We start from the raw sequence: 72,089 nt of genomic DNA, 5'->3' as shown, positions 1-72,089 counted from the left end.
ATATATATATTTCACGAATTATATTGATTATCATTTGTGTTAAATAATTGGTTAATCAAGTTTGATCTAAAATGAATTATTAATTTGGAAAAATGCATGAAACTACTTTGTATACTTTCATACAAAAACCAAAAATGAGATATGAATATTTAAACATTAAATATATTATGTACATATTATCACTCTCCATAATTAAGTATTAAAGGTAAATTGTTTCATAAAAATAATTGTTATTATTTAGTAAATAATTCAAAGACTAACGCTCTAAACGTACTATTTTTTTAAAATTTCGTGGCACAGATAATGAATAGTAGAGAATTGTACTCCAAAAATAATGTATATGATGGTAAAAAGAATAGTCCATATGATATCAGAATCCAATGCAGATTCTATAAATTCAAGCAATATTTTGTAAACGCTAATAATTACACACATTCTTGATGACTGCCGTATAACATTTACAGTGTTAACATTTTTCGAATATTTTATATTTTCTTCCATCTCACACGTTCCAGTTTACCAAATGCAGTTAAACTAATAGTTTCTCCTAACTCGAATAATGTACTGTATATAAAGTTACATGTTATAAACTATAGACTACTACTAACCAAAAATCTACAAACCAGTCTATAATCAATATCTAAACAAAAATACGAAAAGCATAACGCAAGAAGACAAGAATCATTTGATTTTCAATGGAAAAAAAAAAAGATGTAAAAATGAGATGTAAAAAAAGATGAAAATATTTTAATGCATCTCATAGAGATGTAAAATCTCTATGAGATGCATTAAAATAGCAGTTCTCCCAACTTTTGAATTTGAGGACACATTTCATGTAACATTCATTCATTGTATATTTCATTGAGCTTGGCCATAAATAATTAATTTGCAAGATATTTTAGAGCATTCCTCGTAACAAATTTAAATACATAATATTTGAGAAATCTCTTGTGGAGGCTGGCTATTAACTTTCGGAGTTTGTTTCCTTTAGTTGGTCACACATGATAGTGGAACCACAGAGACTTCATAGCTTCAAATTATTTCTGCCTACTGTGTAGGTCATCACCTTAGACAATATGTCAGTTGAAGATGTTAAAAGACGAGAAATAATATTGATATTTGTCGTTAGAGATTTCGCTGTGTTTCACTTCAATACTCATTACTGAAATATACGCTACGCTTTTGCAATTTTTTTATATCAGCGGAGTTCGGTTACAAATTTGAAGATTGTTTTGATTATAAGAAAACTTTCTCTTGTTTTATTTCGGAGAAATTCGTTAACATTTTGTATGTTTAAAAAAAAAAAAAAAAAAAAAAAAAAAAAAGGAATGTGTCGTTAGATGAATACGTTTCGTCGAAATTTTAACTTACGAAAGTTATTAGAACTCCAGTGTTACTCACTTGGCTACAGAAGAATATGAATACAATAATAGAGAAAGGCTTTGTTTAGTTGTTAGAAAAAGTGTTCAAAATTGAAATATCTCCAGAAAGTTTATTTTAATGTTTAAAAGTATATAAGTACTATCTATTTGAGAATGATTTCGTGAAGAACTTTCTAAGGAGGTTCTTCTAAGGAAACTTTTCTGTAGGACTTCCTAAACAAAATTCCCTTTTTCTTAAAGAAATCTACGAAAACACCCATACATAAGCCCTTTCGCAGATAAGTATTTTTAAACAATCGGGTCTGTGTTGAAGTAACAGTATTCGCCAATCTCATTCATTTGGTTGCTGGCAAGCAGGATAAGTAATTACTTAATTATCCTAGGAAAAAAAAAGGAATAATTTGTTGATTTACGTTAAAGGAGAGCAATGTGATATTAGGAATCCATTTATTCATTTATATAATTCGACGTAACGACGGAAATATGCTTGGGTAGTTATATAGAGCCAAAGAGTTTCAGCCTTAAATCATATTCACTTTGCATCAGGTTTATGAGTTACATGGTGTAATGCATGGTGTAAATTAAAGAAAAGTCAAAAACCTCCATAAAAATAAACAGACAGTCACAGAAAATTAAAAAAAAAATTCTGAGATTAATTGTGGCGGCAGATTATTGCAAACGTATGCAGTGAAACCGGAGGTACAGTTTATATGAGCGAGAAAATCAAATGCATCCTTTAAACTTAGCTAAATAAATCTCAAAAGAAACTCTTATGTATAGTCACCCCCAGGGGGAATGCGATTCATACCAGTAGTCTTTTGTCTTTTGCATGCGCGAGAGCCTTGTGAAATTCAAAGCGAGTTAATTGGCCCATCTCAGAAAGAACGTCGGGTGCCGTCCAGTACTATCTGAGTTTAAACGTGGTCAATTAGCGGACATTTGCTGGTCGCAATCCCGTGTGGAGTTGGACCTTGTCGTGGTCTGGGGGCTCCCTCGCAAGAGGGTCTAAAGCAACTCCACCCGCTAAGTAGCAGTTCCGGTGAGAACCCCAGGGTACCGGTTCTGTGAACAGCAGCCACCGTGTAAGTTGGGCCCATAACGGTTCATACGGTGGTCCCTTAGGAAGCTAGGACACAACCCCTACACCCCACGTACGCAGTACAGCCACAAAGTACGATGGCGGGCAAACGTTCCAAAGATTCTAAGAGATCTGATGATCCAGATAGCGAAGGGCTATCAGAGAATCAAAAATCCAACAGCGGAGGGCTGTCGGAAAAGGAACCTAACACGGAGCAGAGCAGACCAGAAGGTCCTGACAAAGACAATTTGTCGGTCAAAGCTCCAAAAACAGGCTAGGTCACATAAACAGAAAGGACACAAAAGCTCGAAAGAGCATGACATTGATCCGGTGGATCTGTCGTCAATGCAGAAAGCACATGAGTGCTTGATAAACTTAGGACTTTTAGCCAAAGAGGCCGTTCCTAGGAAATTAGTCAACAAAATTAGAGATGAGTTTGTAGGATTATTAGATCTAGTGACTAGGCAAAATTTAAAAATAGCGCAACTGGAAGGACAGTTGGAACAGACGCAGCACTTAGAGGATTACGTCCAAGGACTAATCACAGTGGAGAAAAAGACTTTTGCCGAAGTTGCCAGAACAAGATCCAGATCGAGAAATAAGAGCAGACGAGAGATGAAAAGATCAGTGTCAAGAAAGAGAGAGGAAGGTCAGGAACATGTCCTATTGGTATATCCCACCAAGGACAAAGAATGTACCTCAGACGAATTAAAAGAAAAGTTAGTGCAGTCGATTAACCCGACTAAACTAAAGATAGGGATCAAAAGGGTCAAGAAGATAAACAAAGGAGGCTTGCTCGTAGAAGTACCCAACAAAGATGACCTCGCTATCCTAGAGGACGCCATCAAAGAAAACAGGAAAACAAAAGATAATATGGAGACCAGAATTCCAGCCAAATGGAAACCTAGAGTTATCATATATAACGTAAACTCTGAAATTGAGAAAGATGACGTAACAAAGTTAATTAGAAAACAAAATGAGAAACTAGAAAATGGCGAAATAGAAGCTCTTTTCCCTATAAGAGCCAAATACGGCCAACACTGGGTTTTATCAGTAGACCCAGCAACTTTCCAGACAATGACAAATATGTAAAAGGTCAATATCAAATGGTCTCGACTAAGAGTCAAAGAATACCTCAAAGTATCCCGTTGTGCAAAATGCTTGGGATTCAATCACGGTACGAAGAACTGTACGAGTCAAAGGGTCTGTGCAGGTTGCGGAGACCACGACCATGAAATGAAGGAATGCAAAGCAAAAGAGAAGAAATGCATAAACTGCGCGATGGCAAATACCAAATTCAATGCAGGTTTCAATCCGAACCATGACGCCAGAAGTACAAAATGCCCATGCTATGAAAGAGAGTTAGAAAAAGTCATAAGCAGAACCGAATATGGACTGTGAAATCTTACAACTAAATTTACAGCACTCTAGGAGTGCGACAGAGAAAATGAAGATCAAATTAGCACAAAATGACAGAATAAAAATAGCATGTGTGCAAGAACCGTATATCGTGAAAAACAAGATGTACGGACTGCCAATAGTTTATAGAAAGTACTATTACGAGGAAAATGCCAAAGCCGCAGTAATAATCACGGACAATAAAATCCCAGTCTGTCAGGTGTACAGCGATCCCCTGATAGTAGCACTCAGAATAGAGACAGCAGTCCCATTCCTGCTAATTTCGGTGTACGGCCCTCCTTCACAAGAGATGAATGAAATAATAACAACAATGCAAAAATTGATTATGGACAATGTGATGACTACAATAGTATGTGGTGATCTAAATGCGAAACACCCCATTTGGAGCCCGACCCCAGCAGACCCAAGAGGTACTAAAGTCTGCGAATTCTTAGCAGTAACAGGACTAACGGTAATAAACGATGACCAAACAACCCCAACCTTTGCAGGAGCAAGGGGTAATTCATGGGTTGACCTTACTCTAATCAAACAAACAGATGAAAACATTCATCTACAAAACTGGAGAATAGATGATGACGAAAACGGAAGTGATCACAACAACATTTACTTTGAAGTGTTCATAGGCACACTCCCAATAACGAAAAGTCAAAGAGTTCATGTAGAGAGAACTGACTGGCTGGACTTTAAACAAGAGATTATGCGAAAATATAAACTCCAAGAGATCCAGACCACGGAAGATATTGACGAACATATAAGTCAAGCCACTCGGCTGATCCACGAAGCCTACGAAAACACCAGAAGAGACCGAAACTCCGGTACTCTCAGGAAAAGATATACTCCATGGTGGTCTCCAGAAATAGGTCAGATGAGAAAACTCGTACGTGCCCTCAAGAAGAGATTCCAGAAGGCTCCACCCGAAGTAAGACCACAATACAGGCAGAAGTATAAAATTTATGCAGCGAAGTATAAGAAGATGTTATACAAAGAAAAAAGGAAATACTGGAACGACTACTGGGAAAGTATTACCACGAACACTCCATTCGGTACTTACTTCGAAATGATCAAAAATAAGCGTACGAGTCCGCTCCAGATTAGTGCGATTGAAAAAGAAGATGGCACGATGACTAAGACATTAGCAGAAGCAATTGAAGTGATCATAAAACATCACTTTCCAGAAGACGATCAAACTGATGATGACGCATATCACGTCCAAATCAGAAGGGACTCCGAGATTCCACCAGACACAACAGATGACCTCCAATTCACGAAAGAGGAAATCCAGAGAACGGTGGATGGAGTAAAGAAAAAGAAAGCCCCAGGATTAGACCACTTAACAATTAACGCAGTAGAAGAATTAAGAATAGCGAATGAAGACAGCTTCTGCAAATTAATGAATAGCTGCCTAGGCCACGGCTATTTTCCTGACTCCTGGAAGAACGCTGAATTAGTGCTTTTCCCAAAGGACGGAAAAGACAAGAAAAAACCAAACGCGTATCGACCCATATGCCTGCTCTCAGCCTGGGGTAAGGTGTTGGATAAGTTGGTCACACAAAGTCTCACTTACCACTTAGAAAAGAATAACCTTCTAAATGACAAGCAATTCGGGTTTCGAAAAGGAAAGAGTACGGTTGATGCTGTCGACCACTTACAACGTATGATCCAGAAAAATAGGCAAGAAAATCAGCACACCTGCGTCATCTCACTGGACGTCGCCTCGGCGTTCAACCAGTTGTGGTGGCCAGGTCTTAAAAAGAGATTGAAAGAGCTAAGATGCCCTAGAAACATCTATAATATAATAGACAGCTACCTCACGAGAAGAAAGATCACCTACAATAGAGATGGTCTCAGTATCACAAAAGAATACTACAAAGGCGCGCCTCAAGGGTCGAATATCGGCCCCATCCTATGGATCATAATGGCCGACTCCGCCTTACAGATAGACTTTGAAGATGCAGCAACAATCCAGGCATATGCGGATGATTTTATCATAATTATCAAAGGAGGTAATCGCACAATTATAGAAAGAAAGGCAGCGATCGCCCTTAGCAAACTCACAGAATGGAGTACAAGAAATAAACTCAAATTCAGCGTGGAAAAAACGCAGATGATTCTATTCCCGAAAGGTACTAAAATAGAATCAAATCCTCCCCGAATCAAGTGGAATAACATCCCACTGCGAAGGCAAGACACCCTACAATACCTGGGTTTCCTGCTGGACAAGAAACTTACCTGGATTCCTCATTTAACCGAAATGAGAAATAAGACGAATATCATCATAAACAGCATAAATCGGACCATGAACGAAAAATGGACATTAAGAGGGAGAATTATGAAATATCTCTACCTCCAGGCAGTGGAAAGAATGATTCTCTATGGCAGTCCAGTATGGGTGTCGGACACCGTCAGAGTACAGACGAAACTATCACAGATACAAAGGATCGCCCTGCTAAAAATGACATCAGCATTCACGACTACCTCGACGGCAGCCTTGCAGATCTTAGCAGGAGTCCTGCCCCTTGATCTCAAAGCGCACAGAGAAAAGATGATCTACCGAATGCTTCACTATAAAGAAGATGCCATTCATGATGGTATAAGCATACTACAATTCGACGCAATAGAGAAAGTACGAGACGATGCTCAATTACATCCAGCAACCCCTAGAAGAATTCCCTGGTCAAAGATCCTGCCCTCCGGACAAGGACTAGAAATATTTACAGATGGATCTCGTATTAACAATCAAGTAGGCGCCGCATTTGTGGCGTTCTATCACGGACAAGAAATACACAGAGAAGGCTACAGGCTCTCAGATGACGCAACGGTATACCAAGCAGAATCACAGGCCCTCAAAAAGGCAGCCCTATGGGCAGGAGAACACCCATCAGAACAGATAAGCTTTTTTACAGACAGCATGAGTGTTTTACAAGCGATGAATAAAAGCGGAAAAGTGGCGGAACATGCCGCAACGCTAAAAGAAATTATAAAGTCATTAAACCGAAGGACTCTCCTATGCTGGGTTAGAGGCCACACTGGACTCCACGGGAACGAGCTGGCAGACGCTCATGCCAAGGCAGCTACTTCCAGACCAGCAATAGATGTAGAAGTTCCAATTTCAACAGATGCAGCAAAACGCCTTATTACAAAATACCTCTGTGACGTGTGGCAAGATAGATGGCAAGAAGATGACAATGGACGGATTACATACAGCTTCTTCCCGAAAGTAAGCACCAAACGCATCCGCGCCAACTTCTTCATGACGCAAGCCTTGACCGGACATGGCAAGTTCCCAGCTTACTTTCAGCGATTCTTGAACCGCAATGTAAGATGTGCCTGCGGCACCCCAGGTCATCAAGCAGACGCCCTTCACTATATCAAAGACTGTAGGCTGGTAGATGACATAAGATCCAGACACTTCCCGGCAAATTTCCAAGAACATCCGTTAGCCTCCTTCGCTACGGACTACTACAAGGTGAAAGGAGTGACCAAGATTATTACAGAGTTGAACCAACGACCAGAGGTCTTCCTAGAAGATTACTAAAAACCAGGTCTGCGAACCTGATGATATCAACTACCTGTACATATGTAAATAGTAAGTCCAAATAGGACACTTTATGTTAACTTTTAACTTTTCTTTACTTAATCTAGATGTAGTCATGTTTTAGTAATAGTGTATTGTTTGTAATAAAGGACGCAAAGTCCACCACGGCCTGATTACTGGCGCAACGATCGGAATGATTTCAAACCCGGTAGTGCCTTCTCATGATGTGGCGGAACCGGTTAGTGCTAAAAACACTAGTTATGTATAGTCAGATTGAAATATGATTTGGTGGCACTATATTCTGTAAAATGCTTTTGGTACAAACAAAATAAAACATATCCGAAGAAAAGAAGGAAGCTTTGGTTGACCTAAGCCGTTATAATCCAAATGAATAAATGTACTGATTTCAATCTATTGACCGTATTCAATATTCTATAGACCGTGTTTTAATCTATAGACACCGTATTCTAATTTGAAACGTATCTGAAAGTATTTAAAAAGGTGCTAAGATGCCCAGTTTAGAAATCTACAATGCTTCGAACCTATGAATTGCTGTGAGACACGTAATTTTCTGAAATTATCGTCAACATCACTTTTCTGTACGATTATAATTTAAGTCTCTGTTCTAGAATATTCTCCAGACAGATAAATTACGTGAGCTATACAATTTTACCCATTTTTGAAAATGCAGATTACAAGTGGATTTAAAGACGTACATGACATTATGATGAGTGGAATGTCTGGCTAATAAACGTGTATGTAACCAAAAAAATAAAAATAAGACAAGTCTCTCTGATATTTAGCAATTAAATAATAAATATTAGGCAGACTGTGCTAGTTTGATAGAAGCAGTTCTACAGCTACAATTTTCGTCAAGTATGCCGGGAGTTTACGATAACAGATGCCGTCGCTAATTTTGAAAATATAGGAACGGAGACAGAAGCTATAAAATCCAGCTACATTTCGGATGCCAGCCACAAACTGTTTGTCGATAGTTTGATTCATGTCAGTCGATAGTTTCTCAGTAGATTCAGGAAAAATCCAAATCAAATGCCTAACGTCCAGCTGTTGAGGAATCAGCGGAAACGCTATTTATCTAAAGTGCTGTCAAGCTGGTTTGGGACTGCAGGCCTTGTCGCAGAATTTGCTCCATCTTTCTCCCCCCCCCAAAAATTGTATCCCAAAACGATTTTTTTAAACTGGGTAGATTAATGCTGATTGACAGGTAATGCCAATAGTTGGATAGAATACGGTACTCATGTTACGTAAGCATTTTCCAACCACAAAGCCTTCATTTTTCAACATCACGCCAGACCTCATGCTGCTTTACCCATACTGAAATGTAACGCCTGCTGAGACCGATTTGGATGTTTTACCATACACAAGCGTGCTCATCGGACCTTGCTCATATGGACTGCCATTTTTTTCGATTATTACAGAGTTACTTTGTTGTTTATTATGTCTAAGATGTAAAAGCTTCATTACAAATTTGTTTAATTATAAATCAGAAGAGTTTCATCAGCGAGGGATTGATTCACTGCAAAGCAAATGCCTAGAGCTGCTACACTACCGCAATAACATTAATGCATGGTATTCTAACTTTTCTAATAAAAAACGGCTAAAACTTTTGTTCTCATCTGATATGTATGCAATTTTCTAGTAAATGTGCTTCATAATATAATATCAGTTTCTTTAATAAATCTCATTTGATTATTAATTGAATTCTCTACTAAAATTAGAACAAAACCGATTCATTTAGCGTTTTTACGGAACAAAATTATGAAAAGCAATTATTAAAAGAACAAAATTTTACTTTCTTTCCGTGTAACGTATTTTACGTAGCATCACTTGAAATATTCTTGAAATCGAGTGGTAAAATCGCTGAACACTGATAGTTCGGTCCCAGTTTCGAATTCCGACGAACGGGCTGTACGGGCATTTTCGTGATTTTGCCAGCATATAACATGTATACGAGACTGTTTCCCTTAGATACGCTTCACGAAGGCGTCATTTTCTCAGGCAGATAGTCCTAGTCTGCTTTGCCATAATAAAGTAAAACCGAAGGCCTTATGCTGTCTGCTAAAGCATTTCAAACGATGAAAGTAGTTTTCGTAACTTCTTTTATATAATTAGAAGTGTCTTTCCTGTAACTATTGAGAAATATCTGAATTATCAAATAAACGAAGAAAGAAAAAACTGACAGTATTCTATTTCCGAAACATCGAAATACGATTACGAGATCAATATTTTCCAGAATTTTGTAGAGACAGAGCAAATCTGAATGAATTGTAAACTTAGTAACAATAACATCTAAATGTTTAAAACATCATTACAAATTAGTAAGATCTCCAAATATTAGCGTATTATTATTATATTGTATTTATTTTAATTTAGACTAACACACATTATAAGGAATATTAATAAACAACATACGCCTCATAACCAATAATAACGTAATTGCATTTTAACATAAAAGATGTAAATTTTGTTACATTTGTAATGTTGCGCGCTTCCAACCTGCACGCAACAATAATGGTGACTGCTGAGAACTGGAAAGTAGACAAAGTCTTGAGAAGGGTTTAAATCCCTTTTTATTCAACTTTAGAAATTACAAATGCGTGCTCTTTGACGCTCACAAACTACGCCGACCCGGCGGTAAAATAAAAATAAGAAACTAAAAAGAGAATAATAACAAGGGACTAACTACGAGGCTCTCTAAACGTAGCTAACCTCACCGCGTTCTAAAATACCGCTGATAATTCAGCAAACTTCTGAATATTACGTTGAAAGATTAACAATCTGCCGAGGCAAGCACACAGGCCGAAACGCGTGGTTCTTCAATTTCTAACTAGCCACCTCCACGCTCGTGAAGCAAGAAAGCACACTATCGAACTCATTTCCCTTCTATTTAACTCAGATTACTTCCGCTGACAATTTGAATCCTTGCGCGTTCTACTAAAATTTACATACTCTGGCATTCGCAATTCCAGGGCAAGTAAGGCTTGACAGGAAGGATAGTTTAAACTTAAAATAAATATAAACCCTACATTTGGCGCTGCCAGAATTTGGTAAACTTGGAAGCAGGTCCTAGAAACGACCTGTTGAAAAGTTTCCAAAATTCTGAACTAAATTTTAAGAGCCTCGTTTACATATCTGTTATCTCACAAAAGGTAGAATAAATTTCTGTAGATACTTATTTAATTCTCTCTTCTTACAGCAACCTTTCCTGGACTTCAGCAATCAATCTGTTCTCTTCCTTCCAGCATCTGGAAGGAATAAGTATCAGTATTTTTCTAAATACATTATAATTTACACTTTCTTGCACTGAATAAGTTTTTGTTTTTGAACGATTTATTTTCCTTAGTTACTGCTTAATTTATATTCATTCAAATATTCAAACATGAATTTAACTTTACCCTGGCTCTCCACCATGTGTGGTGTCAAACGGGAATATTCGTGTTTTAGTATTGTAACACTTCCCCTAACCAGAATGATTTGTTAGAATTCAACGACCAAATAGACACACCTTACTCGACATTCTACAACTCGATGAGCTACTTTAACATTCTTAAAATTCAAGTGTAGGTGGAGAACCCTACAAAACACATTCATTTTAACTTCCTCCTCATTCATCTTTAGACATGCAGGCTTTCGCTCTAAAGCATGATTTTATCTACAGTTTAATACTTAAATTTGAATTCATTGCTTTAAAGCATTTACTTTTAGCATCTAAAATTTTATGCTTCTAGTTTAAATTCTACTTTTACATAACTTTCAAGTATTTACGTATATTTACAAAATTCTAATACATATGATTTTCACAATTTACCTTCAAATGAATAAGAGAAAAATAAATTTTTACTTTACTTATTCTTCGCCAAGCTAGCGGCACTGAAACTAAAGTTCTTATTAATACAAGAATACGAAGTTATTTTTATCTTCGGCCAAATTTTGGCTTTAACATAACAGAATTAGTCTTTCGACCAACAGAAACTGCTTCTTCTTAGATTTTATACTTAAAGAAAATAATACTTTTGCCTTAGCTAAATAAAGTAAAACAAAACTAAGTCTCAACCGAGACAAATTGACTTCCGTCAAAACATAGAACTTTCTATTTACGCAGAACATTTCGGAACAAAAAAATTTTGTAGAAGATTTTAACTTATCTTTGAGTATTCGATGATTGGAACTCCGACATCCTCTTCTGGCAGAACTGCTCCCACGATATGGAATTCATCGACGTCAGTCGTCTCCTTTGTGTCCTTCGAGTTTCGTCCATGTTGTTTTTTCTTTTTCGCCCTCTGTATGCTGGCCTCTTGTAGTGGTAGTCGCCGGGTTGCTGCTGTCTTTTTCGTTTTGCCCCTGGACGGCTGGTCTTGGCGTCCTCCGGTCTGGAATCGTGCCTGAATTTCTTCTGTTGATGGTGGTCTTTTCGTTCCTCCTGCTGTCTTTTCGTTCTCGGGAACGGCGGCCTTGTTTGCACCTGACTCTCTGGCCCTGGAAGCAATTTCCTCGATGCAGAATTTCTACTGCGATACGTTGTAACTGGTGTTTTCCTCTTTACCAAGGTTTCTTTACGCGGCGACTTTTCTTTCTTGTATTTCTTAAATGCTGGAGTCTAAAAGTTTTCATTTCTTCTTTACGGTACCGTCGCATGACTTGTAGCAGGGCTAGGTTTCTCTTCAGTTCCCTGCTTCTTGGGTCGTGGAGCGGGTGAGGTTACTTCTGGACCTTCTACTTCTTTTACGCTTGAGTCCTGCAAGAAACTTTTAAGGATTTCAAAATCATTTTGATTATAATATTTTTTCACCTGGTCGGGACTTGCTTTACAGATTTCCCCGATCTCGTTCTTAAGGTACAATACGACTCCCTTTATTTCCTGAATTACATAGGGGCCTTCAAATTTTGGAGCTAACTTTGCAGTAAAATTGTCTGGGGCACTTGATAAAGAAAATTTCCGCTTCAACACTTTATCCCCAATTTTAAAATCTGCTTCACGGCGTTTTCTATCATAATATAACTTTTGTCTATTCCTTACCGTATCCGAGTGTTTGACATCTTTCTGTTTAATATCTTTCTCTCTTTGTTGCACAAAGAATAATTTATCTAATGGCGTAATTAACTTCCGTCCTAAAAATAATTCTGCTGGGGTTTTTCCCGTAGTATCGTGATTTGCCGTTCTTAAAGCATAAGCTAACTCATTTATGTAGCCATCCCAGCGCTTGTGATGTGTGCTAACATAACTTCGAATTATTTTTACAATGTTTTTATTAACTCTTTCTGCTATGTTTGCCTGTGGTCTATACGGAACCATTTTGATATGGCGTATGCCAAGTCCAGTACATATGTTTTCAAATATTTGGCTAACAAATTTTTTACCGTTATCGCTAATGACTTTTATCGGTGCACCGTATTTTAAAATGTATCTGTGTAAGAATGCATCTGCGACTGTTTTGGCTGACGCGCGTTTAAGTGGAACAATTTCTGTCCATTTTGAAAAATGATCTACAATTACTAAAAGAAAACGATTTTTATTTAACTCACTCTGGGGGAAAGGACCAAGAAGATCTATGCCTAAAATTTCGAGATTTTCGTTTGTAGTTTTCGTATAAAATAATAAATTATCTATTATTTCATAGTTTTTTGCTCTATTTCTTATCGCATCGATATCTGTGTGCTCAAAGCCTTCGGGGTCTTTCAAATATGCATAGATACTTCAAATTCAGGATCAGCTTCAATTCAGCAACAATTGTATTTCTAGAATCTAAAAGTTTTGAAGTCAACACAGCGCATTTAAGTTCATTGCCTTCATTGTCCAGTTTTATACGAGAAAGTGCATCAGTACATTGTTTTCCTTACCCGGTTTATATTTGATTATGAGGTTATAATCTTGGAGTTTTAAAGCCCAGCTTATTAACCTGGGCGTTAGGTTTTTCCCCGAGTAAAGTCTACAACGGCCGCATGATCCGAAAAGACTGTTACTGGCGCTCTGCCGAAATAAACTCGAAATTTGTGTACAGCCATTAATACGGCTAATGTTTCTCTCTCTGTAGCTGTATAATTCCTTTGTGTATGATTCAAAGTTTTACAAAAAATGCCAAAGGATGGCCATTTTGCATAAGAACCGCACCCACAGCATAGTCCGACGCATCTGCTGCAATTTCCAGGTTTTCGTACCCCTCCGGTAATTTCAAAACAGGGGCATTGATGAGCGCTTCTTTTAACCTTTCAGATGCGGTATTTGCTTCTGCTGTCCACGTGAATTTACTTTTCTTTCTTTTAATTACTAACAAGGGTTCAACAATATTAGCAAAATCTTTTATGAATGACCGATAATAAGAACATAACCCAAGGAAAGAAGAAAGTTTCTTGGCAGTGTTGGGAGGTGGGAAATTCTTCATGGCTTTTATTTTTGAATCTTGATTTTCTATACCCTTTTGCGAAATTTTATAACCCAGATATTTAAGTTCTTTAGTTGCGAACTTGCATTTTGAGGCGTTAATTGTAAGACCGGCCTCTTTTAATAATTTAAAACCTTGTTCTAGATCATTAATGTGTTGTTCCAACGTACTACTCGTTATAATTATATCATCTAGATAAATTAAAGTTGATTTTCCTAGAAAAGGCTTTAGAACAATGTCCATAGCTCTTTGGAATGTAGACGGGGCCCCACACAACCCAAAGAGCATGCGTAAAAATGCATAAGTGCCCGATTTTGTTATAAACGCGGTTTTATGTACGTCTTCGGGTCTCATAGCTATTTGATAGTAGCCAGACGTTAAGGCCAAAGTAGACATGTATCTTGTCGATTTGATCTGTCTAATAATTTCCTCTATAACCGGCAAAGGGTAAACTGGGAATTTAGTAATACTATTTAGTTTTCTGTAATCGATAGCAAACCTCCAAGCCCTTTTATCCGAAGGAGGAAACTCGTTCTTTTTCCTACATAGTACGACTGGACTCGCGTACTCACTATTTATGGGCGTTATTATTTTATTCTTTAACATCTCCTGAATATGTTCTTCGATGATTACGTCTTTTTGTTTGTCATAGCGGTAAGGTTTAGTCCTACAAGGTTTTTCGGCAGTTAATTGTATCTTATGCGTAACTATTTGACAATTACCCGGCTTTTCTGAAAACAAGTTAGAAAAATTACTCACCACTTGCTGTATGGCTTGCCTTTCATGGTCATTCAGATGGCTAAGGTACACTTGCGGTTTCTCCACAGGTTCAACCACCCTCTGGTCCATCTCCAGCATCACGGAACTGTCTTGAAAATTCAATTTTGCCCTCGTGGCCCTTAAAAACTCCATACCTAAAATAAGAGGATTCTGCAGATTCTTCACTACAAAAATTAATACTTTGAGGCTTTCCTCTTTTACCTGTATGTTTAATGATAATTTCCCGATGCAGTGACATGTTTTTCCTTGCGCCGCTATAATTTCCGTATTTTTGGTTTTAAATAATCGTAACCTATAAAAATTCTTTTTGAAGAAATTTTCGCTCATAAAATTTCCTTCTGCTCCTGTATCGATGAGGGCTTCTACTGGTACATCGCCAACCAGGACTTGTATAATTGGTAGATGTGAGTTTTTTTCGATGACCGTATTTAAATGTCTTTTTGAGGGTTTTTTTTAAAACTTCCGGGGTCTGGACCCTCGCTTTCAGAGGTCCCTCTACTCGTTTAAAGCTTTCCTTTCAACTTCTGCTTTCTGGGTACGCGGATGTTTGTTTTCGAATTTTCTTTTTGGGCCTTGACCTTCGAGGTTCGATGAGTTAGCTTGATAGGTCTTTCCCCATAAAAGCGGTTTGCATTTCTGGTTTCCTCATTTGACGATTTCCTTCGGGTACTTTGAGAATACGTTGCCCCTCTAGCTTTTTCCGCTATTCTGCGATTTTGAAACTTCACCGCCAATTCGAAGAGCTCCTGCAATGTGCTTGGGTTTCTAATTTCAAAGTAGTCTTGAACAGCAGATAACAATCTTGGTAACATTATTTCAATAATCTCCGCATCGGGTTTCTTCCCATACAGCATATCCGTCAGCTTAATTTTTCGTAGAATAAAGTCCGTCAATTCTTCTATATCCCGTTGATAGAAACTATATAGTTCGGCTTCCAGCCTTGCTCGATCTTTCACTATGGGGAGGGCCTTTACTAACGATTTTTTGACATTTTCAAATGTATATGTCTGGCTTCCAAATTCCCCTAATAAAAATTTGCCTATATTTTCCCACCATAGCGCGGCCTGTCCTCTTAGTGCGGATGTGGCGATGGCAACTTTTTGTCTTTCAGGCACAGGGTAGAGCTGAAAGTGATTTTCTAGGCCTTCTAGAAATATCTCCACCGAATGTTTTCCGTCGAAATTGACGTTTGGCTTGATTGACGCTCTCAAAGTCTGGACCAGGTATCCAAATCCTTCCAATTGGCTTGTCATTTCTTGGTGTTGTCCAGCGGTTTCCATCCAATTTTCGGCCATTTCAGTTCGATAAGTGCTCGGGCGCCAATGTAGCGTTGCGCGCCTCCAACTTGCACGCAACCAAGAGGTGACTGTTGAAACTGGATAAATGACAGAGTGTTGTTAAGGGTTTAAGTCCCTTTTTATTCAACGTAATAAATTACGTTGAAAGATTAACAATCTGCCGAGGCAAGCACACAGGCCGAAACGCGTGGTTCTTCAATTTCTAACTAGCCACCTCCACGCTCGTGAAGGAAGAAAGCACACTTTCGAACTCGTTTACCTGCTATTTAACTCAGATTACTTCCGCTGACAATTTGAATCCTTGCGCGTTCTACTAAAATTTACATACTCTGGCATTGGCAATTTCAGGGGAAGTAAGGCTTGACAGGAAAGATAGTTTAAACTTAAAATAAATGTTAGTTAAAATAAATATAAACCCTACAACTTTAAGGCTTTCGTTCTGAACTTGTATTTTTAAAGATAGTTTTCCAATACAATGACAAGTTTGTCCTTGCGCTGCTATGATTTCTGTGTTTTTATTTTTAAATAATCGAAACCTATTAAAATTCTTCTTAAAAAATGTCACTCATCAAATTACCTTCTGCTGCTGTATCGATGAGGGTTTCTACTGGTACATCGCCAACGAGGACTTGTATAATTGATAACTGTGAGTTCTTTACGATGACCGTATTTAAGTGTCTTTTTGAGGGTTTTTTCAAAACTTCCGGGGTCTGGACCCTCCCTTTCACAGGCCCCTCCACTCGTTTAAAGCTTTCCTTTCAATTTGTGCCTTCTGGGTACGCGGATGTTTATTTTCGAATTTTCTTTTAGGGCCTTGACCTTCAAGGTTCGATGAGTTAGCTTGATAGCTCTTTCCCCCATAAGAGCGGTTTGCATTTCTGGTCTGCTCATTTGAAGATTGTCTTCGGATACTTTGAGAATAGGATGCCCCTCTAGCTTTTTCCACTATTCTGCGATTTTGAAACTTGACCGCCAATTCGAAGAGCTCCTGCAATGTGCTTGGGTTTCTAATTTCGAAGTAGTCTTGAACAGCAGGTAACAATCTTGGTAAGATTATTTCAATAATCTCCGCGTAGGGTTTCTTCCCATACAGCATATCCGTCAGTTTAATTTTTCGCAGAATAAAGTCCGTTGATAAAAACTATATAGTTCGGCTTCTAGCCTTGCTCGATCTTTCACTATGGGGAAGGCCTTTAATAACGATTTTTTTGAAATTTTCAAATGTATATGTCTGGCCTCCGAATTCCTCTAATAAAAAATTTGCGTATATTCTTCCACCATAGCGCGGCCTGTCCTCTTAGTGCAGATGTGGCGATGGCAACTTTTTGTCTTTCAGGCACAGGGTAGAGCTGGAAGTGATTTTCTAGGCCTTCTAGAATATCGCCACCGAATTTTTTCCGTCGAAATTGACGTTTGGCTTGATTGACGCTCTCACCGTTTGGACCAGGTATCCAAATCCTTCCAATTGGCCTGCCATTTCTTGTTGTTGTCCAGCAGTTTCCATCCAATTTTCGGCCATTTCAGTTCGACAAGTTTTCGGGCGCCAATGTAATGTTGCGCGCTTCCAACCTGCACGCAACAATAGTGGTGACTGCTGAGAACTGGAAATTAGACAAAGTCTTGAGAAGGGTTTAAATCCCTTTTTATTCAACTTTAGAAATTACAAATGCGTGCTCTTGACGCTCACAAACTACGCCGACCCGGCGGTAAAATAAAAATAAGAAACTAAAAAGAGAATAATAACAAGTGACTAATTACGAGGGTCTCTAAACGTAACTAACCTCACCGCGTTCTAAAATACCGCTGATAATTCAGCAAACTTCTGAATATTACGTTGAAAGATTAACAATCTGCCGAGGCAAGCACACAGGCCGAAACGCGTGGTTCTTCAATTTCTAACTAGCCACCTCCACGCTCGTGAATGAAGAAAGCACACTTTCGAACTCGTTTACCTGCTATTTAACTCAGATTACTTCCGCTGACAATTTGAATCCTTGCGCGTTCTACTAAAATTTACATACTCTGGCATTGGCAATTCCAGGGGAAGTAAGGCTTGACAGGAAAGATAGTTTAAACTTAAAATAAATGTTAGTTAAAATAAATATAAACCCTACACATTAGTGTTAAATGCTCTTTCTCTTGAGATTCGGACGGCGAACAAACTAATGCAACGACTCTCTCAGCGTAAAACGTGTGTTATCTCGACTTTGACTACATGAATCATCGAAGCATTTATTCCAGGAAAAAACGCTAGTTATTTTAATTGAAAATTTGTTTAGGAAAGCAGTTTAATGGTGCAGGCAGCGGGATGTGTTATATTTATGATCTTTACGAGTGTTAGACATAACAGTCTAAAAGCGAAGTATATGTAGTTGATTCTTCATTCTAGAAGTGAGGCTTTGAATAATAGTAGTAAGCGGAGGTAACCGGGAGCCCAAAGGATGCCGCCATGACGTAATAGAACAATCGATGACGCAACGGGGGCTTGGCATCCGCCATTTTGAATTTCTCCGGAAATGACGACACCAGCGCCATCTTGTATCACGTGATAGAATGACATCATCAATGTTTCGTTTTGATTCTGTGGCAACGATCTTTTCAAAGTTTTTATTTTTTGTGGCAACGGCAATATTTTTTATGTTTGTGGCAACAATCGCTTAAACCACGTGACGTCAACTTTATTATTTTCCTTATTTACCAATTATTTTCCTTTATTATTTTAGTTATTTAATCATTTTTATCCATTATTTTTAATTATGAATTATCCTTTTTAATTATTTTAATCCCTCATTATTTTTAATTAGTTTTAATTGATTCCATTATATTTTAATCCATTTTTAATGAATTTAATATCATTTTTCCCTGAATTTTAAAAATAACTCCATGGCTGAGATTTGAACTCGCTATCTCTGGGACGGGAGTCTAGTGCTTTACCGCTCGGCTAAGCCCCTTCATGTTATCAAACCTGTTGTTATTCCGTTTGGAGCGAAAATCACCATGACGTCACTAAGTTGGGGAACGTTATCTCGATTCAAGCTTCTGCCTGTCGAAACCGCTTCACGCTTTCTACATCCGCTGTGGCGAACGTATACAATCTTAAACGACCAATCAGATTCTCGCTGACAATATCTATCTTATTTCAGCCAATCAGCGTATTTCTTTCTTATACATCGCCTATAAATTCGCTCGCTTTCACGATTTCATCATTTCTACTTTAGGTGTTTCTCAGTGAACGTCGATTCTGTTATTTTGTTATCTTGATTTTAGCCATTTCGTTTTTCTTGAATACGATGTCTGCCAAACGATCTGCATCTGCATCCAATGTAAGTATTTTATTGCTTGTACCTAATTTCTAGATTACTATTTTAAACACGAATTTTATTTCTTTTTGAATGTTTTATTTATTTAAATTTTTAATTGCCAGGTCCTGTTTGAAGATCCTGACTTTCCTTTTCGGGACTCAGATGACGAAGTAAGTTTTTACACGTAACTTTTTAACGCACTTTTTATTTAACGTATTTTATTACTATTTGAATGTATTTTAAACTTATTTTATTTTATTTTGATAGTTAATCGATGAAGTGGATCAGATTTTTCTGGAAAATCCTATGGATCTACCCTTGTATTATCAAGTGGGTTCCGGATTTGAGGTAAATATTTAAGTACATCTTTATTTAAGTATTTCAGCATTTTTAAATTCTGCTAGAATACTTTTTTCTTAGTACTAAAATCAATGTATTTATTTATTTTTAGACTTCTCCGTCATCAGCTCGTGGGTCTGTTTTTATGGCTGGTTCCGATGAACGTTCGGTGTGTATTTTTCTTTTTTAAATAATGTCTTTTTGAAAGTGTTTGATTATTACTGAAACTTATTTTTCTTTTTACTTTACAGCTTGATGAGGCGATTGTACTCACGGAGAAGTCTCGTCGCCGAAACCATAAATATCAAGCCGAGGAAATTACCTTCCGAGCCAGTATAGATATGGAACGGCTGCCTCAGGATGTTCAAGGCGTGCCCATGGTTCGAATTCCGGACACCGTCCGGGAATTATTCGAGCAACTTATTCGCCGGACGACAACCGATTTGAGCCCCTCGGATCTTATCCGATTTTGTATCCAAGCAGAAGGATTGCACAAGCCTATCAGCACTTCTCTGATGTCAGTTTCGACTCTGACGGTCGAAAAGATTTTGGCTGCCGTTATGAAAGTGCTGCAATCCAAAGACAAGATCGAAATGGATACGGGATTTTCGGTGGACGTGATCACCATCAGGCGACCTGTGGGCGCCGGTGGTAATCGGAAAGTCATCAATATCTCCGTAGATAGACTGAAGAAACAGTCAATTTTGTCCATACCCTACGATGACGAAGGACTGTGTTGTGCTAAAGCGATTGTTTATGCCTTAGCACATTTGAACAAGGATTCGAGCGCCATCAATGCCTTGAAAAATCATCGTCGGCCAACACTGATGAACCGTGCAAGGGAATTCATTTAGATGCAAATGTGCCCCTAGGTCCTTGCACGTTTGCGGAGATCGCCATGTTTGAAGATCACCTGGATGTCCAAATTGTAGTCTTTTCATCGGAAAATTTGAACCGGGTAAGTTATTATTTTTGTCTCAATTAAAATATTTCTGTTTTCAAAATTTGTTTTTATGTTTATAAAGGAGATTTTACATTTTTAGGGCGTTTTTAAAATCGTAACTTGATTTTTCTATTTTGTTGTTCCATACTATATTTATGATAAAAATTTATTTGGGTACGTGAGTAATTTTTAAAAAGTAGTGTTAACATTAAACAGTTTCTAACGGACTGAAAAATTAAGTGACTAACATTATGGTTTATGATTATGTTGTTTCCATGCTAAAAACTGAGTACATAGTGAATGTTTAAATTAACTTTATGCCTATATGCAATTTGTTTCGATGTTAAAATGTAATTTCTAAAAACAGAACGCATGGTGAATTTTTATTCTTAGAGAACTTTAACTTTTCAGAATACTTTATATGTTAAAATTATAATGGGAAAAACTGATTTCTAAATTGTTCGATTTTTGAATTAATTTTAGAGAAAAGTTTTTCGTTTAGACGTTAAAAAAAATATAGACAAAATTAATAAATTTTTATTTTTAGATTACTTTAAATTGTTACATTAACTTTATATTTTATGCACGTAAGCAATTCGTTTCCACGTTAAAAAAAGATAACTTGAAATACTGAATACATAGTAAATTTTCTAGATTGTGTTACATTTTTTAGATTATTTTTATGTATGAAATTTATTTAGATGCTAAAAACATAACTTGAAAAATTTTTAGATTAATTTTACATTTAACATAAAAATTTATATTTTATGCATGCATTTCTTTAGACGCTAAAAATATGTCTTATAAAAATGCATGGTGAATTTTTGACTTACTCTAAATTTTAAGATTATATTTTATGCATATTCACGCATAGAATCCATGAATGTATGCAGTTCGCTTCGATGTTAAAAAAATATACCATGTAAAAATTAAATGCATAGTGAGATTTTAGTTTACTTAAAATTGTTAGATTAATTTCTTATTTTATGTATGCAATTCGTTAAAACTTTCACTTTAAAAAATTTTTATTTTTAGAATACTTTAACGTTTTAGATTTTATTTACATGTATGCACAAAGGCAATTTGTTTCTATGTTAAAAATATAATTTGCAAAAAGTTAACATTTAGGCATATATTTCTGATCATTTAAATGTTAAAACTTTAACTTGTAAAACTGAATGCGTGATGAATATTTTAGATTATACTTTCCGTGTTAAAAATATAACTTGTAAAAAATCGAATGCAGTGTGAAGTTTTATTTTACTTTTATTTGGATAACTTTATTATTTTACGTATGTTTGCAATTTGTTTTAAATGATCAACTTATAAAATTTGAATACACAGCTAATTTCTAAATTAACTTTATGCATGTAGATGTTAAAAAGTGTTAAATTGAATGCGTTGAAAATATTTTAGGCTTTATGCAGTTCGCTTAGATGTTAAAATTTGAATATTTTGCTGGATTTTATTTTTAAGAGAAAAAAAATTATGTCTATGTTTTAGGTGGTCTACAAAGGAAGGGAGAGGGCCCAACGGATCAATTTATGGCTTCACCATGGACATTATGATGTCATTAAGTCCCTGAAAGGGTTTTTTGGTAGCAACCATTATTGCACAGCATGCGAGAAGCCCTACCAAATGCCTGAAAGTCATAGATGTGCCAATGCCTGTCCCATATGTTTGAGGATGGACTGTGCTCCAGGCCAGCCCCAACGATGCCCGGACTGTGACCGTCTCTGCCGATCGGATGCCTGCTTCGAAGCACACAAAGCTCTCACTGGAAACCAGGAGTTTTCACTTTGCGATCGGGTAAGTATTTTGCTATGTAAATGAATGTAATTATTGATCGTGTAAATTTTTAAGAAATCGTTTAAATACCTCTTTAATTGTCGTTACAGATATACCAGTGCAGGGACTGCAGCCAAGTGATCCGGAGGCGGGATTGCCCTAAAGATCTGCATAAGTGCGGCACCACCAAGTTTCCGTCTTGCGGCCAGGTTGTCATGGCTGCTGAGCACCGTTGCTATTTGCGACGTGTTGCTCCGAAGAAGTCCAATGACAAGTTCATTTTCTTTGACTTTGAAACGGACCAGTTTTCGGGGGAACATCTCGTAAATTTCGCGGTGGCTCAGTATGCCGACGGCACTGAAAAGGTGTTCCCGGGTTACGAAGCATGCCGAAACTTCTGCGCCTGGCTGTTTACCCCACAGCACAAGGGCTTCACCGCCGTGGCTCATAACATGAAAGGGTAAGTTAAAAATACCATAGTTTGCATGCTTTTTAATTATGACTATGCTTTCAATAGTATTCATGATATTTTTTTTACTTACAGGCTTGACGGACAGTTCGTGATGGCCTGGCTCCTGGAGCAAGGCACAGCGCCGGAGGTGATCCCTAACGGGTCTATGATCATGAGTGTAAGACACCCCAGTCTCAACATTCGGGTCATAGACTCGTTAAACTTTCTACCGATGGCGTTGGCCAAACTACCGGGGTGCTTCGGTCTCAGCGAGTTAAAGAAAGGATACTTCAATCATCTCTTTAACTCGATGGAAAACCAGAGTTATGACGGACCGCTACCGGACCCCCACTATTACAGCCCGGATACCATGAGCACTTTAGCCAGACAGGCATTTCTGTCCTGGCATGAGGAACACAAGGGGGATGTGTTCAATTTTCAAGACGAGATGTTGGCCTATTGCAGGTATGTTTTGTCCTTTTTTCTTGCTTTAATTTTATATTTTATGTTTCGTATATTTAACATTTTTCTTTTTATATTCATAGATCGGACGTGGATATTCTTCGCCGCTGTTGTCTGGAGTTTCGAGCCCAGTTTTTGGATGTGGCGGGTGTGGATCCATTCCAGTAAGTTATTTTCTCATTCTGTTCTAATCATGTTTACAATTATGTTATGTTTAGTGTCTCATACCATCCTTTTAATTTCTTTTCAGATACGTGACCGTTGCGTCAGCCTGTATGACAACGTATCGGAGTGGCCACATTCATCCCAACACGATTGCCATGGTGCCCACACACGGCTACGTCAACTCAACGAATTACAGCCCTGATTCGATCCGGTGGTTAGACTTTGTTGCTGCTTCGGAAAACATTGCCATTCAACACGTTTTGAACGGAGCCGGAGAGCACAGAATCGCCGGAGTCTCGGTAGACGGTTTCTGCCAAGCAACACAAACCGTCTATCAGTTTCAGGTATGTAAAAAGTAAATTATTTTTCTATATGATTCTTTTTAATGATTTTACACTTTTAATGTTAATTTACATGTGAAACACTTAATATATTTGTATTATTTTAGGGCTGTTTCTTCCACGGGTGTAGTTCCTGTTATGACGGTGATGTCATTCATCCACTAAAAGGGGTTTCCATGACAACGTTGCGAGAGAAAACGGAAGAGACCACACGAAAGACTCGCACCCAGGGTTTCCATGTCATAGAAATGTTTGAGCATGAGTTTCAGAGAGAAAAAGAGGAAAATCCGGATCTCCAAGCTTTCCTGGAGCAACACCATCTGAGGGACCGGCTTAATCCTCGAGACTCATTTTTCGGAGGACGGACCAATGCCCTCAAATTGTTCCACGAGGGAGACGCTAAATATGTGGATTTCACATCCCTCTATCCATGGGTTCGTACTTTTTTATTATTTTAAAACCTTTTCATGGATGATGTGTTTTTTCTGATTTTTATGTATGTTTTTTTGACTTTTTGTTTTATTTCACAGGTGAACAAATATTTGCGTCTACCCTGTAGGACATCCAACAATCATTACGGAAAGCTTTGGGGATATAGAAAATTACTTTGGACTTATCCAGTGCCGTGTGATTCCTCCTCGGAACCTCTATCTCCCGGTCCTGCCCTATCGGTGTAGGAAGAAGCTCATGTTCCCCCTGTGTCGGACTTGTGCCTTTCTACAGTCTCAGTCTTCCTGTACCCACACAGACGATGAAAGAGCTCTTGTCGGAACGTGGGTATCGGAAGAAGTCAAGCTGGCGATAAAGAAAGGTTACCGCGTCACACATGTAAGTATTCAAAGATTATTTAAATTATTTGTCATAACCCAAATTTATTTAAAATCTTTTGTCATAACTGAAATTTATTCTTTATTTTCTAGATTTACGAAGTCTATCATTTCAAAGAATCGTCTACTTCCCTGTTTCGTTCCTACATTGATCTTTTTCTGAAGATCAAACAGGAAAGTAGCGGTTGGCCTTCGGAGTGTGTGACGTCTGAAGACAAATTAAAGTATATTCGCCAGTATGAAGAAAGAGAGGGCGTCAAGTTGGACGCTGGAAAGATTTCCAAGAACCCTGGGCGTCGACAAGTTGCCAAGTTGGCCCTAAACAGTTTCTGGGGCAGGTAAGATGATTTCTTTTGGACTTAAATTTTTTGTAAACATTTTTAATTCTTTGTGATTTATGTTGAATTTTTGTTTCAGATGGGGCATGAACGTCAACAAAGCGCAACAGACCTACGTACATACGGTGCCAAACTTTAATAAGATGTTGGCGGATCCTACTAAAAAAGTAAGTTTTCTTATCGATTTTATCTATCTATAAGCTTAGTGTGTTTCAAACTGTTAACTCATAACTATTTTGAACTGTTAACTTATGATTCTTCTTTTATTTTCAGATCAAGGATGTCTTTCTTCCCACGCCTGAGGTGGCTGCCATTTGCTGGGAATCTTCAAAGGAGTTTGTACCGCAGGATGCCTCGACCAACATTTTTCTAGTAACTTTTACGACAGCTTGGGCTCGTCTCAAGCTGTATAGTGAAATGGAGAAGCTGGGTCGAGATGTCCTGTATCACGACACAGATTCCATCATCTATGCCTCGAATGGTTGCAACGATCCCCCCTTAGGAAACTTCTTAGGAGAATTTACCGACGAACTGGATGGAGATGTTATCAAAACCTTCGTGTCAGGTAAATACCTTAAAAAAGTTCCTTATTTAATATGTACCAAAAAAATGTTTAATGTTTTTTCTATTATCTTTTTTTTTCTCATGATGTTTTATTTTTTCAGGAGGACCGAAAAACTACGCATACCAGACGGCCACTCGGAAAACCTGCTGCAAAGTCCGAGGATTTTCATTGAACTTCCGGAATTCCCAGTTGCTGAATTTTGAAGCCATTAAAAGTCTGGTCTGCAGCCTCGACCGAAGTGAGATCATCTCTCTCCACAACCCCTGCAAAATCACCCGAGAAGCGAAGAGAAGAAAGGTGGTGAATAAACCGGAAACAAAACTGTACAGAATTGTGTTGGATAAAAGGGTGATCCAACAGGACTTGACCACCTTACCATTTGGCTTTTGAAAATAACTTAAAAATATATAGTATGTACAAAAAATGTTTGTATGTAAAAAGATGTTATGCACAGTATTTGCGTGTAAAGACTTACTTAGATAAAAAAATAAACAGAAGTTTGAAAATTATGGTGTTTTTCTTTTTTTCAAAGAATGGCATGAAAGGTAAGTTTTTATTATTTTAAGAAAATAATGGTTATGATTATGTATACATTAGTTTAATCAGAAAAAAAAAATGATTTTATATGTTAGCTTCATCAAAGAAAAACATAACACAAATAATCAGAAATTAACTTTTATTCATATCTCAAAGTATTACACATGTCATTACAATTTTAGCCGCAGCTGCGAAGAGGATTTTCTTTTAGGTCTAGCATACATAGTTTTTACATTCATTAAATGTTTGTTTTTGACAAAGTCTTGAGGAAAGTTGTTAACATTCAGTACATTTTTAAACTGTTCAAAGGCAAAAGGTTTTTGAGTTCTATTTCTCAACAGAAAGTTTATCAACTGAACAATGTCAGATCCAGAAAACACATGATCACCCAGAATGAGTTCTTCACTCTGTGTCCAGGAAATCTGATGCTCTTTTAGAAAATCTATTATTTTCTGTGCCGTTCTTTTCTGCTTCACAGGAACTGTTTGCATAATTTCTTTTTCTATATCTTTCTCAGAACGTTGTTCAGGCGGTTGTTCTTCGGAAGTGTTCACATGAGGAAATGTAACATACTTTTGCAGAACTTGGATGTATAATTTAGACTTTTCTTCATCGTCCATTTTCTTTTTTAAGATTTTTTGAATTTGGGTATCTAAATCACTCAAATGTTCATCTTCAAATTGCTGCATACGATCCAGGGGTACCAGCGCAAATTTCTTACTGTGTTCCATGGATAAGGGAGGATAAGATACTGACTGCTGCAGGAAAGATAGGAAACCGTCACCTTTTTGAACCAAAAGATGTCTTTTCTTAAAAAGAGGTACTTTTTTGTCCGCTAATTTTCTTAAAGTTCTTTTAAAAGGGGCGAGTCGATTTTTGACGCGTTTGGTGATGGGTACGTTTCCTTTTAGAAGATTTAAAACGCATTCACAAACTGATTTGATGAGATGATTCGGACACTTTTTCAGTACAGCTGCTTTTATTCGACTTTTTCCTAATAGTTTTAGATAATCCACATCCTTCAGATGAGACATGCTGATGACAAATGAGCTCTTTTTCTTGCACACTTTCTTTTATATACGTAGCTAATGCAGCCGCTTTGGTTAAAGCACAGCAATTAAATCCTTTTGCATGAATCGAACATGTTAAAGAACTTTTCTTTTTAAAATTCTCTATCTTAGGACAGTCTAGATTTATGATGTCTCTACATAATAAATTTTCTAAAAATAATTTCTTTTCTAATCCTTTCACGTATATGACAGAATAAATAGATGACAAATACTGCAAAATAATACGAAGATGAGTATAAGGTAAAACACCCTCACTCCAATTCACATGATGACGATTTCTTGTGACCCAAGCAAAACACTTTTGCTGAGATCGTGATAATGTTTTCCAAGGCTGAGGAGGTAAAAATGACCAGCAACTGTGATATCCTTCATGCACGGTGTAAAAAGCTAATTCTTTAACAATGTAACAATGAGGCATCCACTGAAAACCTTCGAAATCGATCACGATGGGAGAAGACATATTAGCCATTCGACGTCTCAAACTGAAATGAACTATCGGGGCTGGTAGACATAGTACGATTTATCCCCAGGAAAGATACCTGTACGAAGACGAAGCGTTTCACTTGTTTCAGGTCGTAAATCAATCAACAAGTAGCTAAATGGAGTTGAAGTAGCATCCTGAAAAATTTCTTGAAAGGCCTTTACTTTTCCGGGGAACATTTGTCTAGCTAAATGCATAACTTGACTTTTATCTCTAGGATTTTTGTATAGGACAAAGTAATGGGAATTTAAATGAATATTTCTCATCTCCTTGCCTTGGTGAAAATGATTTTGTGTTATAAAAACGACTGAAAGGTTTCGGTGATGACTTCCTTTTGTAAAAAGTTTGCTTAAGCGAGTATCACTTGCTAATTCAGACATTAAATCGTCTATGATAAGTAAAGCATTTTGGAGAGTCTGCAGGTTAGATGGTAATCCTTCTTCAAAATTTATGTTTTTCATGGAATTAAAAAGAGGTTGATAACTTCCGTAGCAATAAATAATATTGGTCGGCATGGGATGGAACATTTTATGATCTATCAATTTCTTCACAAAAACCGTTTTACTCGAACCGGTAGGTCCGCTCAGAAGACAAGTAGAAGGATGTACGAACTTGGGCAGTTCCATTTTTGGAAATGACAGCATGTTAAGAAAACACTGACTTTTATACTTTACCTAAAATCCTTTTGCATAAGACATTTATTCATTTTGTTTAAATAAGTGTAGAAACAAGAAACACAAGAGACATTTTTACAAATTAAAACAACTTTATTTTTTAAAAATCATGTTTACACCATATCTTTTTTTGACAAATTGAAATATTTGGAAATCATGATTCTTTTCATCTAAGGGTGATACAATGAGTTCCATACAGAGTCCTTGACAGCGTTTAATAATAAAATAAATACAATAATGTCCACATACATTAGAAGTTAAACTTTGAAGCGAAATCTTGTTCCAACAAACATGACGATATTTCTTGACAAAGGATGTGATATCTTTTCCATATACTTCAGGCGGGAGTCCATAAGAGTCAAAAAATTCCAGAGTCTGTTTGTCTGCAATGTAGACAGCTAGCCAATGAGTTCCTTTTTCATCATGTTTATCAGTATTGAGCACCAGTGCACAGGGAAAACTTTCGAGCTTTATTGATTTCTATCAAATTTTCAAATTCAGCGTACACTAATAACGAAACAGTTTGTTGTAAGGGAGTCCCAAATTTTATTTCTAATCTTAAGTTGCTGTGTCGAACTAGATTTAAATGAGAGCCATCACAAAGGTCAGGTGACAGGTCGAAGCGAAATAATCCTTTTGAAAATTCTGATCTTGAAAGGTAAAGTCCTCTGTCGTCTGCATTCATAAATAAATTCTGATAAGCTCGTATGAAATGATTTTTGTCAAAATTAGGCTGAAGAGGATTATGAGGTACCGGTTGCCCGTCCACATAAACGCCGATAAAGTTCATATTATAATGCTTGAATTCAAAAGGAGACTTTTTATAGTTTCCGTTAAAGGCATCATTATCGACACATGCCACCACAATACGATTAGGCATTTGACCTATGAAAATATTGTCTTGGAATAAAACTCATATTTCCCGTTGGGATGGAATAGGCTTTGCAGAGCACTCTTTGAATAGGATATTTGGCTGTTGATTTTTCTAGGCTTTTGGCATGTCCTAGCACAACACCTGGACTGACTCTCACTTTGCGTACAAACAATGAAGCTTGTTCGAGTAAAACTTTAAATTCACCTTCGCCCAATAAACAAAATTCAGGTTTGCTGCGTATGAGTTTAATTTTCATATCCACCATATTCAGCAAAAGTCTTTCCTGATGAAACATATCCAAGTGCAATCGGCCAATCATATCGACCGAAGCACTCAGTTTAAACAATTCTGCTCGTTGGTTGAATCCTTCATTCGGCTGAGTGTCTTGAATATCAAAAACGTTCATACGTCCTGCTGTATCTTTGAAAAACAATTCTGATGACAGTTGAGACGTTTTCGTATCAAAACCATGATTCAATAATTTTTCTATCATGGCTCTGTAAGGATACGTGTTGTTACTGGTGGAAACGAGTCTTTCATTTAACTAATATCCACTTGAGAAAACATAGAATGTAAAAAGAGATTGACAGGTCCCACTTTACTTTCAGCCGTGATTGGCTTGCCATCACTTTTTAAAATTTTCACCTTCACATAGAGTTGTGTCTGTGATAAGTCTAGGTAGTCGTCTCCGCTTCCAGAAACATTGAATTCAACAGGACTTCCTTCCGACACATTGGCTAATGGATGAAATTCAACCCACTGACCTTTTTCTATCACTGTTTGAGTGGGAGGTAACGAAAATAAATCCAATTCGGATTTTGCGCATTCTGGAGAATCTTTTAACAGAAAAGCCATTACGAGTCAAAAATATCACGTCGTTGCACCTTCCTGGCTTTAGACGAAATGAAGCGTTTGGGGGTTTTGCGCTTCCTTTTAAACCTTCCGTGACCAATCATCTCGTCTGCTTTCTGAACTGCTTTCCTCGCTAATTTTTTTCCAGCTTCTTTAGATCTGGTTTTGAGGGACACATTAAAATTTTCTCCCGACAATACATCGTTTACAATTTGTGTTCCAGTCCGTAAAGCTTCTTTTCCAACTATTTTGGCCCCCCTCATCAAAAACGGCATAGCACTGCGAAACAGCTTTGCAAAAAATCCACCAATACCATAACCTTTCTGTAAAATGGTTCCTTGATAGTAAGGTAATCCATTTCCAGTTTGAGCTAAATAATAATCTTCAAATTTTTTCGTGCAACATATGTAAGGCACCCGCATGTTTGATGCTTCTATTCTTGCATACACAATTCAAATGAAATCAATTTGCAGATGAAGGCTTCTTTTATAGAATTTGTCTCAGACGAAAATGCAATACAAGAAATACTTTGCCTCTTTCGAACGGCACTAAATCTCCAGAGTGAAGTCTTATGTCAATATGTATAGTCTGAAACTGCTGACGGATAACTGGCAGGTAAAAGGGTCTGGGATAATGAGCGTTTATGATATCCCCATCATTTCCTTCCACCGTGACAATTTTTAACAACGGAGCTTGTACATCTCCAATGATTTGAGGCTGTACGAGATCACAATACACATACATGACAGGAAAAGATACTTTGGGATCGGCTACAAAAGGACTTTGTTCCAATCCTTTGTAAACACCCGGCTCGAATCCTAGAAGCTCAGCTAATCCTTCGTGAAGAATGACTTTGCAGTTTTCGTCGGTCTTAATGGTCACTTTTTTCGTAACAGGATGATAACTGAATTCAATCTTATTTTTATGGGAAGGTATTTTCATGGCTTTTAATAAATCTGGTATCGTTTCATAACATCTTGGAGGCACTCTTCGACCTTCCAATTTTCCATCACCCAAATCAAATCCAAATAAATTATTGTCTTTTCGGACGTTATACCACGTGTGAGGGTAAATAAAGTCCACAAGAGATAATTCCCACTGATTATGTAAATCCATCGGAGTAGGAAGCTGAGTGGTAAATTGTGATATTTTGTTGTCTGGAAAAAAACGCATGGAGCTGTCGCTGATCAGTGTGATAAAGAAAGACATGTTTCGTTCAAATGACAGATAAGCAGAATGTACGGGCCTTTTATACCCTTCTCACATCCTCCACCCAAGCATTGAAGCTTTCGGGGTACCCCTGAAATTTCACAAAATATTCTATTTTCCCGCGACGTTTCTTCTTTCTTAAAACTTTTTCTACAGGATAATAACCAGAGTCCGAAACCTTTTGAAGTTCTTGTTTGTAAAACGTTCCTTGTATAACTTCTGTAGCAAGATCTTTCAGTTTATAGACAACAGGAATTCGTCGAATAATTTTATAGATTGTAAAAATTTCTCGTGTCCAATTTTGTTCGTATCCTTTCTCAAAGAGCATTTTTTCTCGGCTGATGCGCACCGTGTCTCCAATCTTTAAATCTGAAGAAATAGGGTTTTGTACTGGTTGCTGACCATACAGCGTTTTCCAGATGTTTTCTTGATTTTGTAATGTAACGGATACAGGTTCTGTCTTAATACTGCGATGCCATGTATGGTTATAACTGGATATCAATTTATCAATCACATCAATGTACATTCGTGTATTCATTTCGGTAAAGTATTTGCACATTTTTGTTTTTAGAGTTCGATTAAATCGTTCTACGACAGAAGCTTTGGTTGTATTATGTGTCGTGAAAAAGCGAACGTTTCTCTTTTCCAAAAAATTTTGAACTTGTTTATTGGTAAACTCTTTCCCTGCATCTGTTTGTAATGATTCGGGTGTACGTTCCATAAATATCTTTTCGAAAGCGGATTGGATGGACACAGATGTTTTATCTTTGAGAGGGATAGCCCAAGCGTTTTTGGAAAGGATATCTATACAGGTCAGCAAATATTTATATCCATCATTAAAAGAGGCCAGGGATTGCATATCCACTAAATCAGATTGAAATTGCTCGTTTAAGCCTCCTGCGATGACTGTGTTCCTGGGAAACTTGTGCCTCAAAGGCTTGTGCAAAGTATAAGAATCCTTGGTTTGCAACCATTTCTGGATGTCTTTTGTTTTTACGCGACCTTTTAAAGCACGATGCAAAGCAGCAACACCCCCGAAACTTGCGGAGACCTGTGGATCCCGATAGGTCTGAGACAGACCTGCGTTCATTGCAACAGTTGTTATGATCTAAGCGTACACTGATATTCATTTATATATGTTTGACTAGAACAGGGAAATAATGCCAGAGTTTCACGTATATTAAGATTCTAGAAATAGGTCTAAAAAACAAGAGAGAAAAATGAATGTTACTTAACATCTCAAAGGCTGAATAATGAATGATACATGTTTAAGAATAACAACACTATTTATACTCTATAAAAGTCAACAGGTATTTTGAAAATAATTTATGTGAGTAATCATTACAGATTAATTCTTTTAAATAATGTCTGAAAGAATGAGGCCATTGTAAAATAAAAATAACATTTTTTTATTGAACATCATAATTAATTTACAGATATTCATAGTATTCAATACCTAAGACACCATTCGTAGTACAAAATGTGTTTTTTACTTCGTCGAGTACATGGTTTAAACACACAGATTTTAAAAAATCTTTGGTAATGTAGTGAGCAGGTTTCAGTAACATTAAATATGATTCTTCACCCCAAATATTTCCGTAAAATTGTCTGGCGATGTCAACAGAATTGAATCTCAGAGCAATGGCATTAACAGTTTCTGTCTTATGAACAAGTTCTTCACAGTCTATGCGCTGGGAATATTTTAGTTCTTCTTGTTGGTTAAGAAGCTCTTCAAGCGACATCTTTAGAATGGTTTCGAGGCGTGCTCTTCCCATGGAAAGATTGAAGGATTCTGGAAGGTTTTCCTCCTTAACAGGTTCGTCAGATACGCTTTCGTAGGCTTCACAAAAGTTCATGTTTTGATAAACGAGGTTGGTGACAATGTCACTGATACGGCTAAAATTGGTCATCAGTTCTTCCCATTGCGTAGTTGTAATGCTGAGACTACGTTTGTCATCTCCTTGAGCAGAAAGTTGTTTCAGAGTGAAGTAAGAATCTTTATACGTGACCACAAAATTCTTGGGCAATTCCAGATTTAGTGTCAGCAGGTCTTGTTCCTCCACTGTCATGTTGGTTGCGAGAACATTCAAACACCACGGCTCAAAGTTCACTCCTCGTCTTGTCGGATAGTAAGCTTTACCATATTTGGCATACTCTCGGATGTGCACAGTCACTTTTCCCTTGTAAATGCTGGGTCCCACAAAGACATTGTCTCCCATGTGAGTGAGCTCCTCTGGAATAGCCTCTTCGGTGAAGAGTCCTTTGCGCTGAAAAAAAAAATTAAATCAGTTAGTATATAATACATAAAAATGGGATCACATACAGTACCAACTTTAATATATAAGCTTTTCGCAAATACGTACTTTTTTCTCGAAATGGGATGTTTCTGCTTTTCTTTTGATACAAGAGCTAGTTGATTCTCTGGGAACATCTAGGGTGCCGTCTTCATGGTTCAACACTTTATCGTTCAAAGGCATAGGTTCTTTCTGAAATAGGTTTTCCATCTGAAAAAAGTAAAGACAAATTAAGAACATATTGCAAATTCAACTATTTTTAAAGATTAAAAAATCTAAAAAATGGTATATTTCAAAACGTTACTCACCTCTCTGAGGTTTCGTGCCTGATCCATTCGAAGCAGTGAAGAATGATTGTCTAAGCAAAAGCAGGTACGTACACTCAGGGCGACAGGCAGGAAAGAAATGCGGAACGTTGCTCGGGATAACCTTATATCGGGCAGGAACTCTTTATTTCATCTGAACGGTGATTGGTTAAGAAACGGTGAGGTCATATTTCAAAGAATCTGATTGGTTCACAGAAAAGTATCCATACACCTCAGCAGAGGCATACAAAGGCGTGATACGGCAGACGCCATTTTGTACAGCAACATGTCGCAACAAGAAATAGATGATGTCATTCCAAACACGTGGTTCAAGAGTTCGTTGCCATAAACATAAAAAATAGTGTTGTTGCCACAAAAATAAAAACTTTGAAAAGATCGTTGCCACACCATAAAAACGAAAGTTTGATGATGTCATTCCATCACGTGATACAAGATGGCGCTGGTGTCGTCATTTCCGGAGAAATTCAAAATGGCGGAGGCCACGCCTCCGTTGCGTCATCCATTGTTCTATTACGTCATCGCGGCATCCTTTGGGCTCCCGGTTACCTCCGCTTACTACTAATAATGAATGATTTCGTCTTCTGTTCCAAATAACCATAAATATAACTTCATAAATCATCATAAATATAACTTCTCAGATTTCTTTGATAGTTGACTGTTAATATATGTACCATTTTTAAGTAGATTGATATTTTTATTATCTAGTGGAAAATTAATTTTAAAAATAAAAATCTCATGTGGACGCCACATAACTTCCTTGTACGGCCTATTAAATTATAGACATTTTTTGCTGCTCTTCAGTTAAACTTATTATTTCCTCGAATTTCATTAGAGATAATATTTCTCATTCAATCGATTAAGTTCTCACTTCGCGGCAAAACAAAAATAAATAAATTCAAAACATCGTCATTAAAAATAGTAAAATACAGAAAATCTAAAATACAAAATACAGTTAAAATCCGTTTTAAAAATAATTTTTGCAATTAAAATTAAAGTTTCTACGCAAAATTAATGAATTCACAACCACGTGTTCTGGATTTGAACATTTAATATTCAATGAACCCTCTTATGGCGACCTCTTCCAAAAGAATTTCCTAGAGTAGAAATTACACTTGTGCCGAGCATTATTTTTTTAACACGACCACTTCCACCAAAGACCAAAATAATTAGAAGCGGGGATGATCGTCTTAGAGAGGATTTAATACATTTTACAATGCACGAATGCGTAATCCACTCAGAGCTGGACCATCTGGCAGCCCATAAACGTATGGTGACCATCTACCTAAGACGATCACTTCCAAAAGTGACAGGCATTTCTATAGGTATAAACAAACACTTGCACTGAATATCATCTTTTTAGGGTGATGATCTTCACAGAATACCAAAAATCAACTAGAAACATGGATGGATTAGGATTATTCAATTATGGCAAAGCGCACGAGGGCTATCTATCTAAAGGAAGGGATGCCTTCGTGGAGAACTTTCTAAGGAAAATTGGCTCGTATACATATTACACATGGGGAAAACCACGAAAGTGTCCATGCAGCCAGCCCGTTCGCGGGATTGGAACCTCGGATCGAACTACCAGTGTTCAGCGTCTTTACCGCTTGGCCGCTGATAGGAGTAAACATGGATGGATATCTTAGAAAGGATTTTTACTCATAGTAGTTATATTAATTACAATTACGTGTAAAGCTTATGGAAATTTAAAAGCGGCCGAGCGGTTAAGTTGCAGAATACCCTGGTTGTTAGATCTGGGTTCGCTTCCTAGCAAAGCAGCTTTTCGTGGTTTTCCCCTTACATAACGTGATTACGAGCTAATTTTCCTTAGGAAGCCCTCCAAGAAGGCAACCCTTTTCTTAGGCAGATAACTTTTGTGCGCTTTGTTATAGTCAAATAAACCAAACCAAATTAAAGAAACTTATTCCTTCTACTCTCCAAATTGAGCTCCAAATAAATCATACGTGGGAGCTTTCGTATTCATAATCTAAAACGCATCAAAACGGAAAATTAAATAAATTTAATTATTTAACTTGGTTATCCAGAATTCCAGTTTTTAATTTATCTCTAATTTCCAAAAATCTGAGCATGAATAATCGTGTAAGAAAGCATAAATTGATAACTTTGAAATTCAGAGAATAACTTAAATGACCTTCGACCACTAGCAACCGAGAGGTAAAAATCGTTGAATATTGGTAGTTCGACTAGCGTTCAAACCATGGCGGATGTGCTGCTTACCAGGAAATTTTCGTGGTTTTCTCCATGTGTAACATAAATACGAGTCAGTTTCTATCAGACGTATGAAATAATTTTTGTATCAACTCCTCGCTATAAACAGTCCTCCATGAAGGCATCCATATCCACTTCGGCAGATAATCTTATGGTACTTTGCCATAACCTAAATAATCTGATTTGATGATCATGCTAATCCTTTCTCATACTGAAGCCTGTGATGCTTTAATTAATGTTTTATTTATCATAAACTGTGTTAACTGCTTTAAATTAACCAAATCAGGATTTTTTTCTGTTAGATTTCCTTTTTTAAATTTTTGACATAATTTTAGAAACCTAAATATGTCAGATCGTTTTAGTAAGACGTATTATTTGTAACTGTTTTACATATAAGTACATAGAATCTCATGACGTGTTTATTTATTTATGTTGTAGGAAACTCTAAAAATGTTTCCTACAACATAAATAAACAGGCTTTTATACATTTGCCTCTCTAATGCAACCATCTATATAAGTGGCCTAAAAATCGCTTGAAGCCGCCGTTAGTGGTCGCATTAGAAAAGTCTCATTATATTTGCATTTTTGTGGCATTTAATAATTTCAGTTACATGTCTGCCTTATAAATTATAATATTGATTTTTCAAGGTCGTGTAACAACTTTCAATATAAATTAGAATAGTAATAATCTTTTACATTCCATTCGAATTTTTGTATTCGTATGAAAGCCTTGAATCAATTGTTGATCATTATTTTGCACGTATGCTATTGCAAAAATTTAAAAATTCTTAATTATGATATTTTTCAACATTTGGACTTTAAATGCCGAAGTTATTTAATTTTATCCCAAGATTTAAATTTTGTGCATTTACAATAAGAAGATCTTAATTATGGAAATTTTTAACATCTGAAGCTGGTTAAAACTGGTTGAAATGTGTTGCAGTCTCAGTTCGTAAGCAAAACCATTCTAGCACTGATTTGTTTTATCCTTAATTTATAGCAATTTTCCTAAGTAACCAAATTTTAGATTTATATCACTTTTTTTAAAATTGTGAAAATAAACAAAAAGAAAGGATAAAATTTTTCTTTCTTACATTATAATTATTTTCTGTTCATCTTTTATGATAATTAGTGTATTTTTCAAATTTCCTCAACTGTCAAATCTTGTTGTATTTCTAACTATCTTTAGATTATTACAGTCCCCGCAATTTTAGAGTTCTTATGTTAAACTCTAAAATAGTTATTAGAAGAATTATTAGAAGCATTTGATGTAATTAATCACGCTCGTCGCCCATAGATTCGCAAATTTTGAATTTTCAAAATTGTTGCAAGCACTTGAGCAGAAGATTCGTCTTTCATAGCAAATCGCAAATTTTAAAATTCAAAACATTCAACTCCATCATTCCAATTTTCAGACTCAATTAAAGGCACTGAAGTTATTTAACATTTAAGAACTCTCGGTGATTTACAATCCCCGGAAGTGATACTCAAGAAATGATTTCAAAAATGCTCTTCTACATCTATTATTAATTGTTCTATCCCTACAATAGCTAGTATCTAATGCATTTCTCCTCATTTCTTCTTTGGTTATTTGAATCATGGCAAAGCACGTGAACTGTCTGTCTAAGAGAAGGGATGCCTTCCTGGAGGTTTTCATGAAGTATGAGAAAAGGAAACTTGATTTACCTTACACGTGAAGAAATAACTAAATTATCTTGCAACCAGCTTGTTTGCTGGGATTTGAGCTCCTGTCGAACTATCAGTGTTAAGCTACCGCTGGAGCGCTGATGAGCTGCAAATTGCTAATAATACCCTGGAAATTGCTAATTGTATCAAATTCTTATTTTCTTGTTTACACACGGTTAGCCATTATGAAAATGACGATTATACGAGGGCTATCCAGAAAGTAGATTACGTTTTGGAATAAAAAAATAAACAAAGTATAGGAAACAAATTTTATTATATACAGATGAAAGCCACACTCAAATACTACTTTTCTACATAGTCACCATACAAATTAAGGCATTTATCGTAGCGATGTACGAGCTTGGAAATTCCTTCGTCGAAAAATTCGGCCGCCTGCGCCTTCAACCACTTCGTTACCTCTTCTTGCAGCTGTGCGTCGTCATCAAAACGCTGCATAGCCAGCCACTTCTTCATTGCTGGGAATAGGTGGAAGTCGCTCGGTGCCAGGTCGGGACTGTACGGCGGATGAGGAAACAACTCCCACTTAAAAGATTCAAGAACTTTACGAGTAACATTTGCCGTGTGGGGCCGGGCGTTGTCGTGAATCAACAAGATCTTAGAGCTCAACATTCCTCTGCGCTTGTTTTGAATTGCTCTTCTGAGTTTTTGGAGAGTTTGGCAATACCTTTGAGAGTTTATTGTAGTGCCTCTTTCCAGGAAGTCCACCAAAATTACACCTTTTCTGTCCCAAAAAACAGTCGCCATCATCTTCCTTGCCGACATTGTTTGCATGCATTTCTTGGGTTTTTGGGGAGAACTTGTGTGCCCCCACTGCATTGATTGCAATTTCGTTTCACAGTTCACATGTTTCACCCATGTTTCGTCACCAGTAACGATGCGATCGAGTAAAGAGTCACCATCCTTATGGTAAGCGTCCAAAAAGTTCAACGCTGCAGCCATTCGCTGATTTTTGTGGTCCTCTGTCAAGATTTTTGGAATCCATCTTGCACAAAACTTGTGGTAACCAAGCTTTTCGCTGATGATTTCGTGCAACAAACTTCGCGAAATTTGTGGAAAACTCAAAGAAAGTTCCGTTATTGTGAAATTTCGATTTTCACGGACTTTAGCATCGACTTTTTCGAGAAGTTCGGCGGTCACTATGCTGGGTCTCCCACTTCGATCTTCGTCGTGAACATTGGTTCGGCCATTTTGAAATCTTATGACCCACTGACGCACTCCACCTTCAGTGATAATGTTGTCCCCATACACTTCACGAAGCTGCCGATAGATTTCTATCGGTTTACAGTTTTTTGCAGTCAGAAACCTTATTACTGAGCGCACCTCGCAGCTCGCGGGATTTTCAATTAACGCAGACATTTCAAACCGTCACAGTATCTGAACGGAGCACAGCACGAACCTCTCACTAGCACGGCTAGATGCAGACTGAGCTGCGCAACGCTCTGACCCCAAGATGGCCGCGCTAGCCCCGCTCCTAGCGGACACAGACGGAAACGTAATCTACTTCCTGGATGGCCCTCGTATATAGGCAAACTATATGTGGTATCGACTGTATGCCTGTGAAGATTCTGTGCACGTAAAAAATGTGCAATAATTCTTTTACTTATTATTATACCATTATGAAAATTTCTTTTTTACCATGTCGTTTGTGCTGATAACTCTCGTTCGTATGTCAGTGTTGACTTTACATGTGTCGACGTTATGCCTTGTCGATCATATGCAGTATCGATGTGGAATGTCGATCCCATAAATAAAAGCCTTAATGGGAGATACAATTTTATCCAGTAAGTACCACTACCGTTCTTTCAATTTGTTGATTAGACACTGTATTCCGAAGTTATAGATATAAGTGCATAGAGTTTACGTGCTTTTCAAGTACGCAGAGTAATTACGAGAATTCCTTTATAAAGACTCCTTAAAAGCATTCTTTCCAAAGCAGAAATCCTCTATCCCTTAATCAATGAATTTTCAACTCCTTTCGTAAGTAGGAACCCACGTCAGTTTTGTTAATATTACAGTTCATATTTGGATGAAAAAAGAGAGAGAGAGAGTGAGAATAAAGGAAAATCTGAAAGCTTTAAATTACATATTACGCCCATATAATATTTTATATTACGCCTAAAAGGATGTTTTTTTAACATTTTGTGTGGTACCTTTATTGATTAAATATAATGTTCTTCGCACTTAACCATAAAATTCAATTCAACAGCAATATCACAAAATATTTAAAAAGAGCATAATTTAAGAATTTCCGATACACAGTTTCGGGCGCTGGAGATACATTTTTTTTCGTACAGTGTTCCCATTGTACGCTTTTAAATCAATAAGTTTGTTAATAAAAAATTCGCTAAAGTTTTACAAAATTGGAAATAGCTAATAAAACAAATTCCAAATTCGGGATTCCAAGTGCTCATGTTCGGTTGGAGGACTACGTTAATCAAAATTGAATGGCTCTAGGTACCGTTGTTTTTGGAAAATGCGAAAAACATTCATGCAGAATCTTCATTATTTAGTTTCTTTAAATATAATGCATGGCAATATTTTGCAGCAACTCTTTGAAAAGGGAAACAACACAGAAAGTGAAACCACGCAAAATGCCATTTTGAGACTAATATCTTTTTGGGTCTAACGCCCCTTTGGGATAAAAAAAAATAAAATAAATGTCAAATTAGCACGTTAAAAATCAGAAATACCAACATTTAACCGATAAGAAAGTCAGAACTCCTTGCTACCTCGCTCGAAAAATGCAATTTTGAATACAATGATAATTTTGCTTCTTTATTAAATTATTCTTCCGACAGGGCTCGCATGAATGGATTATATTCTACTACACGAAATGTTTTCATACCAATAAATTGCTACAGTTAGAGTCGGAAAGCACAGTAAATCCTTTCTAAGATGATTAACACAGGTTCATAAGATTTTGGGCTTTTGCGAATTAAAGAAATAGCTCTCAACACCGATGTCCAAGTTCTCAGAAATACTGATCATCATAGGAAGATAATCACCAGAAGAAAGTTCACTGTTCACATTCTGAAGTGCATTATTCTATAAATGAAAATACATTAAGCCGATTCGATTGCGTGTATGCCGGTATCTATATTTATATATAGGAAAAATTATAATATAAAATAAATATAGTGTAAAATATATGTTACCGTTAAAGCGTTTAATTCAGTTAATTCCTCGAATAAATAAGTATTTGACGCGGAAAAAACTAGCCAAGCCGGTTTAGGTAATTATTTTAAAATAACTATATTAATTAGTATAGAATATAATATTCTATAAACTAACTAATGATTAATGCCGCCCAGACAGTGTAGTGGTTAGAGGGGAGCCAACTGCGATACCTGACGGCCTGGGTTCCATGGTGGTGGTGTATTGGGAATACGGCAAAGCACACTAGAGCTATGTGCCTAAGGAAAGGGATGCCTTCTTGGAGAACTTTCTAAGGGGAACTGGCTCGTAGGCGCGTTACACATGGGGAAAACCACGAAAACGCCCATTCGCGGGATTCGAACCTCAGACCGAACTACACCCAGTGTTCCGATATTTTACCGCTCAGCCTCTGGTGGGCCCTGGCCTGGGTTCGAATCCAGGGAAATATATAGTTCTAATTGTCCGTCCCTTCATGGGAGGAAAAGGTGGGCCACCTATTAGCTGCCTGCATAATAAAGTGACAACTACTTCTGGCCTAAGTAGTGGCCAAGTTGAAGTCGGCTGAGGGTCCAACATTCATATTTAAAAAAATCTGATGTTTACACCACATGACTTCCTTGTACGGAATATTAAATTATACGTATTTTTCCTTTCATTTCATTTAACTTATTAGATTGAATAAAACCTACTTCGCCGACAGCGCATAAACCACAATAGAATAAATGCATTCTTTAAAATTCACTTTGTTTACCATAGCGTCACTCTGGCGCTAGGTTTACTTAACAGTATTATATTTCGTTCATATTATAACTCAGAATGCACAAAATTTACATCATTTAAAGAATTATCTAATCGTTGCCACATGTTCTCTTAAATACTATAAGAAAGCTAGAAGCAAACAAAACGAAAAAGAAACAGTTTTTCACAGACGATTGAGTATTTCTCATTGAATTAATGCAGTTTTCACTTCGCGACAAGGCAAAAATACATAAAAACTCAAAATATCTGTATTAAAAATTACGAAGTAAATCTTAAACACTTATTTCCTCGAAAAAATTCCAGAAAGGATTAAGCATGATTTAATTCGCAATAATAAATGAAGGCGTTATTTTTGTGTTGCGAAGCTTAGTCTCTCCAGATTGGCAACAAATCTACAATTCTGCTGTTTCAAATGTAAAGAAATATGTCCGCCATGTTATTTAAAACTTATCCGCACTTAAAAAACTTTTAAATTGTTGATAATTGTACAAATATTGCTTCCAGAATTACGAAAGGCATAAAAACTTTAACCGGAAGATAAAAACAACATAATTCAATCATTTTTAAAGCAAAAAATGTACAATTTACAAACATATAAGAGTAAAGAAACTGAAATCACTGAGCCGGGTAACAGAGTGGATATATTTTAAAATATATTTATATACGTTTGGCGCCACCGATTGAAACCAAAATACGAGGTGCACATCTACATGTTATAGTAGTCTTATATACAAAATTTCAACGTTCTGAGGCTACTCGTTTTTGAGTTATGCGAGATACGTACGTACTTTCGTACGCACGTACGTACATACTTTCGTACGCACGTACGTACATACTTTCGTACGCACGTACGTACATACGTTCGTAGAGACGCTACGAAAAATTCTCTTCAGAATTCATTTTAAAGCAGTTTTTTTAGTTTTTTTCGAGGAAAGAGTCTTTTCTTCTGTCCTTACGTACAGATATCACGCAAAATCATCGTTAAATTGCATTCGAAAGCGGTCAAAGTGGATATTTTCGTTGAAATATGCTGCCTGAAGCTTTTCGCGATTACAATACTTCCTTTTTACTTCGTACAAGAAAGTAAAAAACTTAATAACAAAAAAAATTTGAAAGGTTTCAGGTATTAATTTTGTCCAAAGGGGCATTTTTTGTGTGTTACCTTTATTTATTAAATATCATGTTCTTTGCACTTCAACCATAAAATTCATTTCAATAGCAATGTCGCAAAATAATTTTAAAATGAACATATCTTTAGAAATTCCGATACACAGTTCCGCGCGATGGAGATAATTTTTTTTTTCATATAATGTTGCCATTTCTCGCTTTTAAATCGTTGAGTTTGTTAATCAAAAATTCGTTAAAGTTTTACACAATATGAAATAACTAATAAAAGAAATTTCATATTTGGGCTTCCAGATGCACATATTCGCAGGAGGATTACGTTATTCAAAATTCGATGGCTCTATGTACCGTTGTTTTATCACAATGCGAGAACTATACATACATTTATGCAGATTTTTCATTATTTAATTTCTTCAAATATAATGCAGGACTCTAACATTCGATGGCAACATTTTGAAAAGTGAATCGCCGTTTATAGTGATTCAACGCAAAATCGCGAAACGAGAAGAATAGTCCTCCAGGAACAAAGTCTCTTCGGACTTTAAAAAAAAAAAAAAAAAAAAAAAAAAAAAAGAGGGGAAAAAAGCTAATGATAAACCGTTAAAGTGAAAAAACAGTTGATACTATAAAATATCTTTCGTTTTATAAATTAACTGATGATAAATCGTTAGTATTGTTGCGTGCGTACGGGTTCGTTATGAAATGAATGCACAAGTCCGATGAAAAATGAACAAAAATTTATTATTATCACAACAAAAATGCTTGAATTTTCTCAAATTATCATGCAGTATTACAATATCTCACAGTAGTTTTCTTTTAACTACTCAAATGTCAATAGAACGTAATTCAAAACAGCTAAAGAACGCTAATCCGCGAATTCGCTACAATCAGTAGTTTTCAATAGTTTTCTAAACAACAACAAACTAAGCAACTACTACAAACTGAGATGTATTCCTCCTTTTATAAGATTTTAAAATCACGCGCTAGAATTTTCCAGTACTTTCTCGAAATCAAAAAGAGATATTTATTTATTTAATGCACGCGCTCTTGTATTTTCAATTTTCCGGCTTAGCTTTCTTTTAATATTCGTCACGCGTTGCACTGCGCGAGAAATAAAACCATTTAATTTATAATTGAACTAACATTAGCTTTTTAAATACCAAATTCGTAACACTATTTAGAAAATTATATTTCATATAACGCATAGATTAATAATAAATGAACGCAAAATATAATTTCATTGCTAGATTCGTTAAACCGTAATAAAAAATAACAGACTATACTACGCTAATATTTCTGTTTAAATTTTTACAGCTTGTCAAATTATTAAGCTATTTAGTCCTGCAAACAAGCAGCTTTCGCGTGCTGTCTTTACCGACAATTCGTCATTTATCAACAATTTAATGTGAACAAACTGTTAGCTTCCAGTTAGGGATGGATGAAATTTAGTGATTCCCAGTGAATTCTTGCCTTCCGGGTGACGTGGGTCGGTTTTCTAAAGGAAACGGGTGAAGCAAACCATGGAGGTAGGAAGGTCCTTTCTTACCTCCATGAAGCAAACGCGGGGGAGAACATACGACTTTCCCGCAGCCGAATTGGGAAAACCTGCTATCGAAATGACCTTGCTGAGCTGCAGCCAGCTCAACGTCTTACCCTTAAAACCTCCCTCAAGAGATCCCGCTATAAACCTGCCCGTTAAATTAGAATTTGGCAGGTTTCCGCAACTCCGATCGGCGACATTATTTGGCGAGATTTTAGAGTTCCTCTTTTTCCGTTCCTTATTTTCCGAGTGACATTCTTTCCGTTTCCCTTTTTTCCGGGTAATTAAATTTTCATTATTAAATGCTACTTCATCTTCTGACGAATCCGATAATATACGTTGATTTATTCTGCTATAAATTCGTCTTTTAGATATCTGAGATAATTTTTTTTAGTTCGCAAGTCAGTTCGTAACTGAAACTGAATTTGGAACAACGGCTATTAACGTTTAGCAGAATAGCTGAATTCTGGAAATTAGAAAACAAGCACGTGTACTTTCCACTTTGTGGGGTTGTTCAAGGATATAACTATTACGGAGCAATTAAAACCGTTGGGGGCATTCTGCGTCCTTTGTTGTGAAGGGATGTTTTCCTCATGGTTCCTACCTCCATGGTTTCCCTTGTAGGGTGATACAAAGAAGTGAAGGTCTGACACATAAATCTGCCACGTTAACAAAAGAGAAATCTTCTTGGGGCATCGGCTACAGAAAAGGTGCTTAGAGGTGTTACATTCTGAGCGGAGCTCGGTTTCTCAAAAGAAAAGAAAATTTGAGAAGCAGTTTTACGAAAAATGATAATGATTGAAACAAAGTTTTTAGATTTTCAATTTCAATTGTTATTTATAGTATAAAATAAAGTAATAAAACTGCTGAGTTTAAAGAACGCGTTTAATTAAAAAATTAAATCATTTTAATTTAGTCCAATAAAATTATTCTTCTGTTTATAAATTCAGATTAAAGCAAGTTAAACCTCATACAGACTAGTTTTTAACTGCGTCTGTAAACTAAAATTTCGTTTGTTTAAAAAAAATATTGTTACTTATTACTGCACAGCACTAAACATCATTCATTACTAATATAATAGTGTAATAGATCAAAAAGTATTTTTTCTTTTGCAGTTTCAAAGTATAGTTATTTCTATGCTAAGAACTATCGATGAATTTAATAGAATACTTTTATAACTTGATATTTCTGATTAGTTCCTCAGAGACAAGTAAGTGATTAGTAACTGATCGCCGTACAGAAGGGCTCAAATTCGACTGCCATATAATCATGCCCATCTGTTCATAGGATAAATGTTTTCGTGAAAGATTTCCTGAGCTAACCTGTAACGTAAAGAATATAATCTCATAATTAAATATAAACCGGGTAAAGAAAACAATGTAGCTGACGCACTTTCTCGTATAAAACTGGACGATGAAGGAAATGAACTCAAATGCGCTGTGTTGACTTCAAAAATTTTAGATTCTAGAGAAACAGTTCCTGCTGAATTGAAAGCTGATCCTGAATTTGGAAGTATCTATGCATATTTGAAAGAAATCGAAAGCTTTGAGCACACAGATATCGATGCGATAAGAAATAGAGCAGAAAACTATGAAATAATAGATAATTTATTATTTTATACGAAAACAACAAACGAAAATCTTGAGTACAAACCAGTCATCCCAGCCTCGCTTCGGTTAAGCATTTTGAAGGAATTACACGACGCGAAAACAGCGGGTCATTTAGGGTTCAGAAAGACTTTAAAAAGGGTACGCGAGGTGGTATATTTCCCGCAATTATACAAAATAGTAACTGCGTATGTCAGGTCCTGCAATCAATGTCAATTAATAAATGATATTAATTACAGCTCGGCCGGGTACTTAAATAGCATTCGCGCTACATTTCCGAATGAAATTTTAGGCATAGATCTTCTTGGTTCTTTCCCCCAGAGCGAGTTAAATAAAAACCGTTTTCTTTTAGTAATTGTAGATCATTTTTCAAAATGGACAGAAATTGTTCCACTTAAACGCGCATCAGCCAAAACAGTCGCAGATGCATTCTTACACAGATACATTTAAAATACGGTGCACCGATAAAAGTCATTAGCGATAACGGAAAACAATTCATTAGTCAAATATTTGAAAACATATGCAATGGACTTGGCATACGCCATATCAAAATGGTTCCGTATAGACCACAGGCAAACATAGCAGAAAGAGTGAATAAAAACATAGTAAAAATAATTCGCAGTTACGTGAGCACACATCACAAGCGCTGGGATGGCTACATAAATGAGTTAGCTTATGCTTTAAGAACGGCAAATCACGATACTACGGGAAAAACCCCAGCAGAATTATTTTTAAGACGGAAGTTAATTACGCCATTAGATAAATTATTCTTTATGCAACAAAGAGAGCAAGAATTTAAACAGAAAGATGTGCAAACACTTATTGACCAGGCGGTTAAAAGCTCGGATACAGCAAGATATAGACAAAAATTATACTATGATAGAAAACGCAGTGAAGCAGATTTTAAAGTTGGGGATAAAGTGTTGAAGCGGAAATTTTCTTTATCAAGTGCCCCAGACAATTTTACTGCAAAGTTAGCTCCAAAATTTGAAGGCCCCTATGTAATTCAGGAAATAAAGGGAGTCGTATTGTACCTTAAGAACAAGATCGGGGAAATCTGTAAAGCAAGTCCCGACCAGTTGAAAAAATAAAATATTATAATCAAAATGATTTTGAAATCCTTAAAAGTTTCTTGCAGGACTCAAGCGTAAAAGAAGTAGAAGGTCCAGAAGTAACCTCACCCGCTCCACGACCCAAGAAGCAGGGAACTGAAGAGAAACCTAGCCCTGCTACAAGTCATGCGACGGTACCGTAAAGAAGAAATGAAAACTTTTAGACTCCAGCATTTAAGAAATACAAGAAAGAAAAGTCGCCGCGTAAAGAAACCTTGGTAAAGAGGAAAACACCAGTTACAACGTATCGCAGTAGAAATTCTGCATCGAGGAAATTGCTTCCAGGGCCAGAGAGTCAGGTGCAAACAAGGCCGCCGTTCCCGAGAACGAAAAGACAGCAGGAGGAACGAAAAGACCACCATCAACAGAAGAAATTCAGGCACGATTCCAGACCGGAGGACGCCAAGACCAGCCGTCCAGGGGCAAAACGAAAAAGACAGCAGCAACCCGGCGACTACCACTACAAGAGGCCAGCATACAGAGGGCGAAAAAGAAAAAACAACATGGACGAAACTCGAAGGACACAAAGGAGACGACTGACGTCGATGAATTCCATATCGTGGGAGCAGTTCTGCCAGAAGAGGATGTCGGAGTTCCAATCATCGAATACTCAAAGATAAGTTAAAATCTTCTACAAAATTTTTTTGTTCCGAAATGTTATGCGTAAATAGAAAGTTCTATGTTTTGACGGAAGTCAATTTGTCTCGGTTGAGACTTAGTTTTGTTTTACTTTATTTAGCTAAGGCAAAAGTATTATTTTCTTTAAGTATAAAATCTAAGAACAAGCAGTTTCTGTTGGTCGAAAGACTAATTCTGTTATGTTAAAGCCAAAATTTGGCCGAAGATAAAAATAACTTCGTATTCTTGTATTAATAAGAAATTTAGTTTCAGTGCCGCCAGCTTGCGAAGAAAGCGTGAAGTAAAAATTTATTTTCTCTTATTCATTTTATGGTAAATTGTAAAAATCATATGTATTAGAATTTTGCAAATATACGTAAATACTTGAAAGTTATGTAAAAGTAGAATTTAGTCTAGAAGTATAAAATTTTAGATGCTAAAAGTAAATGCTCAAAAGAAATGAATTCAAATTTAAGTATTAAACTGTAGATAAAATCATGCTTTAGAGCGAAAGCCTGCATGTCTAAAGATGAATGAGGGGGAAGTTAGAATGAATGTGTTTTTTAGGGTGCTTTACCTACACTTGAATTTTAAGAATGTTAAAATAGCTAATCGAGTTTTAGAATGTCGAGTAAGGTGTGTCTATTTGGTCGTTGAATTCTAACAAATCATTGTGGTTAGGGGAAGTGTTGCAATACTAAAACACGAATATTCCCGTTTGACACCACACATGGTGGAGAGCCAGGGTAAAGTTAAATTCATGTTTGAATATTTGAATGAATGTGAATTAAGCAGTACCTAAGGAAAATAAATCGATCAAAAACAAAAACTTATTCAGTGTCAAGAAAGTGTTAATTATAATGTATTTAGAAAGATACTGATACTTATTCCTTCCAGATGCAGGAAGGAAAAGAACAGATTGTTTGCTGAAGTCCAGGAAAGGTTGCTGTAAGAAGAGAGGGTTAAATAAGTATTTACAGAAATTTATTCTTACTTCTGTGAGAAAACAGTTTTTTTATGTAAACGAGGCTCTTAAATTTTAGTTCAGAATTGTGGAAACTTTTCAACAGGTCGTTTCTAGGACCTGCTTCCAAGTTTACCAAATTCTGGCAGCGGCAAATGTAGGGTTTATATTTATTTTAACTAACGTTTATTTTAAGTTTAAACTATCTTTCCTGTCAAGCCTTACTTTCCCCTGGAATTGCCAATGCCAGAGTATGTAAATTTTAGTAGAACGCGCAAAGTATTCAAAATAGTCAGCGGAAGTATTCTGAGTTAAATAGAAGGGAAACGAGTTCGAAAGAGTGCTTTCTTGCTTCACGAGAGTGGAGGTGGCTAGTTAGAAGAACCACGCGTTTCGGCCTGTGTGCTTGCCTCGGCAGATTGTTAATCTTTCAACGTAATATTCAGAAGTTTTCTAAATTATCAGCGGTATTTTCGAACGCGGTGAGGTTAGTGTAAACGCAACGTATTAATTTTATTTAAAATGTATTTTCACGATTGGCAACAACAGTTTTTTTTTTCAGAACGATAATAATTTGAACTGTAGTTTTTTTGAGCAGTAATGTTGACGGTAATGTTTCTGAATAAAGCAAGTATTTAACAATTAATGTTTGACGGAATGTGTTTTTAATAAAGGAACTAATTAAATGCTAACATTTCAGAAGTGGGATAAACTAGAATTATTATCTAGATTTAACAACGTATTGCCTTAACGTACGCTAAGCCTAAACTGAATGTGGAAACTCGCCAAAACTGAAAGTAGAAAGGTACGTGAATTTATAAACTGTTTATGTTATGTCTAAGTATTAAACGGAAAGAACTTAAGTATAATTATTGTATTAGTATTTGAAAATTGAAGTCTAAGATGGCTTATTTGGCAAGAGGCAAAGAATGTGATTTAAAAGAACTTGCTTTGGAACTTGATGTAGATGTCCCTTCTGATATTAAAATTGTAGGCTTAAGAGATATGATTTTGAATAGAAAGAATTATAACGAAGACTTTACTAAACAAATGCTAGATAGAATTATAAATGATCGTTTAGACAGGGAAAAGTTAGAAATTTTAGAAAAAGATAAGCAAAGAGCATTCGAAATGGAAATTATAGAAAAAGATAAGCAAAGAGCATTTGAAATGGAAATTATAGAAAGAGATAAGCAAAGAACTTTTGAACTTGAAAAATTGAAAATAGAAGCGGAAATCAGAAGTAGTAATGTAAATGATTCTGTTTCTTCTAATGTTAGTAGAAGTAATATTTGTGATATGAGTAAATTAATGCATAAGTATGATTTGAATGAAGGTGATATAAGTTTTTATTTAGTTTTATTTGAAAGATAGGCACGACGTATTGGGTTAGAAGAACAAAACTGGGTTTCTCAGCTGTTGGGTCTATTGCCTTATGAAATAACTCAATTAATTGCCCGTGAATCAGAAGAGAAAGCTAACGACTATAAGCACGTTAAACAACTGCTACTGAGAAAATTTAAGTTAAGCCCTGAACAGTTTCGGCAAAAGTTCGTTGATCATATTAAAACGTTGCGTAATACGTGGAAGGACTTCACGTTTGAATTAAAAAATTATTTTGAAGAGTGGCTTGCTGGATTAAATGTAACAGATTTTGACTCTTTAAAACAACTTATTATTACTGATCAATTAAAGAAGAGGGTCCCCGCTGCTATCCGAGACCATTTCATTGATGATTGGTCTAAATTCATTAATCCTGAAGAGTTGGCTGAAAAACTAGATGAATATGAAAATATTCGGGCAGGGATAAAAGTACTTCAAGTAGAAAATAAAACTTTTAGGCATAATTTTAAGCCCAAATCTGGTTCTAAATTTTATGAAGGATCCTATAATCAGTATTCAAGACAAAGAAATGTTAAAGATTCCATGCAGACAGATGGTAATTTCAAAGTGGATTTTAAAAACAGTTTTGATAATAAATACAATCTGAGAGATAAATTTTATAAAACAGACGAAAGGAAAAGGGAATATAATTTGGCATCCGCAATGAAAAGGGTGAGCCGAAATGCTTCAATTGTAAGATTATGGACATATAGCGACGGATTGTCCTCAGCCTAAAAAAGAAATTATTTGCAGGAAATGTAATGAAAAGGGTCATACTTTAAAAAAGTGTACGTCTAAGAATCCAGACTTGACAAATGTTAAAAATTATTTATCCGTGGACCAGAATTCAGGTGTTTCACCAGCTGTATATTTAAAGTATGCTCGCATCAATAATGGAGAAGAAATTACTGCAATCATAGATACGGGTTCTAGTTCGTGTTTATTGAAACAGTCTGCGGCTAAGAGACTGAATCTTATTGTAAAACCTGATGTGGAGGAATTGTTTGGCTTTGGGAACCAGAATAAACCAGCCGCTAGAACATTGGGAAAAGTAACTGTTAACTTAGAGATTGATAATGTGGAAGGAAAGGACATTACAGTTCTAATTGTAAGAGATGAAACGCAACCATGCGACTTATTAGTTGGTCGAACATGGATTGATTTACCGCATATTGCATACGCCAAGATAGGTAATACCTTGCACATACGCTATGCTAATGACTGCCCATTTTCACAGTTGCAAAATGATAGCAACACTCCGCGAATTAAACTGAAGGCTTCCCAAGAAACTCAAATCGTAATACGGTTAATTTCGTGAAAGTTAAAAGTGATGAAATAAATAACGGTTATGTTTTAATAAGTGGATCGGAAGATGAGTTGGGCTCATTATTGGAAGTAATACAGGGAGAAACAGTGATACCAGTCACTAACTACAGCGATCGAAAACTAATTTTGAAAGAGAATCAATGTATCGGTAGAGCGGAAGTAGCAGAATTAGTTGAACCAAGTTCAGATCAGAAAACTAAAAGTTCAAGTCAAAAGGAAATACTGATAATAAATGAAATTAAGAAGTTTAGGAGACCGATTACTTTAGAAGAAATTAAAGTTAATAACAATATTACGCCAGAAAGAAAACAGGAAGTTTTACATTTGATAAATGAGTATCGAGATTGTTTTGCATTAAATATGGAGGAATTAGGGTGTACAAACTTAACAAAAATGGATATTAAAGAAATTGAAGGGAGTAAGCCTATTTGCATGAAGTCGTATAAAACCAATGCCGAAGAGCGTGCTTCTATAAAGAAGATAATAAATGAATGGAAGAAATATGGATATGTTACTGAAACAAGATCTCCGTATGCTAGTCCAGTTTTACTCGTAAAGAAAAAAAAAAACAGGTGAATTACGATTAGTGATAGATTATAGAAAGTTGAATTCGCAAACTGTTAAAGATAAATTTCCACTCCCTAGGATAGATGATCTTCTTGAATGTCTTAGTGAGTGTAAAGTTTTCACTACATTGGACTTAGCTCATGGATATTTGCAGATTCTTTTAACTGAAAAAGCGAAACTGAAAACAGCTTTCATCACTCCAGATGATACTGGTCAATTTGAACGTATGATCTTTGGGTTGGCTAATGCACCTGCAGAATTTCAGAGACTTATGAATCAAGTTTTAGGTCCATTGCTTAATAAAGAAGTATTGTGCTATTTGGACGACATATTAATTCCAGCTAAATCTTGAGAAGAAATGATGGAAAAACTTAGGAAAGTATTTGATAGATTGAGAGAAGCAATGCTGACATTGAAACTGACAAAATGCGAATTTGGAAAAGATGAAGTTGAGTATTTGGGATTTCTAATAAAATCAAATGGTATGCAACCTGGACCAAGAAAAGTACTTGCCATATTAAACTTTCCTAAACCAACCAATGAACATGAAGTTAAACAATTTTTAGGTCTTACAAGTTTTTTTAGAAGGTTTGTACCGAAATACGCAGAGAAAGCTGAGCCGCTAACGAGACTGACGAGGAAGGATGAAACATTTCGTTGGAACGAAGATCAGCAAGAAGCATTCAGTACTTTAAAGGATCATTTAACTAATGAACCAATACTAGCATTATATAATCCCGAAGCAGAGACTGAAGTGCACACAGACGCGAGCAACAAAGGGCTGGCAGGAATGCTGTTGCAAAATGGTGAAGATAGAAAGTGGCATTTAGTTGTGTAAGTAAAGGGACAACAGAAACAGAAAAGAATTATCATTCAAGCAAATTAGAATTAATGGCTATAGTTTGGACTTTGACACGACTTCGACAATTTTTAATTGGAATCCGATTTACGGTAATTACAGACTGCCAAGCTTTAGTTTATTTAAACGCGAAGAAAACTTCAAATCCTCAGATAGCAAGGTGGAGTAATCTGATCCAGGAATACAATCTTGAAATAAAGCACAGGCAAGGCAAAGGAATGAGTCACATAGATGCATTGAGCCGATCGCCAGTTGATCAGCCAGAAGAAACTTTAGACTCTATAATTGAAAACAACTTGGAAGTTTGTTTAACGCTAACGATAGATGAACAAATTCTTATGATTCAGCATTCAGATCCAGAATTACGCAAATTAATAGACATTTTAAAGAAAAAGATAAATGATAGAACGAATTCAGAGAAATATGTAACTGAAAATTACGTCTTGAAGAATAATCGATTGTTTCGTAAAGTGAAAGATCAGGAAAAGGAGAAATTGTTATATGTCATACCTAAATCGATGAGAAAAGGTATTGTAGTAAAATTTCACGATCTTTTGGGACATTTTTCAGCAGACAGAACTGTTGCCAAAATCAAGGAATCATACTGGTTTAAAGGAATAAAACGATATATTATGCGTCACATTTCGATGTGTTTCGAATGCCTAGTAAATAAAATGCCTAGTGGTAAGAAACAAGGAGTACTGCATCCAATTAGACCTGGTAGAAGACCTTTTGCAATTATACATATAAATCATTTAGGACCATTCGTAAAACGTTCAAGAGAAAATACAGAATTATTTGTAATAATTGATAATTTTACGAGATTTACACGCTTATATCCTATGAAAAGTACTGCAACCAAGTATGTTTTAGTTGCATTGAAGAGTTTTGTAGATGATTTTGGGTTACCAGAAAAAATTATCAGTGATAGAGGAACATGTTTCACAGCGAAGGAATTTCGAGAATACTGTCAAAATAATGGAATCAGTCATACACTCAATTCAACTCAACATCCAAGTGTTAATGGAATGGTGGAAAGAGCAAATCGAACACTTTTGGCTACGATTAAAACGAGTATGGAAAATCCGATTTAGAGAGACTGGGACAAAAAGATTAAGAAATGCGAAAGAAATTTAAACAATATGATAAATAAGACTACAAATAAAACTCCTTTCGAAATGCTTCACGGTTATTCACCAAAATTTAACGACGGATTGATGAGGATGATTACAGATGAAGACGCAGATGAATGGGAGAATCCAGTAATCTTACAGAATGAAGCTAGAAAGAGAATTGAAGATATGCAGATGAAAATGAAAGCAAATTATGACAAGAAGAAAAGTAATTCTTTAACATTCGAACGAGGAGAAATAGTAGTTATGAGAAGAGTACCTAAATCAACTGGAGAATCAACCAAAACACAACAAAAGTTTCGAGGACCTTTGGTAGTTACAGAAGTTTTACCAAGTGATACCTATAGAGTGACTCAATTAGAAGAGAAGGTGAAAGGACATTTCTTTAGTACGACAGCTCATGTGAGCCAATTAAAGTCATGGCAGTGTCAAGCTGAATCAGAAGAAGACGATGATGATGGTGATGACATTAGTGTTACTGAGGATAACGATAACAACACGCCGCATATTATTAAAACTAGGACACGGAAAAAGAATAGAAAACGATGGTGAATCTATATGACAGCTAAAGACTTTCGAACTATAAACATTAATATTAAAGATTTAATTTTTTTAAATATAAGTTCTTAATGTTCCGAGGTCGTAACAAAGTCAGGATGCCCGAATGTAAACGCAACGTATTAATTTTATTTAAAATGTATTTTCACGATTGGCAACAACAGTTTTTTTTCAGAACGATAATAATTTGAACTGTAGTTTTTTTGAGCAGTAATGTTGACGGTAATGTTTCTGAATAAAACAAGTATTTAACAATTAATGTTTGACGGAATGTGTTTTTAATAAAGGAACTAATTAAATGCTAACATTAGTTACGTTTAGAGAGCCTCGTAGTTAGTCCCTTGTTATTATTCTCTTTTTAGTTTCTTATTTTTATTTTATCGCCGGGTCGGCGTAGTTTGTGAGCGTCAAGAGCATTTGTAATTTCTAAAGTTGAATAAAAAGGGATTTAAACCCTTCTCAAGACTTTGTGTACTTTCCAGTTCATAGCAGTCACCACTATTGTTGCGCGCAGTTTGGGGCCGCCCAACATTACAAAGTAAAAACAATAATACGATACTAAAGCAGTTACTTTACGGGAAAAAACCTCGTGTAATAACTACTATACAATATAATCTACAAAAACAAAACTGGAAATTAAAAAAGACTAAACAAATTTATATATAGTTAATAATATATTTTATTAAAATTCAACATATTAATTTTTCGTAAGATTTAAATGAATCTTGGTATATTTTCTTCAGAAACTAGTTAATTTTACAGCCAATTTGCCGCCTCCTAAGGTTGCCGCCCCTAACAGGGGTCCGGCTTGCCCACCCCTAGCGCCGGCCCTTCAATTTGGGGCGCAATGCCGAAGTTGTGCGCTATGCCGGGTTTGTACAATTCTATGACGATTTTTTAAGTGAAAATAGATCGATGTGTACTGTCTAACCACACTAGCGAGAGCAGTTTGGCTGAGAGCCAAGATGGGTCAGTTTAATTGAAGGGATTGGGATTATTCAATTATGGCAAAGCACACGAGATCTATCTGCCTAAAGGGAGGGATGCCTTCGTGGAGGACTTTCTAAGGGAAACTGCTCGTATACACGTTACACATGGGGAAAACCACGAAAACGCCCATGCAGCCAGCCCGTTCGCGGGATTCGAACCTCTGACCGAACTACCAGTGTTCAGCGTCTTTACCGCTCGGCCGCTTTAATTGAGGGAGTGTGGGTGAAAAGCGTGGGTATTTTTCTCTCTTGGAGGTCGTAGCGGTTGTAACAGCTTTAATATCGTTATTAATCTCTCATGCATTTGAAATAGATGAATAATAAATAATGTACAGATTACTGGCAGTATTGAAGCGCAGGCTCGAGAGCCGCATGCATTTTCTCGCACGAAGCATGTAATTATTTTTTAAAAATAAATCTTGTACCTTTTCTTCTTTTGTTTGTATGCCGCCATTTTTTTTTGTGTAAAATAAAAGTTATTGCTGTGTTCCATCATTGGAGTTTACTTCAGATTGTTTAAGAAGTATCATAGGGTGTGGATGAAAAACGCGGGTATTTTTTACTCTCGGAGGTCGGGGGTCATTTAGTGCTTTTTCTTACAATTGTTGAGCATCGCTGTTTCTGACCTCCTTTTACTTTGAAATCTTCATTTTGATGAGTTCTAGTGTTCCAGAAAGCTCTCAGAAATAAACCTTTTCACGGCGATTTTAAGAAATTAGTGTATAACGTGATTAAAGTTTGTGTTGAAGAATCACACGTTATTAAGACTAACCATCACAGTTACGGTGTTAATAGACGGCGGGAGTAATAGAACATTTATAAGAAGGAAAACTGCTGACGCATTAGGATTGAGGGCTACCAGATGTGAAACGTTTGAAATATATAGGTTTGGTAGCGAGCGTAAAGCAGTATAATATAGTTCAACTTGATTTGCAGAATAGAATCAGCCCAAGTAAAAAACTCAGCATAGAAGCAGTAGTGATTGATGCGATTACGCATGACCACATAGAAGTTCCTTCAAAGTGGGTTAGAAATATGGCTCTAAGTAAGGGAATATAATTTACCGACATTGGAAATACGAAGGAGATACACATGTTGATCGGCTTAGATTACATTTTGGAAATTTTATATAATTTTATATGAAAGAAACATAAGATTAGGGAAACGATTAGTTATTACGGATAGTTTATTTGGGTTTGCAATCCAAGGTAAGCAAAGGGGATCGAATAATGGTGGAAATTATGATAAGACTGTTGTAAACTATATCTCTGTGAAGGAAGAAACAGATTTTGAAAGAGTTCGGAATTTATGGGATTTGAAGGCAATAGGAATAAATCAGGAGAAGGAAATTTCGCGATCAGATGAAGATGCCATAGACATGTTTGAAAGAAATACCACATTTAAAAATGCGAAGTATGAAACTAAATTATTATGGAAGGAGGGTCTTAACACATTGAACAGTAACTATAAAGTTGCAGACGTTTGTGTTATGTATCTTAAAATTATGTTGGTGTTTTAATACCTTATTCCTTTGTAATTTTAACTTAACTGACAGTTGTGCCGGACCAAAACTAACTAAAATTCAAATAATTCAAAACATTCATATATCATATCGCCATTCTTATAAACATTCATATAGTAAATCAATCAATCAATCGTATAGTGGTATAGTACAATTTAACTTTTAGGTTTGCGTTGTGAGTAACCTATGTAAAAGGAAATATCAATAACTCCAAATTCAGTTAAACTCCATGTTTCTTAAAACCCTCCCGGCTCAAACAAATGGAGGGACATGACAGACCACAGAAAATTATACACAAGATAAATACACAAATACAATTAAATTTTAAACACACATTTATTAAATTCTTGAATATATTATATTACTTGGGTAACTGATCAGTATCCCCTACCACATATTTTTACTATGACAATATCGCATCTGTTACACAAAAATACAGCTTTCAACAATTAAAAGTTAACATTTTTTTTTCAAATTAAGTAGGTATAATAAAATTTAATCCTCCAAATAACAGGTTCTCATTAATTAGAAGGTAAAGTTTTTTTAGCTCACAAAATTCAGTAGGTGAAACAAATTTTAATCCTCCTAAAACTGGCATTCACTTGAAATTATAAATAACTTCTCAATTTTAATAACTTTAATATTTAATTTATATAAGTAGTAACCATATACGGGTAGATAAATCATTATTAACTGTTCTGCGTTCGGGAAAACTAAGAGGGAGAGAGAGAGAGAAAATATACTTAAAAATTTCACTCACAGATGAAAAACAGATTTTCCTGATAGCAGGATCCTTCGTGTACAATCCACATGGAAATGAGCCAAGCCCATTTTTCTTTCTGTGAAAACGCTTTCTGAAGTGTCTAAAAATCATTAGGAATCGCGAGTGGAAATTACAGTCTAATAATTCTTCAAACAGCCAGGAATCGCTTTATCTGTCCATTAGGGTGGGAACCAATAGTTCAATTTAGAAGGATCTTTATTTCAATTCAATAACAGGTAGCTGAATATGCACCAGTTTTTAGCACAATCACGTGCATCATCGAAGCGGCGAGGCAACATTTTATGCGGAATGTTTCGGAAAAGGCTCTTGGAGATTAACCGGCGATTCAGGTTGTAGGGTTTATATTTATTTTAACTAACATTTATTTTAAGTTTAAACTATCTTTCCTGTCAAGCCTTACTTTCCCCTGGAACTGCCAATGCCAGAGTATGTAAATTTTAGTAGAACGCGCAAGGATTCAAATTATCAGCGGAAGTATTCTGAGTTAAATAGAATGGAAACGAGTTCGAGGTGTGCTGTTCGTACTCCACGAGCGCGGAGGTAGTTAGCCAGAAATTGAAGAAGCCCGCGTTTCGGCCTGTTTGCTTGCCTCGGAGAATTGTTAATCGTTCAACGTGATATTCAAAGTTTGCTGAATTAGCAGCGGTATTGTAAAACGCGGTGAGGTTAGTTACGTTAAGAGAGCCTCGTAGTTAGAGTCTTGTTATTATTTCTTTTCAGGTTGTTATTTTTATTTTACCACCGGGTCGGCGTAGTTTGTGAGCGTCAAGAGCACGCAATTGTAATTTCTTAAAGTTGAATAAAAGGGGACTTAAACCCTTAGCAAGACTCTGTCTATTTTCCAGTTTCAACAGTCACGTCTTGGTTGCGTGCAGTTTGGAGGCGCGCAACTCTACATTGGCGCCCGAACTCTTATCGAACTGAAATGGCCGAAAATCGGATGGAAACCGCGGGACAACACCAAGAAATGGCAAGCCAATTGGAAGGATTTGGATACCTGGTCCAGACTTTGAGAGCGTCAATCAAGCCAAACGTCAATTTCGACGGAAAAAATCCGGTGGCGATATTTCTAGAAGGCCTAGAAAATCACTTTCAGCTCCACTCTGTGCCTGAAAGACAAAAAGTTGCCATCGCCACATCCGCACTAAGAGGACAGGCCGCGATATGGTGGAAGAATATAGGCAAATTTTTATTAGGGGAATTTGGAAGACAGACATATACATTTGAAAATTTCAAAAAATCGTTAGTAAAGACCTTCCCCATAGTGAAAGTCGAGCAAAGCTAGAAGCCGAACTATATAGTTTCTATCAGCGGGATATAGAAGAGTTGACGGACTTTATTCTACGAAAAATTAAGCTGACGGATATGCTGTATGGGAAGAAACCCGACGCGGAGATTATTGAAATAATCTTACCAAGATTGTTACCTGCTGTTCAAGACTACTTCGAAATTAGAAACCCAAGCACATTGCAGGAGCTCTTCGAATTGGCGGTCAAGTTTCAAAATCGCAGAATAGTGGAAAAAGCTAGAGGGGCATCGTATTTTCAAAGTACCCGAAGGCAATCTTCAAATGAGCAAACCAGAAATGCAAACCGCTTTTATGGGGGAAAGACCTATCAAGCTAACTCATCGAACCTCGAAGGTCAAGGCCCAAAAAGAAAATTCGAAAACAAACATCCGCGTACCCAGAAAGCAGAAGTTGAAAGGAAAGCTTTAAACGAGTAGAGGGACCTCTGAAAGCGAGGGTCCAGACCCCGGAAGTTTTAAAAAAAAACCCTCAAAAAGACATTTAAATACGGTCATCGTAAAGAACTCACATCTACCAATTATACAAGTCCTTGTTGGAGATGTACCAGTAGAAGCCCTCATCGATACAGGAGCAGAAGGGAATTTTATGAGTGAAACATTCTTCAAAAAGAATTTTTATAGGTTACGCTTATTTAAAACCAAAAATACGGAAATTATAGCGACGCAAGGAAAAACCTGTCACTGCATCGGGAAATTATCATTAAACATACAGGTAAAAGAGGAAAGCCTCAAAGTATTAATTTTTGTAGTGAAGAATCTGCAAAATCCTCTTATTTTAGGTATGGAGTTTTTAAGGGCCGCGAGGGCCAAGCTGAATTTTCAAGACAGTTCTGTGGTGTTGGAGATGGACCAGAGGGTGGTGGAACCTGTGGAGAAACCGCAAGTTGACCTTAGCCATCTGAATGACCATGAAAGTGAAGCCATCCAGCAAGTGGTGAGTAATTTTTCTAACTTGTTTTCAGAAAAGCCTGGTAGTTGCCAAATAGTTACGCATCAGATACAATTAACTGCCGAAAAACCTTGTAGGACTAAACCATATCGTTATGATAAACAAAAAGACGTAATCATCGAAGAACATATTCAGGAGATGTTAAAGGATAAAATAATAACGCCCATAAATAGTGAGTACGCGAGACCAGTCGTACTATGTAGGAAAAAGAACGAGTTTCCTCCTTCGGATAAAAGGGCTTGGAGGTTTGCTATCTATTACAGAAAACTAAATAGTATTACTAAATTCCCAGTTTACCCTTTGCCGGTTATAGAGGAAATTATTAGAAAGATCAAATCTACTAGATATATGTCTACTTTGGACTTAACGTCTGGTTACTATCAAATAGCTATGAGACCCGAAGACATACATAAAACCGCGTTTATAACAAATTCGGGCACTTATGCATTTTTTACGCATGCCCTTTGGGTTGTGTGGGGCCCCATCAACATTCCAGAGAGCTATGGACATTGTTCTAAAGTCTGTCCTAGGAAAATGAACTTTAATCTATCTAGATGATATAATTATAACGAGTAGTACGTTGGAACAACACATTAAAGATCTAGAAGAAGTTTTTAAATTATTAAAAGAGACCGGTCTTACAATTAACGCCTCAAAATGCAAGTTCGCAACTAAAGAACTTAAATATCTCGGTTATAAAATTTCGCAAAAGGGTATAGAAACGCAAGATTCAAAAATAAAAGCTATCAAGAATTTCCCACCTCCCAACACCGCAAGAAACTTTCTTCTTTCCTTGGGTTATGTTCTTACTATCGGTCTTTCATAAAAGATTTCGCTAATATTGTTGAATTACTCTTAGTAATTAAAAGAAAGAGAAGTAAATTTACGTGGACAGCGGAAGCAAATACCGCTTTCGAAAGATTAAAAGAAGCGCTCATCAAAGCCCCTGTTTTGAAATTCCCGGAGGGGTACGAAAACCTGGAAATTGCAGCAGGTGCGTCGGACTATGCGGTGGGTGCGGTTCTTATGCAAAATAGCCATCCTCTGGCATTTTTTAGTAAAACGTTGAATCAGACACAAAAGAATTATACAGCTACAGAGAGAGAAACATTAGCCGTATTAATGGCTGTACACAAATTTCGAGTTTATTTCGGCAAAGCGCCAGTAACAGTCTTTTCGGATCATGCGGCTGTTGGTAGACTTTACTCGGGGAAAAACCTAACGCCCAGGTTAATAAGATGGGCTTTAAAACTCCAAGAATATAATCTATACTATTAATCTAATAATAAAATATAAACCGGGTAAGGAAAACAATGTAGCTGACGCACTCTCTCGTATAAAACTGGACGATGAAGGAAATGAACTTAAATGCGCTGTGTTGACTTCAAAAATTTTAGATTCTAGAGATACGATTATCACTGAACTGAAAGCTGATCCTGGGATTTGGAAATATCTATGCATATTTGAAAGACCCCGAAATCTTTGAGCACACAGATATCGATGCGATAAGAAATAAAGCAGAAATCTATGAAATAATAGATAATTTATTATTTTATACGAAAACAACAAACGAAAATCTCGAGTACAAACGAGTCATCCCAGCCTCGCTTCTATTAAGCATTTTGAAGGAATTACACTACGCGAAAACAGCGGGTCATTTAGGGGTCAGAAAGACTTTAAAAAGGATACGCGAGGCGGTATATTTCCCGCAGTTATACAAAATCGTAACTGCGTATGTGAGGTCCTGCAATCAATGTCAGTTAATAAATGATATTAATTACAGCCCGGCCGGGTACTTATGTTATGTTTTTTTTTTTTTTTTTTTTTTTTTGTATTTTGAAAGGCATCAATAAATTGTTATGGTGTTTTTTTTTTTTTTTTTTTGAATTTTTACCTTCTAAATTTTCCTACGTTACCAAAAGGTATCCTACGATTGACCATAACACCAGAATACTCTTTCCTACCATAGCATTCCCGTAACAAAAACCTGTTCTAATTGCGTTGTGTTTATTTCGGAATAACCCTAAATCCATTTGAGTAAAGACTGGTAAAAATCATGAGCACACAAAATAAATTTAACCATTGAATGAACTAGAAAAACTTATTTATTTATTTAACTCTTATTGCAATTAATATATATATCTATTTACTTGGAAAATCAAAATATATTCAACTCTGCAGTACTATTGTTTTACCAATCAAACTATTACTGAGTAATTATTTCTTAACATTAGTCTTTAGAATTTCTATTATAGTTACTATAGCAATCATGTAAACATACCAGAAATATGAATAAACTATAAATTAATGAACAGTACCCTCCCCGGGGAGGAAAAAAAATATATAAATTTTAAAAAGTTACACCTTCTACTTCACAAAGAATAATCAATACAGAAGACATATTATTGTACTCAATACCATCCAACAAAAATAAAATAGTTATTGCAAATGATAATTTTCATTTTTTTTATCATTTGTTTATTAAAGTAGTGATTAACAGGATAACTGTTAGATAATTACACTATTACGATCCTACCAAAAGTTAATCCCTGAGAGTAACAGAGAGGCTGAAACAAGATATTACAAATCCTCCTCACCAAGCAGGCACTCCAAGGTTGAATTACATAACTATAAGAACTTATTTTCCTTTACAATTGAGTTAAGTTACAATAATAAAAAAATTAAATCCTTCGTCAATTTAACACTTTACTTAATCGACACACACACAAAAAATGATTTCTATATAGTTAGGTTAACTTGGTCTACTACAAAAAAAAAAAAAAAAAAAAAATAATAATGCTCAACTCATCAATTAATTCAATCATTTAACTGCTGAAATTATTAAACTTTATCTAACGGGAAAGAAAACATAAAAAAATAACTTATCTGAGATAAGCAGTTGTTGAACAGCAGGCCAAATCTAACCATCCGAAACAAAATTGTCCCTGGAAGTTCAGGAGTAAAGCCGGCAGCGGGTAACAGGTTAAGAAAGTTCGTCGATTATATTGAGGTTATCACGGGAGCAGTAAAGGTTTTCTAAATCTATTCAGGATGAACAAGGAAGATCCCCTCTTGGATGAAAATTTGAAATACAGTCCAGGACTTGGAGACGACAGTTGTCAGCAAGGAGAATATTTCAGCTCAGGAATCATTCGGTGGAATAGGCAAGTCGACTTCTAAGTTCAAAAAAGAAGCGGGTGTTGGATGAAGAAAAAAAAAAAACCAATGAAGCATTTCTATGGTAGAGACAGTAGAGACATCTGATGAAGCAAAAACTAATGAAGCATTTCTAGGGTAGAGACAGTAGAGACATCTGATGAAGCAAAAACTAATGAAGCATTTCTAGGGTAGAGACAGTAGAGACATCTGATGAAGCAAAAACTAATGAAGCATTTCTAGGGTAGAGACAGTATCGACATCCTTCTAGACGACGATTTTCAGCATTTAATTTCTTGAGAACTTTAATGTAAACTCATACCCCAAAAAAATATATATATATAATTTGCTACGATGACCTAGGTATAGACAAAGATACCCGTAAACCAGGGCCCGCACTCAAGGCGCAGAGGCACGAGGCCCGTAACCAATTCGGTGAAGAACAGCATTTTCTCGGCAGAATCTGCTGCCGAAGCGTGCAGCCCCGAAAGGAATTCAAAAGAAAGCAGAAGACGTGTCAAAAAGTGTGCTCGTCCCCCAAAACAACCCGTTAAAAGGGAGGACACCGGACTGCCAAGTTGGCACAACCCACTCTTCGCCGAAAGTTAAAATAGTTGCAACAACAACATAACCTCATGTTATCCCCCATAGCACAAAACATCCTTAGGATGTCCTATTTAAGTCGCAATATCCCGGGACATACTTAGGATGTCCTAACGATGTTGATTCTCAGATGTCCTGAGGAGATCGTAATTTAACATCCTGAGGATGTCTTATTTAAGTCGCTATGTCCCGGGATATGATAGGATGTCCTGAAGATGTTGATTCTAAGATGTCCTGAGGAGTTCACCAACTTCACATCCTGAGGACATTCATTCTGCATTGTCCGGAGGACTTTCGTTGTCAAACATTTTGAGGATATTTGTGTCTCAAATTTACCAGTTTTAATTTTTTGACATTGCACATCTGAAACTTGCACATTATTTTATTTTTCATATGTATTTTACTAATAATTTTCTAAATGCTGTACATTAAAAATATTGATATGATTGATGATTTATTCTTGTTATTTTGTTATTAATTTTAACTGCTATTTTTTCTGACGTTTTTAAAAATTTATTTAGTCATGGAAAAGATTTTTTTCAATGGATTAGCATTTTCTAGAATATTTGCAAAATTCTAAATAACATATATCTTTTTTTATAAAAAATGTATAAATTACATGTATAATTACTTACAGATTACAAACCCTACTACAAATATAGGTAAAATTAGATATATATATATTTAATTACGGAAACGAATTTTTTTTTAAATTTGGGTATAGAGACATTAGGTATTTTTTTGGAAGCAGGAAACAGGAAAAATTAGCACCTGCCTTCGCCGGGAATCGAAGAACGGACCTCTGGAATACCGGCCCAGTGTGCAGAACCACTACACCACGAAGACACGTTAGGTGTGGTGGTGGTGTATTTAATTATGGCAAAGCACACTAGGGTTATCTACCTAAGGGGAGGAATGTCTTCGTGGAGGACTTTCTAAGGGAAACTGGCTCGTATACACGTTACACGTGGGGAAAACCACGAAAACACCCATGCAGCCAGCCCGTTCGCGGGATTCGAACCTCGTATCGCACTACCAGGGTTCAGCGACTTTACCGCTCGGCCGCTGTTGGCCCGAAGACACGCTAGGAAAGCGGGAGAAATACCTTATATTACTTCTCATTTTAAAGGCCAACTTTTTTTTAAGGGGATCCAATTACTAAATCTTGGGTGTGGATATAAGTCATCCAACACCTTTTTGAATTCGGGCGCCACTGTAGAGACATTAGGATTTTTTTGGGAAGCCGTAGAGATGAAAAATTAGCAACCGCCTTCGCCGTGAATCGAACCACGGACCTCTGAAATACCGGCCCAGCGTGCAGAACTATTACACCACGAAGGCACGCTAGGAAAGCGGAAGAAATACCTCATAAGGAAAATTTTTTTCCTCTAATTACAGGACAGAAAATGTTTTTCAATCGCGCGATCTGTTATTGATATTGAATTACAGTCGTGCGATAATTTCGCAGTAAAGATACATCTCCGATGACTATCCAAGATTCTAGAAACTTTGGTCTTATATAGAGATGGTCGTCTTATAGAAATAATGCTTAATATCAATATTTATTTATAATCTCAGAACTATTGGTCACTTTCAGAAGTGGTCGTTTGAGAGGCGATATTCTATATATTTATTTACTGATACTCTCATATTCCAAAATTTGTTTATATTCTCAGAAATATTGGACGGAAGGTGGTCGTCCCATACATGCAAAATTTTACATTTCATTAAAAATGAATTCGGCATTATTTAACTATTTCCCTATTAATTAATTAATTAGATAAAGAAAAAATTAGGAAATAGTACTGTTTATTACGGAATAATGTAGGAAGTTCTACAGAACTATATTCTTTCGCGTCATTCCACATTGTATCCGGCAAACTACTAGTTCCTCGTATTCTTCCGCAAATCCGTAAACATCTGTCTGATTTGAAACGAAATCCAAAATGGCTGCGCCATGAGGTTAACTTGTATGGATATTTTTTGTTGCATGAAAGGTAAGTTCAATTGCAATACTTGTATGTTTACTTTTTTTGCTTTTCGAATTTATGTCATTTTGACAGTTAAATGATTCACAGCTTTATGAATTGTTACCATTCTGTCGTGAATTACGTGTATCTCGATGGCTGGCTGTCTTTTCAAATATCTAATTTGCCCTGCTATCCAAATGTTTATGACTGAATTTTTTTTAGTCTAGTTTATGCATTCAGTTTCAAAATAATATGTGTGATCAGATTGCTTATTATTTTATTGCAGCAATAAATTTATGTTAAATAGTTTGAACAATTGTATAAAAATAAGAGTTTGCATTGTTTTGTCCAAAATATGTATGGTTGAAACATTATCTTAATCTAGTTTGTAATTCAAGTTTTTTTGGGGGTACTGTTCTGTTATTGGGACCAGAATCGAGAATGTATGAACCTGTGTTCGTAAGTACGTGCATAGATGTGTATATGTAAACACACAAACATACAAATATACAAGCATACATAAATACAATTCTGAACCCGGTCCTGATAACAGAACAGTACCTTTTTTAAATCTTTTTTGAATATTTTATAAAAGGATTAAGCATTTTTCAAACTGCATATCATTTTAAGATTCGACTTGCAGGAAGACAAAATATGGTCATTCAATCAAATGCTTATGATTGCTTTTAACATTTTCTCATAAATATTGTTTGCATTTTTATTGTATTTTAGATACTTTAGTTATGTAAAGTGAACATGAGAATATTAGGAAAGCTGAAGAATATGAATAGTTACCATAATACATGTATTTTTTCATCGAGCCCATTGTTTTAGAAACCAATGCACCATTATTATATGCTGGCTTATTTTATAGTTATACGCAGTTTAATTTTATGTTCATGTTACTGTAGTATTGTCATTATAATAAAAGTATTGATAATTTTTGTTGAATCTTGCAAGTTGCCTAACATTCAGAATTATTACTACCGAATTTTACTGATAGGTTTTTTCGAGTTGACATAATCTGTCTGATAAATAAAATAAACTGGTGTTTAAATTATATGCATTTCTCTTCATGTTTCATTGAAAGTGAGATGGAAATATAAATGCTATCCAGAAAAGTGAATTCTTTTTGCCTGAAATAACAAACTGTACTAAATGATTAATGTTTATATCATTTTAGAAATGTCAATATTAAAGTTTCTCCCCCTTCTCTTCTTTGATTTTGAAATAATTTATAATAAAATAATATATGCATAAGTGTAATTAATGTAAAGTGTCATTCAATAATATAATTTATTTTTACTGATATTTTTATATTTCTTATCTGGGTTTTCTTTTGGTGTTAGAAGGAGGAAAAGACTGTATAGTTTTAATTAAGGAAATAATTAAAACATTACAGTCTTTTAAATAACACAGTTACAGTAATGTTTATTGAAGCAATCAGTACTGTGTGATTGCCAGTGATTGAATAATGTTAAAATGCATTGTTCATAAGGAAATTTGCTTATCTTTGTGTTATAGGTTTTATTTTGACACAAGCTGAAATTTGAATTATTGGAAGCACTTTGAAAACCCGAATTATTTCCTGAATCATTAATCAGGCCAATATATAACATACAAATTTTCATACAAAATTATTTCTTTGAGCATATTATAAAGAGCTCATTTAATTTTATTATTTGTACAAATTTTAGACAAAAGTAGCATGTAACAGTTAAAGATTTATTGAAGCCTACTTGTTACTTGTGGTAACAAAGAAGTGTGAAAGATATTGCCACATTAGCAAACATAATGATCATTGATGCTTAGTTTAGTAATTTAATAATATATTGAGAAATGCTGGGAACTTTTAGAAGTAGACATTTCGGAAATGATGGGCTTGATAAGAAATTTACAGGGTTTTATTATTTATTCTTTAGTTAAGAATGGATTTTAGATGTTCATGTGAAAGAATTCTGTTTAATTATATGTGAAAGAATAGTTAAAGTTTGGCATTTAAAAAAATGAATTAATAACATGCAATTATCTTTTTATTATACATATATTACTATATATTTCTAATGCGCTATGTAAATGTCAGTGCTAAACAATTGAGATACTATTGTCAGGGCAATCTTTTCTTATACATGAAAAATTCTGATGCTTTCTTATCATCTGCCCTCACAGCTTCAACTTATGCTAAAACAGCAAGTGTATGCACACGATAATAGCAAACTATGAATATGCATACCACATACATGTATTTACATGCTTTATTTTTAATCTTTATTTCTGAACTGTATTCCATTGGATGAAAAATATGTGAATATTGACCCAATGTATATATTTTTTTTGTGTGTGCATCCTAAAATTTCTTGTTTCTTATGAAGTGCTTATTTGAATTACTACTTGTGAACAGAGCAGTAGATATGAACCATAAACTAACCATTTTGCCAATTTTCACAGCCTTGCAGATAGTCAGAAAGCACCAAAATTTATAATAATGTTAAGTTTAAATGATGTTCTATACTTTTGTGTTAATTTTTCTATTCTATTAATTCTATTACTGTGTTATCAAACTTTCTGCAGGAATTTCAACTGGTTAAAATGTTATTACCATGTGGAGAAGAATTTGGTTTTCAAGCTAGAAAAAATTGCAGCTGAAGGATTTTGTAGAAGGTCAGTCAAACTGGTTTTAGTTAATTATAATTTAATTTTGGGAGAAGAATTCTCAAATTTATTTATCATAAGTGTCTAAAGGTCTTCTAAATTAAATTCTGCTTGTTTTTGAAATTTTTCATGACATTAATTCTTTGATTATTATTTTTTTTTTTAATTTACTAACTTATATCCAGGCACATAATGTTGCATTTAATGCCATACCTTAAATATTGTAAAATGTTAAAATAATACATTTCACTTAAAAATGTGGTTGTGTCAGTAAATTTTCTGTTACATTTAATCATATCTATAAACATTGGTATACATCATTTTTCAATAATCTGTATATTATTTTGTGCATTTCTTTTACATCCAAGATCTGGCATATGACTTGCTTTTCAAACTGATAACATGGTGTAATAATGTAATCTAATAACTAATAAACAATAAGTTTACTATGGAACAGGCCAAATTTAATAAATTATTCTTTGATAGAAATTTATTCATGTGTTCAGTGTGTCTCATCTTTTTAAATTGCTAAAGTAAATTTTATGTAGTTGCATTTAGGAATTTTGACTGTATCAGAGTAATTTTGTTTCAGTTATTATAACATGCAAGGGAAAAAATTCATTCATAGCTCTGTATTTAAAATTAGTTAATTAAAGTCCTTAATAAAGAGGGACGTTTTGTTGTTTTTAATGTCGATAGAGTTTAATTCAAAAATATGCCACATTAAGGGTTACTTTTTAACCTAATTTAAAATTTTCATTACTTTAACATGTCTAATAATTGTTATTTTAACTCCGATATTGTAATAATATCAAAATTCCCTATTTTTTTATAGGTAATCCAAATGTAAAACAAGAAAAGAAAAAATTAAAATGTAGAAGTATATTTGTTTCATACCTCTAACAAATAAAAACAACATGAGCACTTTTTACTGTCTATCTGCATAGTGTGGCATGTCCTGAAAGACTGAGATTTGTATGATCAAATCCATGTTTCAGTTAAAGGAAAATGCATGCGCAGTCTTCTGATTTTCCCTTCGATTAAGGATTCTGTATATACTAGCATAAGAAATATATTAGTTAATGCAGTGTTATACATCAATATTTATAGACAATTATTGTGGCTATGTTTATTATAATTTTGTTCACTGTAATGGCTGGAGTGCCTAAACCATCATGCTGTGTAAACAAAACTCAAATCTTCATCTCTGCATACTGCTCCACTAGTGTTTAAACCACTGAAATGGTGATTATGGTAGGACATCTTTGGTAAAAATTTACTCTACTGTAACCCTTGGCGAATCGTTTCTTTTTTTTTATATCAAGATCGTCACCTGAGAGGATCGGCACCAATTTCAAGGTGGCCGCTACACAAAACCAAAATAAGAAGTCAAAGACATACACAAACTCTGTGTCCATGTACACATCGACCTATTAAAACAGAGAACTGCACAAACTGGGCATTGTGCACTGCCTTAACTTTGTCCATGTACACATTGATCTATTTTCACTTTAAGAAAATCAGAAAGTTAAAAATATCATAGTTACCAGAAAAAATTCGCCACTGTCTTAACACACAGACAATCAAAAATACACAGAGAGGAATAAGTTACCGAAAATACATATTTCCTATCATAAAAACATTAAACAACAAATCTTCTAACAAAAATTAACACACAGAGACAAAAAAATAAATGAAACGTCATTTTTTTTAACATACCTTTTTTTTCACATGCATATGTTTAGGCTTCCCACCACCATCCTCCAGGTAAGCAATTCAATTAAATTTTTCGTCTCTTAGTCACCTCAGACATACTCAAACGATGGTACCCACATCAAAATAATAAATAGCATGTTCAAAATACAAGACCATACCACTTCCGTGCAACCAAACACAGCAATTGAAAAGAATGGTAAGAACCAAAAACCTGGGACCGTACAAAAGGTTTACTATTAAAAAAAGTAGCCCAAAACTAAATTTATCACAGCACGTTGGCAATATTTGCAGAAATAACTCCTTTTTGTTGACAAAAAAAAAAAAGGTTTTTTTTTTCCCCCCAAAGGCGCAATGGGCTTCCACATTTCACAAACAACCAATACCACTTTGCGATTTTTTTTCAGACAGAAACCAAGGTGTACCATACAGTAAAGATTAGCCACATCTTCATTTACTACTGTTACAAGTACTTCTCTGGTAAATTTCTGCGGTTAAATTCAAAAGTTTAAAATTGCATTAACATGATCAAGATTCGGAGTCATAGCTAGGGTTTTCAGCGCTCAGGGACAACTGAAGATTTCGCGCCCCCTACTGCTTGCCAAGGATGGAAAATATTTAATTCTAAAATGTTCTAACATCAGTTTGGCGCCCCTTGGATTCTGCACCTGGGGACAGATGCCCCCCTCTAGCTACGCCCCTGATCAGATTTTATTTTCTGCACGTAGCTAACAATTACTTATGTGTTGTCAGATAAATGTTACCAGATGCAGTTAATTATTTTTTACTTGCCAATCTCATGAGACAAGTTTTTTTTTGATCCTGCAAGACTTTACTTTGTGTTGCAAAATAAATTCATTCTCACTCTTTTTGGACTTGCCTACACATTAAATTTAAAATAGTTTTATGAATAGGTAAGATGTGATTATCATAATTTTGTTTCTCTCTTTATCTTGGCAACTTTATATGTTGATTCAGTATCCAGGTTACCTACCAGTGGCTGATTGATAAAACTGCTCATATGTTCAGCTGGTGGTGTGAGTTTATTTTCTAACATAAAAAATTTTAAAAGGCATCCCCCATGTTTATTTTACTATAATCGAAAAATCAAATAATTGCTACTCTGTTTATAGGTACTAAATGTTAAAATATTTTAAATGCTTCCTTTAATTTGCATTCTAATAGTCATTTGTTTAAATTTAATTATGAATTATATTCACATATAGTAATTGTGAGTGTTTTTTTATTTTAGGTGCTGTGAAAGGCAATGACAGAGATCCAATTTATCAAGAGTTCTTATATACATAAGAATACATGGATATAAGATTGTTTTTCATGAATTCAAATAAAATGTGATAAATTGGATTAATAAAAACTATTTTGAATTTTGAAAAGTGTTTTTCCTCTGTGAATCATAATATAGTGCCATAAATTTCTGAATGTGTTTATTTTTCATTCAAATAAATAGCTTTACAAAAATTTGTCATATTAATAGATATTGCATAATTTAGCATTATTATAAATATTTATTATAGCAGATTTAGCTGAACTACTTTTTTAGTCTCTTTGCAGATGAAGTCACAAAGGTAAGTGGTTAGATATTTTTCTGTATTCCCCATTAAGTAATTTTATCTGGTAAATTACCATTACTTATATACTAAAGGTGAAAGAATAAGCTTTCCTTGAAGATACAAAAATTTGCAGATATTTAAAAAAATTGGTATACATAAAAAAGTTCTTAAATTGCCACATATGCGAAACTGAAAATGTTATATATGAAATAGTTCAGAAATATAAATATTTTCACTAATTTTTAACTATAATTCACTGCATTTGTTATATATAATCACAGTTTAAGGTAGCAGTGCTTTTCTCACTGTGATTTCTCATGTATTTTGATACATAAATCCACGTATTTTGATTTCTCTTTTGAGACCGAATAAAAAATGAACTAAACATTCTCGTTGACAATGAGAATTGAATAAAAGCTCACCTCAAAATAAAATGAATTAATAAATTTATGGAAAATTTTACATTGCATATATTGAGCAGAAAGAGTAAACTGAATA

The 72,089-nt window shown here is 35.7% G+C and overlaps 3 protein-coding genes and 1 long non-coding RNA gene across 4 annotated transcripts; 3 read left to right on the top strand and 1 right to left on the bottom strand.

Annotated features, from left to right (window-relative positions):
* The first annotated feature begins 20,314 nt into the window (after positions 1-20,314).
* LOC146995130 (uncharacterized) lies at positions 20,315-24,361 on the top strand. Its single transcript, XM_085825660.1, has 8 exons — positions 20,315-20,492; positions 21,981-22,286; positions 22,376-22,725; positions 22,810-23,181; positions 23,262-23,342; positions 23,429-23,687; positions 23,792-24,118; positions 24,215-24,361. The coding sequence occupies exons 1-8, from the start codon at positions 20,433-20,435 to the stop codon at positions 24,359-24,361; spliced, it is 1,902 nt and encodes a 633-aa protein (XP_085681786.1). The 5' UTR covers positions 20,315-20,432.
* A 10-nt stretch (positions 24,362-24,371) lies between these two features.
* LOC146995129 (uncharacterized) lies at positions 24,372-25,911 on the top strand. Its single transcript, XM_085825661.1, has 5 exons — positions 24,372-24,512; positions 24,605-24,849; positions 24,929-25,016; positions 25,123-25,414; positions 25,515-25,911. The coding sequence occupies exons 1-5, from the start codon at positions 24,372-24,374 to the stop codon at positions 25,802-25,804; spliced, it is 1,056 nt and encodes a 351-aa protein (XP_085681787.1). The 3' UTR covers positions 25,805-25,911.
* Positions 25,912-32,541: 6,630 nt separating this feature from the next.
* Positions 32,542-33,786, bottom strand: LOC118199693 (uncharacterized). Its single transcript, XM_085825157.1, has 3 exons — positions 33,714-33,786; positions 33,475-33,615; positions 32,542-33,378 (listed from the first exon to the last, which is right to left on the bottom strand). Exons 1-3 carry the CDS (start codon positions 33,738-33,740, stop codon positions 32,542-32,544), a joined length of 1,005 nt encoding a protein of 334 aa, XP_085681283.1. The 5' UTR covers positions 33,741-33,786.
* A 31,776-nt stretch (positions 33,787-65,562) lies between these two features.
* LOC146995128 (uncharacterized) lies at positions 65,563-71,414 on the top strand. Its single transcript, XR_015043575.1, has 3 exons — positions 65,563-65,682; positions 68,227-68,316; positions 71,273-71,414. It is a non-coding gene; the product is annotated as an uncharacterized LOC146995128 (long non-coding RNA).
* Positions 71,415-72,089: the final 675 nt, after the last annotated feature.

Source organism: Stegodyphus dumicola, chromosome 10, assembly GCF_044657685.1.
Source record: "Stegodyphus dumicola isolate Sdum_Otavi_A_Nest chromosome 10, ASM4465768v1".
In the NCBI taxonomy this organism is placed as follows: domain Eukaryota; kingdom Metazoa; phylum Arthropoda; class Arachnida; order Araneae; family Eresidae; genus Stegodyphus; species Stegodyphus dumicola.
The sequence above is the reverse complement of the archived record's forward strand: the minus strand, read 5'-3'. Positions and strand labels throughout refer to the sequence as shown.

Bases quoted from the DNA above. Each gene is read 5' to 3' on its own strand.
- LOC146995130 (XM_085825660.1), top strand. From the start codon at position 20,433: ATGTTTGAAGATCACCTGGATGTCCAAATTGTAGTCTTTTCATCGGAA. The intron at 20,493-21,980 runs GTAAGTTATTAT...TCTATGTTTTAG, and splicing joins CATCGGAAAATTTGAACCGG to GTGGTCTACAAAGGAAGGGA. The intron at 23,182-23,261 runs GTATGTTTTGTC...TTATATTCATAG, and splicing joins GAGATGTTGGCCTATTGCAG to ATCGGACGTGGATATTCTTC.
- LOC146995129 (XM_085825661.1), top strand. From the start codon at position 24,372: ATGTTCCCCCTGTGTCGGACTTGTGCCTTTCTACAGTCTCAGTCTTCC. The intron at 24,513-24,604 runs GTAAGTATTCAA...TTTATTTTCTAG, and splicing joins AAGGTTACCGCGTCACACAT to ATTTACGAAGTCTATCATTT. The intron at 25,017-25,122 runs GTAAGTTTTCTT...TTTTATTTTCAG, and splicing joins TGGCGGATCCTACTAAAAAA to ATCAAGGATGTCTTTCTTCC.
- LOC118199693 (XM_085825157.1), bottom strand. From the start codon at position 33,740: ATGGATCAGGCACGAAACCTCAGAGAG. The intron at 33,616-33,713 runs GTGAGTAACGTT...TACTTTTTTCAG, and splicing joins AGGCACGAAACCTCAGAGAG to ATGGAAAACCTATTTCAGAA. The intron at 33,379-33,474 runs GTACGTATTTGC...TTTTTTTTTCAG, and splicing joins CATCCCATTTCGAGAAAAAA to CGCAAAGGACTCTTCACCGA.